Below are 72,089 nucleotides of genomic sequence, written 5' to 3' on the forward strand. Positions count from 1 at the left end.
ACAAAGGAAGCTGAGTCACTCCTGCTCGGCAGGACCCCTGCGGTCCCAAGGCCATCAATTGAGTCTGCCTGTGAGAAAACGGAAACCCAAATCCTGCTGTCCCCACGGCCCCTCCTGCTGCCGGCCCCCTGTGGTTGGCCAAGTCACCCTTAGGGCCCTGTGGTTCCCTTCTGTGGCTCAGTGACAGAAACAGCTGGCGTGGTCCATGCTTCACCAGCCTGCATGCCTCTCAGGGTGGGTGGTAAGAAGTCAGAGGGGCCACTGCAAACCCAGAGACTCCAAAGTGACTCCTCTGTGGCTCTCCCCCTTGAATGAATTCTGCCTGCAAGGACATGCACCTATCAAGCCACTGCTTTGGTTTATTTCGAGGTCACATGCAGTAGGAGACCTTCATGGCACCATTTATGATGAGGGTCTCTTAGGAGGTAGAAGGGACTAACTCGAGGGGGTTCTGGAAGGTCCATCTTCCAATTACCTTGAAGCATGATAAATCCCCCACAGCTTTGAAGGCCAGAGGCCCTCTGTGGAGAACAGGAACATCTCAGAGCCCCCACGCACTCAGCAGACAGTTCAGACCCAGAGACCTAGGCAGTGTCGGCAGAGACCAGTGTTCCTTCAGCCAGCTGTCTCAGTCTGGTCACTCCTGTCTTTTGGCCTGAGAAGCCAGAAGACAAAAGTTAAAGGAAGGTGGGTAGTCATTTAAAAGGATAATTTATTCAGGTATCAAGAGGAATATGAATCAAAACCTTCCTAGAGCTGTCCCCCAGGCCAGGGCAGATGGAACACGAAGCCTGTGGAGTCACCTACACCAGGGGCCAACCTCCTGCCTCACCGCTTCTTAGCCAGTGCTCTTGTACAAGGCAATATAAACTCACTGGACTGCCATTCTTTCTCCTATTCCAAGGAGATGGTATCTACCCTACCCTAGTTCAGCCCCCACATGGGGCTGTTGTGAGGATCAAAAATGATGTATCTAATGGAAATGTATCTATTAGGTTCTCAACCTAAGGAAACCATATTATTATATGTACTGCTATAGGGAGCTCACAGCATCAGTGTGAAGTCAGGCTTGATCTGAACTGATCCAGCATTATCAAGAGGTGATCTGGTATGAATGCTTGAAGTCAGAGAGCAGCTGCCTCAGACATTCAGGTACAGAATGGACCATGGAAGGCAGGAACAGACTCTAACCCTTTGAGTGGGTATCAGAGGCCTATTTAACAAACTGGAGCTGCAGGCAGGGCTCCAGAATTAATTGTAAAGCAATGCTCCGGCAGGATTTGAGGCAGAAGCTCTGCATCACATCCTCAGAAGGTGGGGCTCAGCCTCTAGTTAAAGTCTCTCTTCCCAGACCCTTCCCTGCTCAGGTGAGGACCTCAAGAAGCCCCCACCTCATGTCCATTGCAGTCCCCTGCAATTCTAACCTTCTTGCTAATCCCATAATCCATCCCTAGCCTGCTGTTATGGGTTGAATGATATCCCCCCAAAATAAGATACGTTCAAGTCCAAACCCCCAAGTACCTTAGAAATTGACGTTATTTGGAAACAGGGTCTTTGCAGATTTAACCAAGATAAAGTCATTAGGGCGGGCCCTAATCCAAGTGACTGGTGTCTTTATATGAAAAAGGGAAATAGGGACACAGACACAGACATGCAGAGGGAAAGTGATGAGGAGAGACACAGGAAGAAGATGTCCCCGTGAAGACAGAAGGCTATGTGTGATGCATTGGAAGACAGAAGGCCAGGTGTGAAGCACTGGCATGCCAAGGAGCACCAAAGATTGCAGCAAACCACCAAAAACTAAAAGGAGACAAGGGAGGAGTCTCCCCAGAGTCTCAGTGGGAGCATGGCACTGCTGGCACCTTGATTTTGGATGTCCAGCCTCCAGAAATGAGAGATGGACTTAGATTGTTCTCAGCCGACCTGTTTGTGCCTAGGAAACTAGTACACCTAGGAGTGTGCATTACTTTGGTTCAGCAAATATTCATTGAGTTCAGTGTAGTGGGTAACACAGAGAGATAGACAATTACAATCCTTTATGAGAACTGTGATGGTGAATGTACATTCAGAAGGGAATACAACTAACCACAGGGGGCAAGGGCTGGAGGAAGCCCTCTTAGAGGAGATGATGGCTGAGCGAAATCATTCTCATATGGGAAAATGCAAGTAATTTGAGTTCTATAAATTTATAATCATTATATTCAAGGCCAAAAGAATCCTTTCAACAATTACAAAGAAAGGATGTGTGGCTCAGCCAATGACAAGTGTGAATAGAATTAAAGAAAAAGAAGCTAAAACCATAAAACAAATTAAGAAAAAAATTCAAAAACTCTGGTCCCTGTTGAATTCAGATGACTTATCCGCTTGTTAAAGCAAGAACAGTCACTGCAGCTGTGGGTTCAAAATTATCAGGGCTATCCCTTTAAAATAGCCTATATAATTCCTTCCTTTTTCCTGACTCCAACTGGCATTTCACCAATGCTGGGGTTTGGCTCGGTTGTTTGTGTTTAGGCTTTTGAGAAGCTTTTTCTCACCCTCTGCATTATCAACTCTCACTTAGACGACCCTCCCTTGTAATCTCCAAGCCCCATTCTTTTCCTCTACATTAGGCCCACCCGAGTGCACTGTGTCAGTTACATGTCAAGCACAAGCCATGGGAGCTCTTGCTGCAGGGATTACTCTTTCCCATCACTGTATCCCTGAAGCCCAGCCCAGGACCTGGCATGGAGTAGTGTTCAATGCATGCCTGTAGAGGGGATTTTCAAAGGGCAACCATCCCAGAATGGCCCAGGTCACTGTTTCTCACTGGAATCCATAACTCCTTGGGATTTTGAGGCTGTGAATTCAGATTTGAGAAGCACACATCTAGCTAGTAATGGATAAGTGTCTGTGGCAGGATTGCATGATTTTACATATTTGTTTAGTTTAATTCAATTAGCAACGTTTGAGCGTCTACTTTGCACCTGGAGTTGTGCTGGAAAAAATAAATATGGATGGAAAGAAATTTTTGTCGGCCTCAGTTATTGGTGTCTATACCTTATTAGTTCACAGAAGAGCTAGTGTTTTTTTTTAAAGCCTTACTGGTAAGCTAATTCCATCTCCTTTCATGTTAAACAAAGAGAAAGTGAAGCCAAGAGAGGTGAACTAGAGGGAGTAGAGTGCTGTGCTTATGAGCTCCAGGTTGGGAACCAGACCAACATCCAGCTCTTAGTAGATAGATCTTGGAAATTTCCTTACTCTCCCTGAGCCTCATTTACTTTATCTGCAGAAGGGAAATAAGCACCGACTCAGAGCATTTATGACAATTGAATGAGACAATGCATGAAAGCCCTGAGTTCACAACCTGGCACATAGTAAGAGTTCAACAAAGCTTAGCTCTGAATATTATGATCCAAGCCACACAGCTATTTAGTGGCAGAACGGGGAAAGTGAGCCAAGTTTTTTGACTCAACATATATCATTTGACTTTATAATGATATATGTTTATAAAGCTTTGCTTTATAAAATAACAACAATAACTTTATTATATTTTAAGGATGTGCTGTGATACATATAGGTACAAATATAAATAATATTACTTAACTATGAAAATTCCTTGATAACGTTTGGCTGTGTCCCCACCCAAATCTCAAATTGTAGCTCTCATAATTCCCATGTGTCATGGGAGGGACCAAGTGGGAGGTAATTGAATCATGAGGGTGGGTCTTTCCCACGCTGTTCTCGTGATAGTGAACAAGTCTCATGAGATCCGATGGTTTTATAACGGGGAGTTACCCTGCACATGTTCTTTCTCTTTCCTGCCACCATGTAAGACATGACTTTGCTCCTCCTTTGCCTTCTGCTATGATTGTGAGGGGCTTCCCCAGCCACGTGGAACTGTGAGTCAATTAAACCTCTTTTCTTTATTACCCGGTCTTGGGTATGTCTTTATTAGCAGCATGAGAACAGACTAATACAATCCCATAAAGGAGATATTATACTTCCTTTTCAGATAAGAAAACTGAGGCTCAGAAACTTAAAAATTGGCTAAGAGCACATAACTAGTGAGGGATGGAATCAGGACTCACACCTGGGTTCTTGGTCTCCCCATCTCTCCATAGACAACCTGCAAGACATCCCTGCTCTTGTCTGTGACCTTATGTCAACCTGCATATGACTTTAGTGTAGAGTGTTTAATGTACAGCCCCAAATGTTTTATGTTCTGGACTTTTCTTTTTAATATTATCAGCCTAAATTCACAAGTTTGTTCCAACAAAAGGTTTTATCTGGTTGTAAGTCTCTTTCTCAATGATTATTTATTCTTCCATCTTAATGAGCAGATGCACATTTGAAATATACTATAGCTGCACAGTTCCCCAAGAGGTTGCTTGAAAATCTTCCTTACCTAAGGAATACAAAAGAATCAGTCAATCATTTATTCTAAAAGTATTTTTGGAGCACCTGGTGGACACAGGAGTGAACAAAATAGACAAAAATTACTGCCCTCCTAGGGCTTATCACCTAGTAAGGGAGATGGACATCAAACTAACTAATCAGATAAATAAACAAAGACGTGAACACATAAGTAGATGCAAAGTATACTCTAGAGAAATAATGCAGGAGGATAGGGAATGTCAGAGTCGGGAAGGAGTCCCTCATCAGTGCCTCATCAATGATTTGCATCAGCTGCCTTTTCTGTCTCAACATTGTTGAGGATACTTTCCCAATCCTCAACAGGATTTTCTCCTGTCACAAAACATAATCCTGCAAGTGTTGCAGGATACTTTCCCAATCACTATGCTGTTTACTCATTCAGCATATTCAATACATACTTCCTCAACACACACCATGTGTCAGACACTGCTACCTTCCCTTGACAGCTGTCTTCTTCCACCAAGAGTCACTCTCCTCTCCCTCCAAGTGTGTTGGCAATCCATCACCCTCCTCTTTAGGCTGATAAAATAAAAAGGTAAAAAAAATCCATTTTATTTTATTTTTTAAACAGAGTCTCACTGTGTCTCCAGGCTGAAGTGCAGTGGCACAATCCCGGCTCACTGCAACCTCCACCTTCTGGGTTCAAGTGATTCTCCTGCCTCAGCCTCCCAAGTAGCTGAGATTACAGGCACATGCCACCATAACCAGCTAATTTTTGTATTTTTAGTAGAGACAGGGTTTCCCCATGTTGGCCAGGATGGTCTCGACCTCTTGACCTTGTGATCCTCCTGCCTCGACCTCCCAAAGTGCTGGGATTACAGGAGTGAGCCACCACACCCAGCAGGTAAAAGAAATCTTATTTCCATTACACATTGATTCAGGAAATATTTAATGAGTTCCTAATAACCCTAAATAGCATGTGTACTGCATTTCTTATCAAATATATTTCCACAACCATAATCTCCTATAGTGTCCAATAGTGTCATAATGTAGATACAGTAGGAACCATTTCATTCATTTTATTTATATTGTACCTCCTTTGGAATAGGATTTGAGGAAGTTTACAAAAAATTATAACCAGTAGGATTATTATAACCATTTTATAGATGAAGAAACATAGTTTGAGAAAGTGTATAGGACTTGCCTGACATCACACAGCAACCAATAAAACTGGAATCAAAACTCAAGTCTTCTAACTCGAAACCCACACTTCCCTCTGCCCCACACAATTGCCATGTTTTGTCCCTCGTCAGGTCCTCTGGGTGCAATGATGAAGCAGAAGTAGCTCTGTTCTCACAAAGCATAATTTCTGTAAAGACCATAAGCCAAGACTTAAAACAGCTGTAATAGGAGATGGTGATGTTTGGAGAGTGATGCATGGAAGTTTGGAGGGGCATGAGCTTTTATGCAATGTTGGCTGTCTGAGTCACAAAAGACAAGCTTGGTGGAGGAGGTGGTAGGACATGGACTATTTAAAGGCAAGAAAAAGTATGTCAGGTTGAAGGAGTATTAATTGGCCAACATGTTAGAAATCACTGGCCAAAAATATCACAGTATCCCCTCCTCTCTCTCTTATTCACATAAAGTTTGGCTTTCCCAAACTACTATAAACCAGAAGTTTCTCAGGGAATGTTATGGTTCTCTTTCACATCTGGATTACAAAAGCTTCCAGGTACACTAAAGGAAATGGGAAGAAACAACCACTTATTGAGAACTTACTATATACCGGAAATTGCTGCATCATTTAATCCTCACAGCAGCTCTGCTAGGTAACTATAACGCCCATATTATAAGTGAAGAAAGTGAAGCACAAAGACTTAGTTGATATGTCCAAAGTCAAACAACTAACAAGCAGAGAAATTGATTTGAACTCAGGACTGTCGGAAGTCAAAGCCAGGTCTCTCTGTGACTCTAAACTTTGAACCATATTACACAGCCAAGGATCAAGAAGTGCCTGTTCTATGAATGTGAAGTTGTGAGCAAATAAATTCAGCACCTGGTGAAGAATCAGCAAGTCAAGTTGATCTAAATTAGATTTATGAAACTAAATCACAAAGAAAATGTTACAAATAAAGATAAATATTTAATTTCATGTATCCAAATATAAATTCTTTTTTGAGATAGAGTCTCACTCTGTTGCCCAGGCTGGAGGGCAGTGGTGCAATCTCAGCTCACTGCAACCTCCACCTTCCCAGTTCAAGTGATTCTCCTGCCTCAGCCCCCTTAGTGCTAGTGTTACAGGTGTACACCACCATGCCCTGCTAATTTTGGTATTTTTAGTAGAGATGCGGTTTTGCCATGTTGGCCAGGCTGGTCTTGAACTCCTGACCTCAAGTGATCCGCCCACCTCGGCCTCCCAAAGTGCTGGGATTACAGGCATGAGCCACCAAGCCCAGCGAAGTATAAATTCTTTATGCAAGATTTTTTCACATGGTAGAAATGTTTCTCTAATCACCATATTTTTTTCTACATTCCATAAGAAAGCTTGCTAAGATATGGTGGGTTCTTGTTTAAGTTTGTGTCTATCACATCCCACAAAAGCAATTATGATCGCCCATTGATTCATGAATGTGAATGTGGACATCATTAAATATTTACACAAACACATTGATTACTTACTTTTATAAGCCTATGGGAAGTACCAGTCTGTTCTTTAGCACGATGTTGGAAAAAATAAGGTTCTTTGCAAATACAGTAATCAGCCCACATTCACTACTCATTAGACTAACTCTTGAAATAATCTTCAGTTTGTTTGCAAAGATGATTCACATCTGCACCAGCACAGCTGTGGTGGAACCAGAGTGAGTGTGTGTAGAAGGAAGTTCGCTTTGGGCTACGAATCCAGAGTAGCTTTCAGCATTTACAGGAACAGGAGCGACCCCACGGTAACAACAGTAATAGCAGCAACTGCAGCAAAATTCATTTCCAGGAGACCAACTCTGCCTCTGTCAATGCTGAGGTAAAGAGTAAATGGTGCTGTCACTGAAGGTGTTTGGTAGCAAAAGATACTAAGCAAGTTGCCTTCTCTCCTTTTATCCCCACCTTTATCTCTGGATTCTGATGGTAAAAGGGTTTTAAAACTATCGACTTCCCAGAGGATAATTAGTATGACTGGATTCAATGCTGACAGATAAACAGAGCATTTAATTTGTATTTTGAAATATCAAAGTAGCATAAACTGTTGTTGTTTGTTTACTGATGTCAATCTGAAGGTTCTACAATTTGCAAAACATCCCTTTGAGTAAGCAGACAGAAAAAAAAAGAGAGATGAAATGTAGAATCAAGAGTGAATTAAAATCAGTTGCAAGATTTTTTTTTTTTTGAGAGGCAGAGTCTTGCTCTGTCACCCAGGCTGCAGTGCAGTGGTGCAATCTCGGGTCACTGCAACTTCCACCTCCTGGGTTCAAGCAATTCTCCTGCCTCAGCCTCCCTAGTAGCTGAGACTACAGGCATGCGTCACCATGCCCAGCTAATTTTTGTATTTTTTAATAGAGACAGGGTTTCACTATATGTTGGCCAGGCTGACCTCGAACTCCTGACTCCAGACGATCGCCCACCTCAGCCTCCCAAAGTACTAGGATTATAGGTGTGAGCCTCCATGCCCTGCCAAGATGTTTTATTAACCCATGAACTTCATGGATTTATTTTTTTCCCAGCACTACAGAAAAGGTATTTGCAACTTATGTGTAACTCTCATCCCATCTCTTTCCACTCCTCTAAATTAGTTTAAGGAGAGAAAAAAATTCTAAGAACAATCTTACGTCAAATGCAAACTTTATCTAGAAACAACTTTCTTCAGAAACACAAATTGAAACAATTATACCCGTCTTCTACGGTTGATGTTTGTTGGTTGATTGCTGCAGTCGATGTAAGGGGTGTGTGTGTGTGTGTGCATGGGTGTAAAAAAGGAGAGTGCAGGGTGGGAGAAATAAGGGTTCACTTCAAGCAGGAAAAGATGAATTTAAGTTAAGAAGTCAACTCCCTTTGAAACTGAATGACAGGGACCATTGCTACCAAACAGACACTACAAATAAAAGGTGAAAGCTGGCCGGGCACAGTTTCTCACGCCTGTAATCCCAGCACTTTGGGAGGCTGAGGCAGGTGGATCACAAGGTCAGGAGATCGAGACCATCCTGGTCAACATGGTGAAACCCCATCTCTACTAAAAATACAAAAATTAGCCAGGTGTGGTGGCGTGTGCCTGTAGTCCCAGCTACTCGGGAGTCTGAGGCAGAAGAATCACTTGAGCCTGAGAGGCGGAGGTTGCAGTGAGCCGAGATCGCACCACTGCACTCAGCCTGGCGACAGAGCGAGACTCTGTCTCAAAAAAAAAAAAAAAGGTGAAAGCCATTAGAAATTCTTTCCTGATACAGTCTCTAAGAGTAGGTTAAGGCCATAACAGAAGAAAACTAACATTCCTTGAGTACCTGCTGGTGCCAAGTAACATGCTAACAACCATCTGTCCCAGATCAAGATCCCTGGAATCAGACTTTGAGGCAGAGAGTCGCACTACAGAGCAATGCTTCTTGAAGGTACACCTCAAAGGAAATGAAGAAGCAGGTCTGGGAAGAAGGGGAAACCAAGCAACAATGCGGCTGCCACTGAGTCCTCACTGAGCCCTCACTGGGCCCTCTAGGGTGCTCTGGAGCCAGGACTGCCCTTCTCCAGATCCCAGCTTGAGGCACAGAGCCTACAGCTTTGTATCCCTGCATCAGTTGGCCATGACAGGAGCTACCCTCTAAAGGGGATGAAACCTTAATTAAGGCCATTCCCTCCCTACAACCAAGGGCAACTCCTAGTGAGGCGGGCTGTGAAGCAGCGGCAGCGGTTGGTATTTTCAGCAGCTAGGCACTTGGCATGTTGGCCTTGGAGAAGGGATTCAGGCTGAACAGCACAACCTTTCCTAATCCACCGCTTGTGGCATTCAGGTCCACCTGCTTCCTCTGGTAAGTTTGCCCCTTCAGGGAACAGCTTCTCCAGGGTACTGATTTGTCTTGTTCCCTGGAAAAACCTAAATGAGGGGATTTATGGCACAAAATACAATCCCCACAGCTCCCATTTGTCTCCTGGCTGTAAATGATACTCACCACCCCTCTTTTCCAGGGTATCACTCAGGGCTTTCCAAAGAAACAAAACTGGAGACAGACAGAGACAGAGAGAGAGAGGAGAATAGATAGAAACATGATAGATAAATGATGATAGCAAATAGGTAAATAGATGGATGGATAGATAATAAATAGATAATAGGTGAATGGACAGATTAGATAGATGATAGAAAGATACACAAACATACATACATACATATGTGGATGGATGGATGGATGGATGGATGGATGGATGGATGGATGGAGACATACATACAGGTTGAGATTTTTATTTTAAAGAATTGGCTGGTGTAATTATTGAGACCAACAAGTCCAAAATCTGCAGGTGGCCAGCAGGCTAGAGACATAGGAAACAGCTGATGATCAAGTCTGAGTCCAAAGCTCTCTGCTGACAGCATTCTGTCTTCCTTGGGGGACATCAGTCTTTTTTCTCCTGAGGCCTTCAACTGATTGGATGAGGCCACCCCACATTAGGAAGGATCATCTGCTTCATTTAGATCAGTCTACTGATTTAGATATTGATCTCCACTAAAAACACCTTCACAGCAACATCTAGACTAGTATTTAACCAAATATCTGGGTACCATGGCCTACCAAGTTGACAGATAAAGTAAAGTATCACATCCAGCATCTGTTTTAATTTTCCCTTATCTTGACCTGCACCTCTGCAGGTGACCTATGGGTGACCCAGACTTTTATCCCTGAAGATTCTAAGCCCTTGGCTACCAGTTACCTGTGGCTTTGCTCTGGTCTGTGACTACAAACTGCAGAACCAGCAGCAAAACCTAAACAGGGGCAAGAGAGTTTAAGGATGGCTCCATGCAAACGTCACCCACTGCTGGGAAGCTCCTTGAAGTGGTGTCTAATTGATGGAAAGTCAGTAGTATCCCTCCTGCCCATTAAAATGTACTGGACTCACATTAGTAGGCATTCCCCAAGCACCTGCACTGCACCCAGGCATCCTGCCCTATGTGCTGAGACTTCGGAGTTAAATAACACACCATTTTCACCTTGAATAAGCACACAGACCAGGGAGTAGAAAGAATGGCAAATAAATTAATGAGTTACGTCCAGGCGTGGTGGCTTATGCCTGTAATCCCAGCACTTTGGGAGGCTGAGACGGGCAGATCACAAGGTCAGGAGATCGAGACTGTCCTGGCTAACATGATGAAACCCCATCAGTACTAAAAATAAAACAAATTAGCTGGGCATGGTGGCGGGCACCTGTAGTCCCAGCTACTCGGGGGAGGCTGAGGCAGGAGAATGGCATGAACCCAGGAGGCGGAGCTTGCAGTGAGCCAAGATCGTGTCACTGCACTCCAGCCTGGGCGACAGAATGAGACTCCATCTCAAAACAAAACAAAAAATAGTGACTTACAGTGTTGCAGAAACTGCCTAATCTGTGTGGGATGCAAAGAACATGTAAATGAGAGAGCAACCCATGCTCCCTGGGGCAAGAAGAAAGGAATGCCAATTTCCCACCAGAAAGGAGGTGGTTGTTACTGTAAGACGAAAGGAATGCTAAAAATCCAAAATCAACAGATGTCCACAGCACTAATAATAAAGTACCAACTTTTTAAATGTTACTTTTTTCATAAATTAGAGCACATTAAAGGTTATCCCCATCATAATGTCACTCTCACTCGCATAGCAATATGTGCTCCAAAACGGGAAAGGAGGGAATGGAATTAGAGTGAACAGCTGGCGACAGGGCTGGGAAAAGCATCCAACAGATGTTCACTGAGCCATAGGTCCTGGGCACTGCACTAGGCACCTGGGAGGAAACAGAACAAGACCCCTGCCCTGTGTCGCCTCAAAACTGAGAGTGAAAACGACCAAACCAGGGCAGGTAGCCCCAGCTACCAAGACTTCAAACCATTCAGAAATGGGATCTGCAAAAATAGGACCTTCTGACTCCATTCTGGAAAAACTGCTATTTGATTTTGCTTTCATCTTTGCCAGCTTCCAGATCAGGAAAAGACATTTTGCTCAACAAAATTGCTATCTGAGTCTGTCAGTCTATTGCTTCCCCCACCTATAAGAAGGACCCATTTCAAACCCTCACCAGGGCTGTTGGGATTTTCAGATTCTGCTCGGGGACTGTGGGGATTTGTTTCACGATCTTGTTGAAAAAAAAAAAAATTAAATAAATAAATTGGTGGCGTTGCAACTGCTGTTGTTTTGAAATGTTTCGGTTTTATTTTGAGGCTTGTATTTTATGAGTATCTGTTTCTACATTTGGAGCTCATGCAATATGCATGGTTTCTTTATGAGATGTGATATGCATTTGTGGAGACTGCATTGCCTGCCAGACTGTGTTGAGAAAATACATTTGAATTACACCTGACCGGAAAACCATCTGCCCGTGCTGCATGGACACATGGCCAATACTGGGATAGCATGGGAAGCCCCAGCGACTGCTCAAGGATCTCTCAGTTAGAAGACATCCCAGAAGAGAAGTGGTAGATTAAGCCTGTTGAAGAATACTTATTATTTGAAATAAATACACATTTTTAGTCTACAGCCAGACCACCCTGAATGTGCCCCATCTCGTCTGAAATAAATATAAATTTTTAATGACTTTTTCACGGAAAAGTGACAAGTAATTAAAGGTTTTTGAGGGATAGCAAATGGTAACCAATTCCTAACTAGGATTCTTCCTCTAAAAGCTGTGTGAGGGGTAAACACAGGAGCAAAACATGAGTACCCAGCTGAAAATGACTAAAAAGTGGTGAAAATTATCACTATTCTTGGTTCTCACTTCATGTTATTATTGCCTAGCACAGGGCCTGGCACATACTGGGTACTCAATAAATGGCAGCTACATTTTGCTATTTTTAATACTATATTTGAACCTTCAGCACTTGGCTCAGGACCCGGGACACAGTAGGCACTCAGCAAATGTCTATCAAGTGCATGAATGAATAGCAGTCAGAGCTGGTATTTGGCCGCAAACTCCTTGGCAGATTATGATACTAATATTTTTTCTCTTAACTCAGCTGCAAAGATCCAGATTATGGGCCACTAGGAGCCTCTCCCTGGAGAAGACAGCTCCACCAAACCTGAAGATTCCAAAGCCCTGGCTGAAATCATAGCTGTAGACGCCGTATGTAGAGCTGGCATTGAATTCACTCCCTGCCAAGTCCTGAGCAAGCTTAGCAGAAGGCTTAAGGCTGCTTCTCAAATTGTATGAGATGCTGATTGAAGATCTCAATTGAAAATACGCTTTGTACATGCAAAGCACACCCACAGTTGCTTTAATCACGGTCCAAAGGAAAGGGAACTTGTTTTGTTTTGTTGCACTGAGGGTATGCCCACATCCTCTGCAGGCCAGTAGCGGCAACGCCTAGCCAGGAGCAGCAGAAACCCTCTGGGGTGTTCATCCTTCCACGCATGCAAACGACAAGTGAAAATAGATTCCTCTTGTCTCCTTGAAAGACTGCTTTTTTTTCTCCCCTGTTTCCTCTTCATCTCTCTCTCCCTTTTGGAGTCCTTAGTTGTTGTGATCTCCTAGATGCTAGAACTCATCATGACCCTCTATCATCTCCTAGATGTTTTTTGCTCCTCCTAAATAGAGGGTCATGATGGTAAAAAATGGCAACTATCATTTCATGGTCACCAAGAAGGGCTAAGTGATTTCTTTATATTGATCCCAATCCACACAAGGTAGACTTTATGATTCTCCCTGTAGATGAAGAAACTGAGTCTAGAGAGGCTAGTAAATAGTGGAACTCAAATTTGAAACCAAATTCATCTGGCTCCCAAGACCAAGCTTCCCTAAGCATTACTTCCAATATGGGGAGATGGAAGCCCAGACAGCCTATATTTTACCATAAAGGACTAGACACATCTCCAGTTTTAGAGCACTTGGAGAAGTTCTTAAGCAATGGCAGTGTTTGGTGTTTCTTCCTCTTTCATTCTTTCCATACAAAAATCCATTTATCTGATCCTGTCAAATGAATATTTTGACGAGTCACCCTTCCAAGTCCTCAGCTTCTTCACACGCTGTCTCCTGGAATTCCTTTTCCCATCTCTGGAACAGGGCAAATAACTCAAGCAGAAGAGCAAAGAACATTGGATCAAACCCACACTTCCACACGTATAAGCTTTATGAACTTGGAAAAATTATATCACTTCCATGATCCTCAGTCTCCCTTTCCATTAACCAGGAACTAAGTGATTCTACCGCCTCCCAGAGTTTCCATGTGAATTACATGACTCCCACCCTGTGAGCTTTAGGCTGTCCTGTAAGTTTAGGTCTGGCCAATTCCTTAGAAGACCGTAGAGAAGGCAACTTAGTTTCACTGACTAAGAGACGGAGTTTTAGCATTGATCTGTTCCTTCACACCACAGACCGCACCTGTTTCTCCAAATACTTTTCTGTGTGCCTTGGTCTTTTGAGTGAAGTTTACTCCAAAACCTTAAGCTCATCCCTGGCAAGGTCTACACAGCCTTGAGCTTCTCAAAGGCACCAACCTCCTGGAAGCCCAAGCTTTTTATGCACCTGTATTATAACATCCATTCTGCCTACTAGTATCTGCCCTCATACCCTAGGTCTATTGAGGGCTAATAGAGCCTGAATCAGGCTAAACTCTACCACATCCCTCAGACATTGCAATTTGGACTATTGACCCTGCACCTTAGGGACAGGGTAAAGCCTGCTTTATTCTCCTAGCACCACTCCCGTCCTCAGAGCAGAACTTTGAGGTCAGAAAAACCTGAGCTTAAATTCTGACCCTGTGTTCTCCTCTAGCTATGGGATCTTGGTAAATTCTTCATTATTGCTGGTTTTATGGTTTTGGTGATTGGCTCTGTGCACATGCAAACCAACTGGCACATATTAAATACTCCTATATTTGTTTTCCATCAAGATGCATCACCTTTCCCATAAAAGCATTGTGCAAGGTCCAGTATCATTTCTTTCTTTTCTTGTTTTCTTTGTATAGAGACTACATCTCCCTCTCTTGCCCAGGCTGGGGGCAGTGGCGCAATCATAACTCACTGTGTAGCCTTGAACTCCTAGCCTCAAGCAATCCTTCCACCAAGTGCTGGGATTGCAGGAGTGAGCCACCACTCCCAACCTGGTCCAGCATTCTTTATAGTTGAATTTATCCAAATTAAGACAGTTTAGATAAGAAACATTCTTTGAAAATGTCAGACATATAATAAGAGCTCAATAAACATCAGTTGTTGCTGCTGTATTATTCTATCATTATTGTTATCATCATCATCATCATTACCTACTACGTGTGGAGCCTCTTATATGTGCTAAAACCTGTACTGGGCACTTGATAAACACTATTTCTAATCACTGTAACCCTGCAAGGTAGAAATCATTATCCCTTTTCCTACAGATAAGGAAATTGAGGCTCAAGAGAGAAAGTGGCAAACTCTAAGCCACATAGCTAGTTAAGTGGCCATGTCAAGATTCTCTAATTGGATCTAAGCAATTTGTAATCACCCTTTAAGAACTGAGTGAAAGAGAAACATTAAAAAAAAGTTGGGGGGGGGGATTCCTGCTGTCCCATGAGAGTGCTTTAAGGAACAAGGTTAAGTACATCCAACTAGGACCCAACTCAGAACCGAGAATGGGGCTGTTTGGAAGAGAGAGGATGCATGCAGGGGAGCTGGGGAACACTTGTGGGCTTGAGCTGGACTTGAAGATGTGTGGGGAACAAAGGAGAATTTCCAGGAGCCTGGGCAAGAGGAGACGGGGATGGGGTGAGAATGCTGGGGAGCAGCCACCGATACTCACTGAGCGTCTACTGTGTTCCTGCCCAGAGTGGACAGCATGCATGTGAGCTCACTCAATCCCGACAGAACTACCAGGTGGTTCTCTTTTAGCTCCACTTTAGAGAGGAAGTAGCATAGTCATACAAGTAATATGTATGAAAGCAAAGGTGGAAATGGAGAGGGCATATCCAGGAAATGATTTTACTTCAGTACATCTCTAGGAAGTCCCTTTACTAAGGACTCATGAAGGAGAAATTGCCAGGTCACTTTTGCCCTAAGTGCAGCATACCGTTTCCGGATTTCATTTTGTTCTCAATATTTGTCTGCTCAGCCTGGGTGGTGGGCTTCACATGTAGAACAAAGTTGTCCATTCTTTCTCAATTCAATAGTGTGGATCTCATGATTTCATTCATTCCCTCAACCAACCAACCAATCTTCATGGGCCTTCTCTTACTGTGCGGCTCCCCTCATAGATGCTGGGGCATAAAGATCAGTCACTCCAGAGACGCTGCCTTCAAAGCTGCTCTGCCATGGCTCCTGAACTCACACTAAATGTTGTGCTGTCACCAAATGAACATAATGATGAGTCCATTGAATGTTAATTACAGCATGGAGTAAACTCAGCTATACCATGTTTCATTGTCTACTTTTCTTGATTGTCCAATCTGTAACCCACTGACCAGCCATAAATACTTATAATTATTTTCTTTCATCATGCTCAAAACCACTAATTAGAGTAATTACTGCAAAGTATAGTTAACATGAATCAAGCTGGCATGAATCAAATCATACCCTATTCCCCATTTTGGTTTTCCTTGAGGTTCCTCAGTCTTGTCTTAGTTTCCCAGGCCAAGATCCACCCAATGTGCTGAAACGTTTCAATTACCTGGCTAGGCCACACTGTCCTATCCACTGTGACTTTAGGCAGGGTAAACATTGATAATAAATGAATATTTCCATAGATTCATATTTGGCTGGTCAGATCTCTGATAATTTCCAACTCCCTTGTAACCAACTACACTCTCTCGTCTCATGTAGCTTAATTTTATGGCCTGGATTCCAGGCCTGAAGGCTTGAGTGTCTGTTGCTTTGTCATGATAGTCCCATTAGCATGAAGATTTATTTTTAGAGACATCGCCCCTGGCACACAAAGAAAAATGGTGTACAGTAGTAAAAAGAGCTCAGCCCATAAGACGCGCATGCAGTGCAGGGCCCCTGGCACTCATTCACTGTGGAGCGTGGGGGAGTCACTTCAACCTGCTGAGCCTGGGATTCCCCAGCAGTACAGGTGAATGCTGACACCTGTCTCAGAGGATGGGTGGGGTGTGGATGCGAGGGTGCCTTATAAACTGTTAAGTGCTCTCCAGTTGGAATTATTTTTACTCTGTAAAGCTCTGGCCATGTTGTGAATAGGGAAAGAAGTAGTAGAGTCCATAAGGAAAGAAATGCATTTCATGGAAGATGCTCTGCTTTTAAGTTCATAGGTGTTTCAGTGGTGGTGATGATGGTGGTGGTGTTTCATTTTTGATGGGTTTATTGTTTCAGAAAATCCACCTGCATCCTCAATCATCCTTACTTATGCACTAAAATCAGTCTACAGAAAGCAGGCTGGCAGGTCCCCTTCCTTGCCCTCAGGTGGTAACACCTGCCTGAGCTGCACATGACACTCCAGACACATCTGTTCCCACTGCTCCCCCACACCCCACTAACACGGTCATAGCCAAGGGCTGCTGCCACTCGGAAGCCAATTTACAAGGAAGCCCGTGAGGCTTAGGCTCCAGGACCCTTCACTTGGGCAGAACCTTTCCAAAGCTCCAAACCCCATTTTGTATTCACAATTTTGTATTCTGTTATGGACTGAAATGTGTACCCCTAAATACATATATTGAAGCCCTAACCCCAGGTACATCAGACGTGACTGTATTTGGACATACGGTCTTAAAAGAGGTAACTAAGTTAAAATGAGGTTAATAGGGTGGGTCCTAATCCAATCTGACTGGTGCCTTTGCAAGAAGAGATTAGTATATACATGTACTATGTATCCACAAAAATTAAAATAGCATAAAATAAAGAAACGTTAGGATGCAGACACACACAAAGGAATGGCCACATGAGGACACGGGGAGAAGACAGCCACCTTCAATCCCAGAAGAGAGGTTCAGAAGAAACTAACCCTGCCAACACCAGGAGCTCAGACTCCCAGGCTCCAGAATCTCTGCTGCTTCTATAACGTCTGTTGTTTAAGCCATGCAGCCTGTGGTACTTTGTTTCGGCAGCCAGGGCCATTTGTCTATTCTTTTTTTCAAAGGTCGCCAAAAATGTAAAAACACCAAGCACCACAGAGCGTGATCCACCTCAACATGCTGTAAACACATGATTGGCTCACACGCCAATGTCGGGCCAGAGCTGATCAGAAACTGAGGTGTGGGAAGACAGTGGGAGAGAGATGCATTTTACTGCAGAGTGAGAACGAGATCTTCATATGGCGAGGGGAGAACAGTTCCTGAAACAAAGGGCTGGGCCTCAGTTTGACTCAGTTTCCCTCAGGGCAGACCTGTTCTCGAGTCCTGTGCCATGCACATCCCCCACTCAGCTTCCGGTTCATTTAGTCACATGTGCCAGACACCCCGTGTGCAGGTGCCCAGCACCTATCCCTACTCCACCAGTGTGAGTTCTCTTTCCCTAGGTCTCTGAAAGGAACGGACAAGCCGAGCTGGGAAAGGGCTCCCATCAAACTGACAACCGCAGAAAATCAGAGCATTTTCTGGAAGCCTTTCTAAAATTCCCAGCTCACAGAGCAAAGGCTACCAAGGTTCTGAGTTAGGAAAATTACAGGCTGTTTAGCTTCTCAAGTTATTTTATAATCACTGAATGGAGAGAGAAGTAGATGGTAGCATCTACCTGAGAACTGTAAAAGGGAAAAAAGAGGGCAGAGATTAAAAACATGTATGATTTATCTCTCAGAAGGAAAAATAGATCTTCAAGTATGACAGTTAGCATTTGGGTGGCATAGTGTGCAAAACACTTTCAGCTTCTCTGTCTCATGTAATGGTCAAAACGACCAGACAAATCAATGACCTTATCATTATCCCCTTTTACTAGATAAGGAAACAGAGCCCCAAGTCTGCACAAACAGTAACATCATTGAATTCTGGTCCTTTGAATCCAAACTCTTTTGTCATCATAGCATACATTTATATATAGCCCCTCCTACGTGTGCCTGTGAAATACTTTGTGCTTACTATTTTTAATGAGAAAAACCATAAAATGATTTTTTTAGTCAAAAACACATCAGGGATCTCTGTTTCCTAATATTCAGACTCAGGCTGACCCCTTAGGCCACTTGAACTTGGCTTTGGAGTCCTCCCAGGTGAATGGAGCCCTCCTCTTCCTCTCCTCTGTGCCCCACACCCTACAGTACCTGGCATACCAAAGGTGTCCTCAAAGTTTGCTAGGTCCTGATCTCCCTGCCTGTGGTTTCTCAGATCCAGACCCATCTTTGGCTTCGATTCCTGCCCTCAGCCCCCCACCCAACTACCCTGCTCCCAGAATTCCATCCTTCCACCTAGGACTTCCTGCCCCTCCATCCTCAACAAGCAGCCGGGGATGAGAGCCCTGCTGCCTCTGATCCGACCACTGCAGGTGACACCCTCTCCTGACTCACCCCTGCAGCCTTCCACCCACCTGACCTGGACCCTTCTCCTTTCACAGGCCCTGGTGGCTCCTGCTTCTGTCATGACGAAGCTGACCACCCACCTCTGGTTCTCCCAGGCAGGCCCTAGCCCTCCCTGATAATGAGAATAAAAATAACTGGCATTTACTGAGTCCTTACTATGAAACAGATATGCAATGGACTGAGTGTTTATGTCCTCCCCAAATTAATATGCTGAAATCCTAACCCCAAGATGGTGGTATTAAGAGGCAGGATACCTGGGAGCCATTAGGTCATGAGAGTGGGATCCTCATGAATAGGACTGGTACCCTTATTAAAGGGACCCCAGAGGGCTGTCCCGCCCTCTCTCCACCATGTGAGGACATCATGAGAAGACAGCTGTCTGCAGGCTGGAAGAGGACACTCACCAGAACCTGACCCTGCTGGCACCCTGATCTTGGACTTCCAGTCTGCAGAACTCTGAGAAATAAGTTTCTGTTGTTTATAAGCTGCCCAGTCTATGGTACTTTGTCACAGCAGCCCAAACAGACTAAAACACAGATATTACAAAAAGTGCTTCCTATCCACCATCTCATTCAACCCCTACCAAATCTATGATCTTGTAAATGGTATATATATACGTAAATGGTATATATATAGACACATACATACATATTTTAGTTAATACTTTTAATTACATGATTGTAATTATAAAATTTCCACTATTTTATATTTTGTATAAAACCAGTTTCAACTCACATGATTTTCAAATGTGACAATATGTATCAAACTACACATATATGAAACGTTTATAGGCCATTAGGAAGCTAAATCTTAAAAATACCTTCAGGAAAATAAACATTCATTCAACCAGTTCTCTTGGCTTTAAAACATATGATTAGAAAAGTACACTATAAAAAAATCAGGACAATGATTGATCAATACTGATAGTTACATTTTAAAATGGTATATATTTTAACCCCTGGGTTAGGTACTACAAGCTGCATTTCATGAAGGAGTAAACTGAGGCATAGGGAAGGGAAAGGGTGTGGCTCAGGGACAGGTAGCCAGGAACAGAAACAGACCCCTGATGTGCCCTGCTATTTGCACAGCCTCACATCTCTACAGATGCAGAAACAAAGCCAAGGTTTGTAATGGTGTGACCAAAACCACACACATCACCCTGAGCAGACCCAGGGCTCTCATCCCAGGCTATCTGTCCTCCATGGACTCTGCCCTCCATGTTCTGCTGTCTCCCTACATGGAGAGGGTTTGGGGCAAGGTTATGGCTCTCAGGTATGACCAGGATAAATTGAGTCTGGGGCTGTGCTTAGACCATTCAGCTCAGCTGATATTTTAAGAGGCAGGGTAGAGTCAGGGAGCTGGGCCAACCATTGGGGTTTGTTCAAGGAGAAGTCACATGACATGGTTCAAGACGGAAGGAGGAAACTGATAGGGCCTGAGCTGGCGAAAGGGGAGAGGAGAACTGGGCAGCCCAGACATGAGCAGGGACCAGGTACAGGTGCCGCTGATGAGTTTCTCCAACGCAAACATGTTGCTTTGGGTTCACTGGCTCAATTAGACATAGAGTGACCCTCCCTGAGCCTTATTTTAAAGGACCCAGAGAGGGCCAAGATTGCCTTTGACCTAAGTACCTGGGGTAACCTAAGGATCCAAAAGATCTCACCTATAAGTATTGAGACGTCATCTAAACCCACTTAATAAACCATAGACCATCTGAATGGCGAATTTGGCTTTTATAGCCTCCCCTGCATCTCTGCCCAAAGCGAACCTGGAAATGGCACTATAAGGGCCTGTAGAAGAGGAATGCTAGAGTCAATCAGCCCAGCTTGGCTCTGAAGGAAGGTCTGGCCTGCACTTGCACACCTGGATCAAATAATTATGAATCATACCTTTATTCCCAAATAGAAGACCTGAAACCCCACCAAGGTCTGCTTTGGGGTTTGTTTTGATGGAGTAACATAGCCACACCCCAGGGGCTTGGCTCACTCATTCATGGAGACAAGTCTTGGAAAATGTTTTATGTTTGCAAATCTTTGAGTTCGATGAGCTGTGACGATGTTTGCCCAACACAGCCGGTCCTGTGTGCCCGGGCTTTGGGCATTGCTCACACACCAGTGGCATTTCAGCACACGCTACACCCGTAAATATAGATAGCATCTGCCCCGAAGTGTTCAAGGGCTTTGTTATGGTTGTTATCATGGAGGGTTGTGGTTTTCTTTTATTTTATAAAACCCACAAAATGATTGTTATGCTTTTCTAACAACAACAATACAATGTTGTTAAAAAATTTTGAGCTGGGATTCAGATGGCCCGGGTACAAGGCCCAGCTCTGAATTTACTCTCTTTGTAACTAGGAATAAATCAACAAGCTGCTGTGAGTCTCAGTTTTCTCATCTGTAAAATGGGGATGACAATATTCATTTCCTGGATTGAGTGTATGCCCTTCCTGTTTCCCATGGATAAGGCCCCAAATCAAAGCTTTCATGAAAGTATGTGAATTGCAAATCACTGTATAAGTGGAACATATGACATTTTTTCTCAATTTTAAACTCAATGAGATATGCTGCACTAGGTCAGGTGACACATGCCTGAAAGTTAAAGCCACATAGATAATTGGACATGTCAGAGGAAAGTCTCTAATCTGTAAGTTTATCTATAAGGCTGTAAGAACCAGCTATTGACTCCTTTTTATGCACCACATATGACTAGCCATTGAGAATGCAGCGCTAAGTAGCATGGTTTCCCTGGAGTGAAATCCACAGTCCAAACTTTAGTGAATAACTAGAACCTAAAAGTGTTAAGAGCTGTCATAAAGAAATGGTGCCAACCCTATGAGGAATGAAAGAAAAGGCCCTCCTAGAGGAGGGGACAACTGTGCTGGATGCTGAAAAGGGAGGAGAAAGTTGCTAATAAAGCCAACAAGCCAGTATACACAAGACAAAGAAAATGGCCCAGGCATCGCAGAGGAGTACGCTGAGAAAGATGTGGGCTTCCTTCCACAGTGCTGGGTTGGTGGGGAAAGGGGAGCTGCAATGGTGTACGAGGGGCAGCCCAGCTTTCCTGACACACCCAGCCACCTCACTTGGTAGGAAGGTGGGAGATTTCAAGGAGAGGTGATGAGGGGTGAGAAGGGGCCAAAGACTGGGTGTGACAAGGGGCTGCTGAAGAGAGATGTGGTCAGGAAAGGCTTCACCCACTCAGCAGTGAAGAGAAGAGGTGATGCCACCTCCACCTTTGCTATGCCCCTTTTATCTTAAAGTCTTGATGCATGGCAAGGCACCAAGCTGCTCAGAAGCAAACCGAGAACTGCCCAAACGTGAGCTTCAGCTTTGTAGGAGGTGGGCTCCAGGAAGCATGTGACTGACTCTGCAGTTGGTGCTCCCCAGGTGACATCATGTAAAGGAAAGTTCAAGTTTCAGTGTTGCAGAGTAATTTTATCGCTCCCTTTTTGCATCCTAATTGGTGGCTTTTGAGCCATCTTCTCTCAGCTCTCATCTTCTCCAGCTGCAGAGTAAACCAAGGCATGAGAATGGGCAGCTTGGGCACATTCGCTGGGCCTCGTTCCCTCTGGTGGATAAAGTGCCTTCTCCTTAAACCAGAACCATCTGTGAAAAATGACTGGGAGGCACAAAAAGTGCTGGAACCACAAAATTCCAGCTTCGGTTTTGGCTTTCTGGCAACAAAAGAATAAAAACACAGTTCTTATTTCTCCAAATATTTCTTTCTCCACTGTCTGCTCCGGCCTGATTTCAGTCCCTGACGAGGCAGCACTGATGCCTCTGTGGCCCACTCCCTCTGCTGCCTTTGGAGATATTGCTGGAATGCACGTTAAGGTCATGGTGTTGGCTAGGAATAAAATGAGTTTTTCAAAAAGGACAAACTTCATAAATCCTGGCTTGTTCCTACACAGGTGTATAGAAGAAACAGAAGAAATGTTTTTTTCTGTGTTTCTGTCTTGCCAAGACCCAAAAATGTAAACCAATTTTTGTCCATAGAAGGTGTCTGTTAAAGGACTTGAAGTGAGTCCAGACAAAGGCAGGTTGTGAGCTATTAAAGTGTCTTGCCCAATATCTGCCAATAATGGCCATCAAGGCTCCTCACACAGCATCTGCCCACGTTATTATAATCGGGCTGCCTGTGCGTCACCTGATGAAGACCGCAGCTTGGGACGACTGGATGGGGTGGGACCAAGATATTTACAGAGATGAGAGAGGGATGTTGGAAAATTCACTCTCCTCCACACCACAAGAAAGTTTAAAGATCCAAACCAAACCAGAGCTCGTTCAAGTGTTAGGAGATGTAAAATAATGTGGTTTGGGGTGCACAAACGTTTTTAGCTATAAATACCTTCTAGATTGTTCCAATGCATTGAGCCAAAACCTAAATGCTGTGAGGTTTCAACCAACCGAATGGTTCCTTAAATAAACACCATGCAAGGACAAAAATTACCAAAGTGAATTTGAAAGAGCAGAGACTGACTCTAAATGGATGACCTGAGTGAGGAGGGTGTGTCCAGGCCTTCCATAGCAAGTGTTAGCTGGGGGCCTTCGGCGGGCTAGGCCCTGGTCAAACTCATTCAACTCCACACCTGTGTTCACCCTTCCACCAGGAATCCCATGAGAAGGACACTGGTGCCCTGCACTGTAAAAAGGAAAAACCCCAAACTCCAAAAAGTTTAAGAAAATCAGCTCCCAACTGGAAGTTGCTTTGGTCTGACTCCAAAGCCTACCATCCTCCACATGGGACCCACTGCCCCCATTCCATGGGTCTGTTCCTCCATTGGTGTTACCCCTTCAGGGCAAAGACACTGTCCCCTTTACCTAACGCTTCTCGGTGCCAAGTGGCATCTGGGATATTGGACATTGTCTGAGTTTCCTGGGGCTATCATAGCAAATCACCATAGACCTGATGGCAATACACAGCAGACATTTATTCTCTCTCAGTCCTGGAAGTTAGAAGCCTAAAACCCAGGTGTCTTAGGCTTGGTTACTACTGCGGGCTTTGAGGGAGAATCCATGTCCTGCCTCTCTCCTGGCTTCTGGGGATTTACCACAAGTCCCTGATGCTCCTTAGCTCATGGACACGTCACTCCCACCTCTCCCTCCATCTTCACATGATGTCCTCTCTGAGTCTGGGTTTGTGTCCTTCCTCTTCTTCTTAGAGGGGCAGCGGTCATATGGAATTAGGGCTCATCCTGATTTCATATGACATCATCTTAATTTAATTATACCTGCAAAGACCCAATTTCTAAATCAGGTCACATTCACAGGCACCTGGGGCTAGGAATCCAACATACTTTTGGTGGGACAGAAGTCAACCCGTAATAGAGATAATAAATTCATATTTCTTGAATGAATCAAAAACCAAAAAGATCCTGCAGTGGACGCAGTGCTCTGGGAGCCTCTTTGAGCACATCGGGTCCCTGAACATTGCTGCTCTATCTTCCTCCCATGGCCTGAAGAAACCAGTCAGGCTGCCAAAGCTCACACCATTCTGAGAACTCCAGTGTCTTGATGGAATAAGAGAAACCTTTTCACCTATAAGGCATCACACCCCATTCCCTTTCCCCCTAAAAAAAAAGGACACTTTTACAATGCCACAATGGAGGCAGAAGCTTCCAGAAAGAGTAAATACATGAATCTAAGAGCCACTTTTTGACCTATGACTCAGAGTACAGAAAGAATGCTTGGTATCCTGAAAAAAATTCACTCAGCAGGAGTAAACACTAAACCTCATCAATTTTTTAAATGTAGCAATTACTTGTATAATACCTATCAACCAATGACATTAAAAAGAAAGTAGTGCAAGCTTAGACTTCCACTACTCCGGCTATAAAATCTTTTTTGTTTTGTTTTTTAATAACTGGTTTTTCAAGAATGTTATACTTATAAACACATATACATTTTATGTCCTACCTCCAAGATAGCTCCAAATGAGAATGTTACTAGCCAAGAAGCTAACATCAACAAAAATGCATAAAAACTGGTTAATAAAGCCCACATTAAGGGAACAGTAGAAAGTAGCTAAGAAAATGTAAATTCATTCAGGAAATAAGCATTTGCATGTACTGTTAAATATAATTTCCACCAGGTGCATGAAGCACATGAGTAATTATAGACCAAGAAAAAAAAAGTGATAACCTTTTCTCCGCATGGACGCCACCTCCTTTGGTTATGAGGCAGTGCTTTGAAGAGTTAAATGCCCTCTGCAAATGCCACGGGGTGGTGTTGCTGTTGCCTAAACTGTTCCTCCTCACAGCCTGGGCTGCATACAAAGCAATTGCATAGGAGATATTTTACCCTCCCTTTTCTTTCATCTCTGTGGAAATACATGTTTCATTTAAGCCTGTGGTGCTTGGAACATGTTCCAAAGAACCCCACGTTCTAACAGCAAAATCAAAGAATGCTTGTCTTTTCCCAGCTTGCAGGGAGAACAATAAGTAAACGAGTAGAAATTTCTCACTGTTAAGTGTTATTCTATAATTTTTTGTTAAGTGTTATTCTATAATTTTTTCCTAAGTGTTTGGAACTCACTATCTCTAGCCTACTAGGAAGTCCTGGAGATGACCAAGCAAGCGAGCATCACACCACCCCAGGGTCCCCACAGTGCCACGTGCAGGCTACCCCTCACTGCCTGCCAGGAGGGGTAATGCCAGCTTGCATTTGCTTATCAGTCCCCCCACCCCACTCTGAGGGCGATGACAGCAGGGCTCCTCTGGGCACTAGTGCATGTCCCAGGTCTTGGCACCTGTGTGCTGGCAGTGAATGTTTGCTGTAAGAATGAGCAGATAAAAATGCAAATAAAAACCACAATGAGATATCACCTTGCACTCATGTGAATGGTCACTATCAGAAAACGCACACACACACACACAGACACACACATAAAATAACCATTGGCAAGGATGTGGAGAAGCTGGGACTCTTGTGCATTGCTGGTAGGAGAGTTAAACGGTGCAGCCATTGTGGAAAACAGTATGGCGGTTCCTCAAAACATTAAATACAGAATTTCCACATGATCCAGAAATTCCACTTCTGGGCATATTTCCAAAAGAATTGAAAGCAGGGTCTCACACAGACACTTGTGCATTCATATGCACGGCGGAATTATTCACGATAGCCAACAGGTGGAAGCAAACCAAGTGTTCATCGGTGGATCAACAGAGAAACAAAATGTGCCACATACATCAGTGGAATATTATTCAGTCTCCAAAGGGAAAGAAATTCTGACACACCACAACACAGATGAACCTTTAGGACATTATCTTAAGTGGAGTAAACCAGTCCCAGAAGGACAAATATGGCATGATTGCACTTACGTGAGGTACCTAGAGCCGCCAAATTCATAGACACGAAGAGCAGAATGGTGGTTGCCAGGAGTCGGAGTGAGGAATGAGGAACTATTATTAAATGGGGACAGGGTATCAGTCTGGGATGATGAAAAGACTTGTGGAGATGGATGATGATGGTTGCACAACAATGTAAATGTACCTAATGCCGCTGAGCGGCACACTTAAAAATGGTTAAGTTGTAAATTTGATGTTAGGAATAGTTTACCAAAATTATTTAAAAAGAAGCAGATGATGAATGTCAACATTGAATGCATTCTCTCATAGGCACATGGCTTCTAGCAGCCCCATCACCTAACAAGCTTTAGAAATTTGACTGCAGTTAGTAAACTACAACTGGTAGGTATTTTAAGAATGTTAATTAAAAAAAAAACTATAACTTGTTTTTAATACAGAGATCTAGAAAGCCGGAAAATATTGGTTTATCATCCCACCACTCAAATAATCCCAACTGAATTTTTTTTTTTTTTTTTTTTTGAGATGGAGTCTCGCTCTGTCACCCAGGTTGGAGTGCAGTGGCACGAGCTTGGCTCACTGCAAGCTCCGCCTCCCAGGTTCACACCATTCTCCTTCCTCAGCCTCCCAAGTAGCTGGGACTACAGGCGCCTGCCACCACACCCAGCTAATTTTCTTGTATTTTTAATAGAGACGGGGTTTCACCATGTTAGCCAGGATGGTCTCGATCTCCTGACCTCGCGATCCACCCATCTTGGCCTCCCAAAGTGCTGGGATTACAGGCGTGAGCTACCGCTCCTGGCCGCAGTTGACCATATTTTTTAAGGTTAAAAATAATACCCTGCACTGGATGAGGCTGCTCAGTGGTGTGCAATGTTTTAAAATGAAAAGTACATACATCTTTCCATTCTTGGTCCCTCCCTCAAACGATAATCACTATCATCAGATACTTAAGGCATGCTTTTAAGAACAGCAACAACACACACTATGCTTAGACTTAATGTTATGCTGGCACATATGAATGCATTTATAATTTTTAATTTTCACTTGGCATGTTTACCTTTACATTGTGTTTTTACACATTTTATTTTATATTTACATTTTTAAAATGTGTGTATGATGAGATTTCACTTCATGGTCTGTGTTTCTGAAACACATGATGTTGTGGAAGTTCTGATTTGTGGGGGGGGAAATTATACAATTTGGTCCATATGATGTCCAAATTTACAGTATTTTAAATCTTCCCCTGAAAATATTTTTAGAGATTTTTCCATATTAAGATATATGAAGCTACCTGATGACTGTTTAATATTCCTGATTAAACATTTAGACTGCTTCCAAGCTTGTTTTCCTTTTGTTTTTTTTTTCTTCATTCTAGCAAGTATTCATAGCAATGAAATTTGTAGATCAAAATATGAGCAATTTGTATTTTAACAAACATTGGCAAATTACAATCCATAATAGTAGCAACAACTTGCACCCCCATAATTTGTGGAGAATAGATGTTCTCCACCCCATCAGCCAGTCACTAGCAGCACTTCCCATGAGCCAGTGTTTTAATGTTTACCTTCCTAAGGAAAAAACACGGTAATTCATAATTTTTATTTGCATCTCGTTAACTAAGAGATATATTGAACACCTTTTAAATGTACTTGTTCATATTTCTTTATTGGGTTTTCTATTAATTTATAAATGTCTTATTGGTGGGCTCTTTAAAGATGAAGAAAATTAGCCTTTCATTTGTCGTATTTGTTGCAGATCCATTCCCCAGATTTGTTTGTTTTCCTTTGTTTGAACTCTTCTGTGCCAAACAGAAATGCAAAATTTGTATATAGTCATATGTGTATATCTTTTCTTTTATAGCTTCTGGGTTTTCTATGCTGCCTAGAAAGACTTTCCCTTCTCCAAGTTTAAAAATAAATACACTGAAACTTTTAGACAGGCTCTCTTTGATCTGTTTGTACAAGGGTGAGCCAGCGGTATTGCCTTGAATGGGATAAGATATAAGATCATGAATGGGAATGTTAAGGCCAGCTATTAAAATGGAAGGGAATAATACTTATATCAATTCATTTTCAACAAGCATGACAAGATAATTCAACGGAGGCAAAAACTGTATTTTCAACAAATGGCACTGGGACAACTGGATGTTTTACAAAATTGTTGTTTTAAAACAATATGTGGCCAGGCATGGTGACTCACGCCTGTAATCCCAGCACTTTGGAAGGCCGAGGTGGATGGATCATGAGATCAGGAGATCGAGACCATCCTGGCTAACACGGTGAAACCCTGTCTCTACTAAACATACAAAAAATTAGCCAGGCATGGTGGCAAGCACCTGTAGTCCCAGCTACTGGGGAGAATCGTTTGAACCCCAGAGGCAGAGGTTGCAGTGAGCCGATATCATGCCACTGCACTCCAGCCTGGAAAACGGAGGGAGACTCCATCTCAAACAAACAAACAAACAATATGTAAAACATGAAGTTGGACCACTACTTCACAGGTATAAAAAATCAACTCAACATGGATCATATACCTAAATATAAACGCTAAGATTATTAAACTTATAGAAGAAAACATAAGAGTAACTCTTTGTGGCTTTGGGTTAGGCAATGGTTTCAATCCATATATGACACCAGGAGCACAAGTGATAAAGGGAAAAAAATAGATAAATTGGAGTTCACAAAAATTCAAAACTTTGGGGTTTCAAAGAACATCATCATAAAGTGAACATATAACCCATAGAATGGGAAAAATTACTTGCAAATCACATTAATAAGGGATTTGGTTCCTGAATATCCATATATATGTGTGTGTGTGTGTGTGTGTGTGTGTGTATGTATGTGTGTGTGTGCGTATATATATATATATATATATATATATATATATATATATACAATCTCATAGAATGCAACAAAAAGACAACCCAATTTTTTAAAGGGCAAAGGATTTAAATAGACATCTCTTTAAAGAAGATACATAAATGACCAATAAGCACATGAAAAAACACTCATCATCCTTAGCCAATAGAAAAATTCAAATAAAAAATACAATGATATACACTTTACACCCACTAAAATGATGAAAATAAAGAAGACAGACAAAATACCAGTCCGCAAAAGTATTGTAAAGCAAAATGAAAAATAACATGTTTTGGCAAAGATGTAGAGAAATGGGAACACTCATTCATTGCTGGGTGGATTGTAAAATGGTAGAGTTACTTTGAAAAATAAGTTTGGCAATTCCTCAAAATATCAGACAGAGTTACCATATGAACCAATAATTCCATTGCTAGGTATATATCCAGGACAAATGAAAACACATGCCCTCCTAAAAATTTGTACATGAATGTTCATAGCAACATTATTCATAATAGTCAAAAGATGGAAAAAACCCAAGGGTCCATCAACAGATGAATATGTAAACAAAACGTGGTATGTCCACACAGTGGACTTTTAAGCAGTATAAAAAGAAATGGAGTACCAATGAGTGCCACAACATGGACGAACCCTGAAAGCATCATGCTACCTAAAAGAAACTGGTCACAAGAGACTATATCTTGTATAATTCCATTTATTTGAAATGTTCAGAACAGGTAGTTTCATAGAGTCAGAAAGCAGATTTGTGGTTGCTTAGGGTTAGGTGGGGCCTGGGATAATAGGGAGTGACTCAATGCATATAGGATTTCTTTCCAGGTGATGGAACTGTCTTACAGTGGTCATGATTGCACAAATCTCTAAATATACTAAAAACCTCTAAATTGTATACTTTACAAGGGCAAATTTTTTGGCACATAAATCGTATCTCAATGACGTTGTTATTTACTTCAGCTTTATTTTAAAAAACAAGCGGTGGGCCATAGTTTGGCAACTTCTGTACTAGTCTATAAAAATCTACAAAATGTATTATGATAAAAACTGAAAACGCTAGAGCTAATATGTGATAAGAAAGGAAAATGAGTGAGAAGAAGAAGGGAGGTGAAGGTCAGAAACTGCTAGAGACATAAAAGCTCTGAGAATGACTTAAGGAAAAAAAAATCACCTTTCTCTCTTCCACATATACAGACCTGTAGACAAAATGCTTCATCATCCAGGAGAAAACATCAGATTTAAAAGGAAGAACCTGGTGAGGTTTGTCCCAGGCATCTGTGGAGTGGACCAGAGAATAAGTCACCACACAGGTGTGGAACTTGGCTCTCACTGTTTCCTAAATGGTGAGGCCTCGGCCAAGTCACTTGGTCACTCTGGACATCTGTTTCCTTCTCTCTGAAAGTGATATCTGTCTTTCCAATATTGAGCTCGCTTAGAAAACACTTGGAAAACCTTGATACATTATAAAATGTAAACATTATTAATAGAAAACTGATATTTCTCTGTTGGTGTGCCATGACGTATGGCTTATTTTAATTTTTTCTTAACATGAATTTAAATAAGCCCAGAGCAGAGTAAGATATCAATATTCATCTTCCAAATAAAATTTGATACCACTCAATCTAATAGACAGAAGTTCCAGTTCAAACCATGAAATCCTCAACAGTTTACGCACATTACTTGGGCCACAGTTTTACCACCTGTGAAGTGAAGTGGTCTCTTTGGTGCCTCTCAACCCTGCAGGTCGTAGATGTCAAAATGTTGCTTAGATGTCAGATTCAGAATATGCTTGTAATGGCTGCTATAATGAGTAACGCACATGTAAAGCCCTTGTATTTTTAAAAGTGATTCCCAAAAGGAAAAAAGTAAGTTTGATAGGATAGATGTGATCCCTGGAATAATTTAACTAACTCTTTCAGCTTTGCTTATCATGTTTATTATGACCCAGTGTTACTGTATTAGTCCATTCTCACCCTGCTAATAAAAGCATAAGACTGGATAATTTATAAAGGAAAGAGTTTTTGTTTTTGTTTTTTTTTCAGAAGAGGAATTTTACTTTTACCCACTTATGGTAATATTTGCAATATTAGAATATAATTAGGTTAAATAAATCAAATAAGGAATCCAGAAGAAACTGTTCTTGAGTTAAGCCAAGTACACACTGGCAATTTTGAGAGAGGAGAACTCTACACATTAACAAAGAGAACACACAAGCTCAAAGGCAAGTTTATACGGTGAGTGTTTTTAAAGGATTTAAAAAGCATGCTCCATCAGCATAATAGCTTTTTCTCATTTATGTAACATACGCATTTCTGTCTGCTTGGGTACAGCAAAGGGTTAGAACCTGAATAAACTTATTTGTGATTTCAGAAACGTGCTATTTTAGAAATGTACTCCATAGAATTTACTTCACTGCTCCTACCACTGATTCTTCAAATAAGCAAAGTATGGAAGCTCTTATCCCTTGAAAATGTTTTTAAACACTAGCACTTTAATTGAAACATTGGTAGAAATGTAGCAATGTCAGGTACAATGCCTATACTTAGTTTTATTTAAAATAAGAATTGAATGCACAATAGAAAATTTACCATTTTCTTTATCATTGGAGGGGAGGGAAGGAAAGCAAGCAGAGGTGGGGGTATGGTTACGCTATTTAAGGAAGAGCTGAATACAAAGACAATGAGTCTTTCATAGTCTCAACAACTCCACAATGAATAACTATGGATTATCTCATTTATAATTCACACTGGATCAAAAAAATTGGTTCCCTTCTGGATATATCAATTTAATTCAAACCTTATTATCTTCAGAATACAAAGATGAATACTACAAGATAAACTCTAACTGCAATAGGTATTTTCTAAGTAGAAGACCAGACACCAAAGGAAATCCCTCTTTCCAATGTCTTCTGATATGGCAAGATTTTGCCAGAATGGAAGTCTAACACTTAAATAAGCATTCTCATGGCCAAGAAAGTAACTACAGTTGTTGTGGGTATTACCCTACAATTACCATATGTATTACACATTAAATTTAACTCAGCATTAAATATGCCTGTATAATTATGCTGTTAATGATGATAGCAGTGATGATGCTGGTGGAAAAAGCCTGTCTTTAGCCCAAGAAAAGTAAGGGAGAAAAATGTAACAAGCAGAAAGCAAACACAGAGTTGGGCAATTTTTGACTAGGAAAGAGAATTTTAAGCATAGAAATATAAAAAGAAAAGTACTCCCTTATTTCCCTTATGTGGAAATAATATGAAATACTTATTAGATATACTGGACAAGAAGAGAACTAAGTACTCCAACTCTACTGCAGCATCACAAAAAAAATCATCTCTTCACCACAGTGTAAGATTTAAGGGCAACCTGCCCAAGGATGCATGTTACATAAAACACAGCAAGATTGCTGCTGCCCTGCCAAGTACTTCCAATCCCTACCCAGATCCTACTGAAATACGGGTGGTCCCAATTAGTTTTATTGAAATAAATCTTTAAAAAAAAAGGTAAAGCATTTAAAAAGACAAGTCCAAATGCATCAGGAACCACATATCCAACACAAACTTTATCCTCAAATGAGTTATGTTTGCCTCGCACTAATAACTTTTATTTCACTCAAATTAGAGCAATAATCTTCCATACATAAGTATCTTCCCTGCCCAATAGTTCAAAGAAAAAAATCCAAAATGATTAGTAAAGAAAAATATAAGAATTAACAGACCCTTTAAATTTGTTTTAAATATTTTGAAGATTTAAAAAGTGTATAAAGTTTGTAATTCCTAGTAGGAAAACATTATCTGAATGAATACCCTAATGGCAAACCACTGTAAAATGCTTCAGCTGCATTTGGGGGAGAGGGGTGGGGATTATCTCCAAAGCACCCCAGCTCTCTTGATGTACATGTCACAGGTACAATGGTTTGTATTATTGCGACATCGATAAGGTGACCTAGGTTGCTTTTCCTTCAGCAAGGGCTTTATTTATCAGAAGGTCATTACACTTGACCTCCAAACTTGGCTGACAATTTACTGATGAGATTCATAACCTTTGGGTTGCTCTGGTATTTTGACATATTTGCTGGGTTCTGAGCCACATCCTGGAAGGCCACCATAACTTCTGGATCCTGCATGGCTGCAAGAACCTCTGGATCACTAAGAATTTCATTGAGTCCAGGCATTCCAGCCATTCCAGGCATGCCCCCTCCCATTCCAGGCATTCCTCTGGGAAAATTGCCAGGCATTCCCCCAGGAAAGCCACCTGGAAAAGAGCCATACTGAGCTCCTGACTGCGGTCTGGCTTCTTCCTCCCTCTGGGCTCTCTCATGCTCTTCTCGAGCCTTCTTAATTCATTCTATTCTTTCTTTGATCTCTCACTCTTCACGTTTTTGCTCATACTTTCTCCGATGTTCTGCAATTTTCTGTGCCCTAGGTTGAACTTCTTTCAGCATTACACTAGCATCTTCATCATAATCCAATTTACAAGCAAGGGCAAGATCATGGGCTGCTTCTTCCCAGTGGCCTAGAAGTCTGTGTGCTTTTCCTCGCCACTTGTGAGGCTGAGCTGAATCAGGATTTATTTCAATGGCTCTGTCACAGTCTCGGATGGCAGCATTTGGCTTCTGTAATTTGACGAAGACACTGGCCCTCTTGGCATACAAAACAGCCAAGCGAGGATTCAGCTTGATGGCATCTGTGAATAAGTCAATGGCTTTCTGGAGTTCACCATCATTTAGGGCTTCAATAGCAGCCACTTTCTTATCATTTGCCTTATCCATCATCTCCTCCGTTATCTCTGCATTTTCACCTCCCATTTCTTGAGGGGCATCAGTGTCTGGTTCAATCACACCTTCTTTGTCAATTTCTAGATCACTTTCCTCACTTGATGGTTCGTCCGCCTTTAAGTCTTCCTCCACCTTCTTACCATTAGGTTTTTCTTCCTTGGCATTTTCTTCTGATTTAGCTTTCTGAGTAGCAGGTGGTACTTTACCCCCATGCTCTCCACCCACTCCCTCAGGAAGCACATTTCCTCGGTGTGCAGAAAGCTCGGATCCTGCTTACACATATTCACAAAGGCCCAAAGCTCGTTCACTTTGCGGGGGTCCATGGTAGGGATGTGGTGGGTGAAGCTGGGGGGCTGTGGCCTGGTTCCAGGCCCAGGCGCTGGCTCGGCGTGACCGCGCAGAAGGGGATGAAAGAGTTTTAATTGACTCACAGTACAGCAGGGTTGGGAGGCCTCAGGAAACTTACAATCAAGTGGAAGGGGAAGCAAACATGTTCTTCTTCACATGGTAGCAGCAAGGAGAAGAATGAGCAAAGGGGGCAAAAAGCCCCTTAAGAAACCATCAGATCTCATGAGAACTCACTCACTGTCATGAGAACAGCAGCACGGGAGTAACTGCCTCAATTACCTCCCACTGGGTCCCTCCCATGACATGTGGGAATTATGGGAACTACAATTTCAGATGAGATACGGATGGGGGCATGGCCAAATCATATCAGTTACTTTTAAGAATTTTATACATATATACACCAGAAAAGTGAATGGGATTGCAAAACTTACCTTGACACTAAACCAACTTCTAAGTTTGAGTATTGTGTTTTCATGGCCCACTTTGCCCCAACCTCTCATTTTTCTCAAACTTTTTTTTTTTTTTTTTTTTTTTTTTGGCCCTGCAGCCTCTGATCTCAGATTGTCCCCTACAGGCCACTTAGGTCTGATATTGCTTTGCCCCAGCTTTCTTGTAGTTCTCCTCTTATTTGTCTTCTCAGGGCCATACCTTCAGATTTAGACTTCCTACTTAGCATGGGAAGCATGGACACACCCTCACTTGCTATGGCACCTTACTACGCTAGGCATTGGCTGCCATACTTGATTGTATTAGCTCCTGTGTTCCTTTCCCTCTTAGCACAGAGTAACTTAGGTGTGTGCACCTATCAGGTAAGGAAAGTAGCAGGCAGAGTCATGGAAGCCAGGACATCAATTGCTGAATTGAGGCTGTACCATGGCCTGTCTCTGTGAATATTGTGGCAAGATATATACCCACCCAAAAAAAGCACTGAAAAACCTTCATAAGGGAAATGTATAGGGTGAGACACACGAAATGCATTCAAAAGGTAGTCTGGACTTGCCAGAGTCTCAAAGTCCTCTTTGAGGGAATTGGGAGAGGAACTAGAAGGAATTGTTGAGAACACACATGTGTTCTGATCTTTGCCCATTTTAGGGTCACCCACTAGTAAATTGTATGGATGTTCATAAAGAGGAGATGTATTTCTTCCATAAAACAGCGAGAATGCTAAAGTGTCACCAAGTCTTTCCCCTTCTGAATGCTGTCAGCTGCTAGATATCCTGCTACCAGCAGAGAAAATGCCTAGTGTGTCCACCTCACCAGAGTCCTTGACAGAGCAGTATTTGCTACCAACTATGTCCCACCTGTGCCGGTCCTGTGGGCAGCAGGAATCAGGCTACCATGGAAACTCTGCTTGTGACCAGCCCTATCAAACTAGAAGCAAATGAGGGCACAGGGCCTTTGATTGTCAGCTGCCCCACAGCTGGGGATCAGTTACCTATGTAGCCCTGCACCAGGTCCTTCAGGAAACCACATTGTACCTACGGTTCATCTTCCCAGCAGCCCTCCATGTCAATTCCCAGAAGGGGCTTGAGCCTTTGTTGCCCATCACTTACCCCAACACTTCTCCAGCTGTGGGACAGAGTCAAGCCTCGACTTACTGCAGGCTCCTCAGCCACATCTGACCTCCCCTTCCAGATAGTATTCAGCTCTGCTAAGAAATCAGGCAACCATCAAGCTTGGAGTTTTGCCAGGAGAAATTCAGAGAATTTCTCATATGAGTGAATTATAATGCTGGATAAACCACTCCTCCATCTGAAATGTCCAGTCCCGAAGACAGAATTAGCTGATTATCATGATTACTCTCATTTTTTGTTTTTAAATCTTCTTTTCCCAGCTCAGCACCCTGCCCAGTCTCCCTTTGTCTCTGGGGTGGTACTTCAAGTCCCACCACACCCTACGCCAGGGTTAATCCACACCCCTTGCACCCTAGAGCCAACAGAAATATCAGTGGTGAATTCTTGACTTGGATCCATAGCTATTATTTAATAAGCAATATCACAGAAAATGAGTCAAAAATCTGATATAATTACTCCTTGAAATTCCCACTGCAGCTGGTGCCAACAAGGTGTCACATTACAATTCAACAATCCAGTCTTTCACGGCTCTCACTGTGTCCCAGCACTGCCCTCCATGCTCTACAAGTCATACCTCATTTTGTTACTGAAACACTAGGGTTTCGGTCTAGGTTCTGCTGCTCACTGCACAGAAGGCCAATCACTGATAGAACAAGTACTGCCAGGGAAGAAGGCTTTAATCAGGTGCTACAGCTGAGGAGATGGGAGTTTAGTCTCAAATCCGTCTCCCTGGCTGACTAAAATTAGGGGTTTACATAGCAGGGAAAACATGTATCTACATGCATAAAAACAGGAATTAGGGAGGGGTAAGGAAGAGGAGCTGGTCAACAGGTAGCAGTGGTCGGTTAGGCAGTCATGATAGGTGAGGGGTCTGACTTCTCATTGCCCAGATGTGGTGATCTGGTACATTTCAGTTACTTGATACTATCTGAGTGGACTGACTAATGGTTTCCTGGGAAAGGAACTCAGATAAGACAACTGTCCGTTTCTCAAGTTTCAAGATGGGGAATGTCAATTTCTATGCTTATTCAAAATAAACTATAAATATCAGTTCTGTGGAGCAATTGGGTCAGTTTCAAATTACACCACATGCAACTCTGTTGGGGGAATATGATGAGTATCCCTATATCATGGATGAGGAAACTGAGGCACAAAGGCATTCGATACTTGCTCAAAGTCACACTACTATGGAGCAGTAAAGCTAGAACATGTCTGGCAGTCTGGTTAAAGAGGCTGTGCCTTTAACCATCATACCACACTGCCGTGTATCCAAAAGGGCAGTGTCACCCAACCCCAAGGAAGAAGGGGAGAAGCTTCAGAAAAAAACACTTTAAATGTGAAATGGATTTCCTCAGAGGTACCAATGGGAAAATTACATTTTCAGACACACAGCAAAAATTCTAAAAGAAACTTTATTATCCCCAAATCTTACTTACTTTGACAGCTACTCTTCTCTAAAATCTCCCTTCTCTGATTCATTTCTAAATTCTCTCTAAAATCTGTAGACCACCTGGCTCTCCAGGCCCTTTCTTCTCCCACTTCTTTCTTGATATTTTATGGAAAATTTGGACCTGTTTCTTGCCATTCTCCTTTTCAGTCATCTTCTTGGTCAACAAAACAAAGCCACCACAAGTATACAGGGTTCCGAGGGGAAAGGCTGTGAAGGCCTCTTTCATACCTTTACATCATAGTCACATTTATGTTCACTGGTTCATTTTAGGTAAGTCAGAACCTAAACACTGCCCATGTGGAATTTCCCCACCTCTTCTGAACACACAGGTATGCCCTTGACCTTGGCTGTCACCTCCATGTCAGGAGATGCCAGTGGCTGGCTCTCCCCAGCTCCCACTCCCTCCCAACTCCTCCAAATCCCATCCACAGCCTAAGGCAAGACTGCACCTTTGTCTCTCCCAAGGATACATGGAAAAACAAAATATCTTATTTAAGTTCTGCCTTCAGCTCTGCATTCTGACTTATCTCTTATTGCATCTTCCTATGAAAATCGTAATGGTAGCTTATACCGGGAGAATTGACAGTACTGACAGAATCAGTGGAGCCATGGACTTGGATGGGCTGAGTTCTAACAACATCACGATTTTGTACTTAAAACCAAGACTATCAAATCAGCTCTGTGTGGCCCTGTTACCTACCCAAGCCTAACTGCTCTCTGACCTCAGGCTGCACTGCCCCCCACCAGCCATGCCCTTCTCAAATATGGGTGAGGGATGAGCTGGGGAGATGTGTAGCCAGGTGGGGATAACTTAGCTGAAATTCAGGGCCAGGCACCTGTTCCCCTGATGCATCAACACCATCGCATTCCAGTAAAGAAACCTGGACTTCAGAATTGAAGTACTTTCCAGAAGTGAGTCTATTGAATTTCTTCCTTTATGCCCTGACAACCCCAGAAAGGGCCTTCAGAAGAAAGAGAATGATGTCAAATTAGAAAATGGTCATTCCTGTGACTTACCACCTCCATAGGAGACGGGTCTCAACCTCAAGAGGTGCGTATATCCCCCTGAGGATGAATGGAAATCTGCGAAGAGGCACAGAACATTTGAAGAACTATATTCTATGCTTGATATATTTGTAGTAAAACTCAAAATGCATGCATTTAAGCTACAACGGACATCAAGCAAAGCTTAAAATCTTGTTGGGTGGGGTAAGGTGGAATTTAAAGGGCAAGGAACACTAATCTACTATATGTCAGGCACGGACCTAGGAGCACCCTGCATGGTGTGGCATGTAACCCACGACAAACACATAAGGGAGGCAGTTCCACGAACTCAGTAACTTCATTCCCTAGAATTTGAATAATAGCACGATCCTCATAGAGTAAAAGTAAAACTTCAGTTGAATTACATTTAAAAGAGTTTAATTGAGCAATAAATGATTTGCAAATCAGGCAGCCCTCAAAATCACAGTAGATTCAGAGACACTCCAGATATGCCTCGTGGTCAGAACAAAGTTATAGACAAAAAAGGGAAGTGATATACAGAAATCGGCAGTGAGGTACAGAAACAGCTGGATTGGTTACAGGTTGGCATTTGCCATATTTAAATGTAGTTTAAACACTTAGCAATCGATGAGTGGTTGAAGTATGGCCACTGGGATTGGCCAAGACTCAGCTGTTGTTACAGGCACATACTCCTAAGTTAGGTTTTCAATCTTGTCTGCCTATGAAGTTAGGTTTCAGTTTATCCACAGGACCCAAACAGAGAAATACGGAGTCCTTCTCAGGCCATATTTACACTGCTTTAACAGTTTGTATATATACAAAGTGCCACACATATGTATGGCACCGGGAACAGAGCCTGCACACAGTAATCACAACATAATGACTCATTTCTTATCAGCTATCATCCTTTACAGATCATCATCATTTCATAGATGAAAAGGATGAGAGCCGTGCTCCCGCAGGGCAGCAGAGCTGAGACTTGATCCCAGGTTCTGAATCCAAATTCTAATCAATGCTACAGACCTGACTCTCTTACTTTTCCAAGAGAATATTCTAAATCGGTGGTTTAATCTCAGTTAGCAAAGTACCTTAGGAAAGTTGTTGTTTTAAAGAGCAAAAAGATCTCAGCTTGAAGTCAAAGAACTTGTGCTCAAATGCTGGGTAACAGAGGTGGAAGAAGAGGTATTGAATTTAGGTGGCTTGTGGGGAACTTGAAACGCAGGTCTGAGGTTCAAAAGAAATTCAAGGCTAGAAATATATAATGAGTTATTCATTTAGGGATATACGGTGAGTGAAGCCCTGGGAAAGCATGAGACAGACCAGAGAAAATGGGTAGAGTTTAAAGAGGAGGCAAAGGAAAGAATACAGGGAAGAACAATGACCTGCTCCAGGGAAATAAAGATTTAGGAAATGTCAAACGCACCTTGATATCGTCAGTTTCAAGGCACCATGGCGATGCACAGCAGAGAACGAGCACTCCTGTATAATTCTCCCATATAATTGCATCTCACACTTTCTACATAATACAGATTTGCTCTGAGATAAGCTATCTAGGACTTTCAATTTCTCTGCTGGCTCAGATCCAGCTTGAAGTTGGCATTTCCCAGAGTGTTAACAACCATGTCTGTATTTTGGTTCTGTACCTATTAGGAGTTCTCTGAAAATAGCCTCTAGCAGCTTCTGATCTGTCTTTCTGAATGTGACGCTGCGAACACTTGCAGCTGAATCTAATTTTCAACACTTCGTTTCTTCTGAGGAGAATCAGAGTGGGGGTTCACACTGGTTCCTTCAAAGCCTAGAGAGTGGCACCCTTGTCATCTTATGGAAGTCACATCACATCACAGAGCCGTGTTTGATGGAGGTTGGCAACAGCATGTTGCATACTTCTGTAGCGTAAAAGTTTTACACTGGTCAGCGTTAATTCTCAAGTGGGAATTCAAGTCAAATAGCCGTAAAAAAAGAAAGAGAGATTACTAGCATGTAACATGAATTCAAGTCCTCCTAAAAGTTGTGTTGAGGATTGAGTGCATTAAGGAGAACCAAAGTAAAATAGGGGAAAATAATACATAAGAAAACTAACATCCCATATGTGATAACTAAATATCTTAAAAGAGAAGGGTGGTAAATTCACTTTCCCTTCTATCTAACAAGAGCTATGAATATGCACTAGAATCCAGATGCTGTTCGGGCATTTGTGCACCTATTTTCTTTACTATTCATAACATTGAAATGAAATTTTTTACATTGTTGTGCAGATATAGGAACTGTTGTTCAGAGAGGTTAAGCGTCTCTCCACATCACACAGCAAGAAAGTATTAGAGTCAGGATTCACACACAGTTCTTCTGAATCTAATGTCCATTCTTTGCTGAGAGAACTTGCATTAAACTGCACAGAGATGAATCCCACACACCAATCATATCTTCTAGAATAAGGCAGTGTGCACACACTTGCAAGAGATTGAAATGACATGACAGAGTCAAGGTAAAGAGGCCAGTGTCAAAATGCAAAGACCTGTGAGTGGCCCACTTAACCTCAGGAGCAGAGAGGTCTGACCAGCTGCCTATCAGCTCTTAAAGATATGAAATGAGCAATAAGTATTCTCAAAAATATGAAAATACTGTGATGAGAGAGTATAGGAATAGGAGTGCTTGAAAAGTGAGGAGGAACTTGCTGCTGTGGAAGCTGAGTATCTGTGGGAATGAAATGGGAACTTAAGCTAGAAAGGGGTTAGGACTGGACCATGCAGAGCTGTGAGTGCCATGAACAGAGATTGGCTGTTACTTTGTAGGAAACAGAGGGACAGAGAGCCATTGAGGGTCGAAAGTGAGGGGTGTGTCTCAGATCTTGCACTGGGGCAGTGGAAAGGCTGGATGTGGAGGATGGAGGAGCAGGAAGTCTGATTTGGAGGTTATTGGAATGTGCTGCTTTTTGGCTGAACTGTTGCAGGCCCAGTAGAAAAGGAAGAAGGGGCAGAGAGGAGAGATACTGGCAGGAAGCAAGACGTGATGACTGACATGGGGCCTGGGAAGATGCAATGGTTGATGTTATGAACCAACCTGACTAGGCCACAGGGCACTCAGATATACGAATATTTCTCTGGGTGTTTCTGTGAGGCTGTTTTTGCATGAGATTAGTAAAGCAGATTGCCCTCCTTAATGTGGGCAATATTTGATCAGTTGAAGGCCTGAATAGAACAAAAGGGCTGAGCTTCCCCAAAGCAAGAGAATTCCTCCTGCCTAATGACCTTCACACTGAAACAGTGGATTTTTCCTCCCTTTGGACTTGAACTGAAATATTTGCTCTTCCTGGGTCTCCAACTTGCCTACTCACCCTAAAGATCTTGGGGATGTGTTAGCATCCATAATCATGTGAGCTAATTCCTTTTAATAAATCTCTTTCTATAGACACAGACACATATCTGATTGGCTCTGTTTCTCTAGCGAACCCTGACTAATACAAGATGACATCCAAAGTCTAGCCCAGGTGAATTGGTAATTGGTGGTGGCAGTCCCAGAGATCAGAGGACAAGTGGGTTCAGGGAAAGACAGGGAATTTAAATCAGACATAAGGTCTGAGGTGGATAAGAACTAGGAGTCTGTTGGATGCATGAGTCAAAAACCCAGGAGAGAGGCAGGGCGTGGTGGCTCAACGCCTGTAATCCCAGCACTTTGGGAGGCTGAGGTGAGCAGATCACTTGAGATCGGGAGTTCAAGCCCAGGCTGGCCAACATGGTGAAACCCCGTCTCTACTAAAAAACAAATAAATAAATAAATAACCAGGCATGGTGGCATACACTTGTAATCCCAGCTACTCAGGAGGCTGAGGCAGGGGGATTGCTTGAACCTGGGAAGCAGAGGTTGCAGTGAGCTGAGATCGTGCCACTGCACTCCAGCCTGGGCGACAGAGTGAGACTCCATCTCAAACAAACAAACCAGGAGAGAGGTCTGGGATGACTCCAGTGATTTGGGAGCCTTCAACAGGTGTGTAGCGGCTGATGGCATGGACAGAATCACCAGGAAGAGGTCTAGGGCAGAGCCAACTCTGCTCGGGACAGGCATCCTGCCCTCAAGCCAGGGGCACAATGCCTTTGGGAAAAGTGACCTTGAGTATGTCTTTCCAGGCACACAGGATCTCTCTTCATTTACATCCCTGGAAACTGGAATGAAAACCCCTAAGTCATCTTCCAGAAAGATAATCTCTGAGATGACTCCACTGTTGTTCTCTTATCCTCTCCCTTGTTCCATATCACCAAAGTCTGCAGAGCCCTGACCCATTGTTCAGGATCAGCTCAGTCCTTCAAAACATTGTTTTTTTGTTTTGTTTTGTTTTGTTTTTTGCTAGATTTTTAGCTCCCTTAGTGTGTCACTACTGAAACTGAACATCACTGTCATTCCAGAAAAAAAATTCATAGGTCTGTCCCTAACTAATCTATTTCCTGCCAGGGTGAAAGACTTCTCTCTTGGGATTCATTCTGATCATGGGGAATCCATCAGGCAAAGCCCAAGAAATTTGGAAAACCTAGACCAAAGTGACCTCCTCACCCACTTAGTGGGGATGATGAAGTGTTCCCAGGATTTTGAAAAGGTCACTTCACTCCAGAGTTAAGTTTTGAAATAAACGTGGAGATGGAAATCTCCATTTAGCCCTTCCTACGTCCATCCACTCCTGGCAGGCCACCATTCCATTGCATGGATGACTGGAAAAGCCCTCTGCTCAGCAGAGCTAAGAATTAGACAAATGAGGCTACGATAGCCAAGGAGAAACAGGAGCAATTACAAGTGCACCTGGGCAAGGCCACGTGGGGCTTCCCACAGTGCTGTCACTGGCAGGAAGATGCCAACTCCTGCACTGTGTGTGTGTCCATGTGCACTATTTATATGGTCTAACATTTCCACTCAAAAGCAAAGGTGAATACAGGTCACAGTCTGGATCACGCCTGTGAAGCTGGGGTCTACCAGCTGTGCTATAGTTTAGCCTCCAATTAATTAAAGCTATTGGAGGCCAACGGACAGTTTCTTTTCCTTGATAAATGACTAGGAAAATGAATCATATTCAGGCTCACCCACCTCGAAGGCAGCTGTTCTTAGGATTAATTGGAAGGTTGGCCTACTTAAGCCTCCCATATTTCTCTGGTAAGGAAAAAATATCACAAAATCATGTGACCTTCATATTTGGTTCATGACTAGAAACAAATCTTCCTCAGCTGCTGTTTCCAAGAATGCTTGTGGGGAAGTGAAACAGTGGCCCTGTTTACAGGGCACTAAATTGTGTAATTAACAAATGTGGTTGGACAGTCGGAGCAGAAAACATAGATGCCAACAGGAGCGGGAGCCAGAATTCTGCCCGTGGCTGCTGGGTTCCACTTCCCCAGACTGATGGCCCGGGTGTGTTTGGGGTGTGGTCTCTGTGGCAGTGACAGGGACACAGACACAGAAGAGAAGCCTGAGAAAAATGCCTGCAGAGAAGAGGAGTCACAGAAGGAAGGGGAATTCCAAGCCACTGAATGCATTTCCCTTTTCAAAGCTGGGGAAACTGAGGCAAAGTAGGGCAGTGACTTTCTCAAGATCGAACATCACTTCAAGTGATCCTTCTCCAACATTGGCAGTCAATTATAAACTAATCGAGGCTCACCCTACTCTGCTTTCTTTCCCCTCCAGCTTGCTCTCCCACGCACCAGGAGTATGCAGCCACATGAGATGCACATGCATGGTAAAAATGTAATGAACGTGTGTTTCAGGAAAGAGATGTAGAACTGAATTGAATCAGCAATGGCACACTCATTGGCCATCCTTGGGCACTGCATGACATTGCATCTTTAGTATTTGTTTAAAAACATAAAGACTTTCTGTAACACACCACCTAAACCAGAACTGAAACCTTTCCACCAATTAATATTTATCTTATGTTCCTCCATATGTCATCCTTCTGTCTCCTCTTCCCCACCAGGGGTAACCAACATCCTGAATCTGGGGTTCATCATAATATTGCATTTATCTGTGTATATAACAATGTATCATTCAGTTTTCTTAATCTTTAACACAACATTATCATCAAACTCTATGTATCAGACTTATTTTTCCCATTTAGAATTATGTTGATATTATTTATCCATACTATCATTAAATTCATTCACTTTCACAATTATATAATATTTGTTTATGTCACTATTCCACAGTTTACTAATCCATTCCCTGTCAGTATCTGTATGAGTTATTTGATTTTTTATTAGAAAGAGTACTGGCTGTAAATATTCTTATACACATCTTCTGGTACACATAAGCAAGATTTTCTCTTAGGTATATACCTACAAGGAAATTGCTGGATGCTAGCAAACGTGAATATTCAAATTTATAAAAGAATCACAGCCAGGCATGGTGGCACACACCTGTAGTCCCAGCTGCTTGGGAGGCTGAGGCAGGAGGATCCCTTGAGACAAGGAGTTTGAGGCCATAGTGTGCTATGATCATGCCTATGAAAAGCCACAGCACTCCAGCCTAGGCAACACAGTGAGACCTAGTCTCTTAAAAACAAAAAAGAATTGCAACTTGCTTTTCAAAATGATTACAGCAGTTTACATTTCCATAGCAAAGTAGCAGAAAAACCATTGTTCTACATTCTTTTCAAAACATAGAAATGTCAAACTTCTTAAATTTTGCCACTCAGATGCATGTAAGATGGCATCACACTGTGGAATCAGCTTCCATTTCCACATATTTATTCATCCTATGTGTCTCCTTTCCCGTGAAATGCCTGTTTGTGCCTTTGCTCATATTTATTGGTTAGATTTTTTCGTATTGATTTGAGGAGTTCTTAATACTAGGATTTTTTCAGTTACTGGTGTTACATTCATCATCTCCTACTTTGCAGCTGGTCTTTTCACTTTCTTTATGATGTCTTTTGAGGATCAAAACATCTCAACTTAGTATAATGTATCAGTCTTTAATGTTGGTATATTCAATTCTTACTTCTCAACCTAGATCCCATTTTATAGGTTGCATTTCTTACCTTACTTGTATTTCAAAAACCTAGTGAGTGTGGTTTCAACATTATCCTCATTTCACAAATGAGGAAACTGAGTCTCAAAGGTAAGTGATTTTCCCAAGCTCACAAATCTAGAAGTGGCTATGTGGGGACAAGAGCCCAGGCCTTCTGGCCTTCAGAGGCCCACACTGCCTCTCTCTCCTCACACCAAACACTTATTTGGGGACATGCATTATGCAGAGTGCTGAGCCCTACGGAGATAAGCAGGACATCATCTCCATCCTTGAAGAGTTTATATCAGAAGAACAGTCACTCGCTAGCCAAGGCTACACATGAGACATAAGCTTGGACTTAAAGGATAAGTAGAAGTTTTCAACATGTGGGGAGATTTTGAAGGGGTAGGAACATTCTTGGAGAAGGAAGCAACATGAGCAAAGGTATAGAGGCATGAAAGAGCATGCCAAAGCAGTGAATAGCAAGCTGTGCCGTGTGGGGCCAGGTGGGTCAACTTGTGGGAAAAGAGGGTGGACCCTTAGGCAAGGGTCAGACTATGAAGAAGCTTGTGTGTCATGCCAACTGGGAGGGACTTTAATTCATCTTTGACTTCAAAGCTCTGAGATGTGGCCTGCAAAGTAACCGTATCTTGTAATATACCCTAGAAGATTTTCTTCTAGAAGATTTCCACCTGCCAGGTAGGACATTCCTTTTATTGGTCCCAGGGTTTTCTTCTGAATGTAGCACTCTCCAATTTGCTAAGCAGAGCCTCATTCTCACTCAAGAAATCCATAATATTCCATCCTCTTTACGCTACTACCCTCAGTATCATCAACCATCCAATGAACACTAGCACAGTGTTGACCTCAGGTTACAGCCTGACAGCACACAGCAAGGTGAAAAGAGCACAGGCTTAGGTTTGATGTTTTTCAGCCTTGTCACTGATCATGGCTGCATTTTCTCATGTCCCTGAGCCCACTTTTGCTGACTATCAGGAGGGTTTAATGAGATATTGAACAGTTGAAGGCAAAGGAAACATCCAACAGTTATCAGGTGACTCCTCACCAGAAGTCCTAGATGGTACCCTTCAGGGATGAGTAATCTGGACAGAAAAAGAAATTTCCTACAGAAACCAAATCCCAAGGCTTTGTGTGAGTCCTGAAAGAGAACCCCTGCACTAGGAGAGGTAGTGGACCTGGAAACCCTGTCTCTGAGTCATCCTCCCCAGGGGTCCTCCACCTGCAGATTTGAACTGGTCCATGCCAATTCCTGGGAATCACAAACAGGCCAGGGTGAGTTGCACTTGGCCCCTATGACAAGTCAAAAAGTCAGAGAAAGCAGTCCTCATCTTTCAGAATTCTTCATTACAGAGCTATCCAGGCTTACTACGGTAACAGCAAGTATCAAAATAAAAACCAGCTTAATGTGGAGAAAGCAGATCAGGTAGCTAACAGATTTCACAGGACTTCAGCTGGGCATGGAGACACCCAAACAGGTGCCATCCCTGAGTTAAAATGACCTACAAAGGCACTTTTACCAACAATCCTTTGGATCTGCTTAGAAGAATCATCACACAGAAGTTAATGAGTAATGAGGAATTCTAACGGAGAACAAACAGAAACTATTTTTGTTTTAAATGCACACGTACACGTGTACAAGCACGTACCTCTGAAATTTGGAGAAAGGAAACTAGAAATCCAGACAGGTATGCCTAGCTCGGGAAAGTGCATAGCAAAGCAGAAATGGGGGGAAAAGAGGCAAAATACACTTGCTCCCTGCACATAGGGAATAGTTACACAGATTTATCAGCTACTAAGCCATCAAGCAAGGCTCAACAAATTCCAAAAGTGTCTATTTTGAACACTGGGTCCCATGAGCAATTTTGCATTTGCTTCTGATGTGCACCCCCTGAAGTTTCAATAGATCCAGTTTGGTGGTTTGTTTTTTTTCCCCCACTTCAGATTCTCATAACATGTGCCAAGCATTTGGATATCACATTTGAATGTGTCAAAAGATTCTTCCAGAAAACTATCCCCCAACCAAGAGCTGCTGGCAGAGAGAAGCGTTCTAACATCTCCCATCAGGCGGGATTTATCTTAAGACCCCCAAATTCTGCTTCTCTTTAAATCTAGTAGTACTGATGGGAAAGTATATAATTTTTTTAAAATCACCTTCCTTCTGTATGACTTCCTGAGGGTTAGGAGGGTCAGTCCTATGCCAAGCTGTGCCAAGAATCTTCTATTTCCTTCATCAGACCTGCCTATCAAAGTGTATGACATCACTTTTTACCTGTTTGTTTGATTGCTTTGCTACTGGTGAATCTTTCTTGGCTTTTACAGCTTGTGTTCCCTCAGCTGGTCATTGAGAGAGATTTTGCAATCCGTCTTCATCTAACTGCCACTGCCCCAAAGTCCCTGTATCAGCAAGAATTTATTAAAAAGCTTCTCTATTCCCAGCCTGTGCTAACCTTGCTGGGAAAAGAAATAATTTAAAAAGATCCATTTCCAGGAGCTTATTTTGATCTAGTTATTAAGTTACAAAGACATGGTCAAAAGCTACAATAATCGGGCTTAACAAATAGAAATAAAGAATGTCTCCTAGGGGAAATAATAAACTGCATCCCTCCTGCTACTGTAATAATAACAATCTGCACCTCGTAGATTTCAAAGTGCATTTATGTTCACGATCCTGTCTGATCCTCATCCAGCCAATGATCTACACAGGGTTAAAAAACAAACAAACAAACAAACAAAAAATCCATTGACTTGTCTGAGGTCAGAGGAAAGGGTGTGAGGGGACTGGAGGCAGAGAGAGAGGGACTGGGAGGAGATGGGATTATCACACATGTAAAAATTCACCATGAGCTGACCACAGAGACCAATATAGGAAAATGCTGATTCATACAAAGTTAAACAGGGTGAATTATTAATTCATCAAATTAAATTTTTAAAAAACGGATTAGTATGTTTCAGTTAAAGAGTAAATTCTATTGCATCCAATATGTTTTCCCACTGCCAACAAATTGATTTATATACAACATTTTCAGGAGTACACCTGTTGCATAAATTCTGGCTGCAAATGTATGGTTCCAAAGCAAATGAAAGTCTATGATGTCTCTGTGACAAAACAGGTCCCAGAAGTCCCAGGGGATCCTCTCACTAGCTCCAACATAACTGTTCTCTTCCTAGTACTGGATGCAATCTACATTCTATTGCTAATTAGAGAAAATATTTACAGGAGTCATAGAGAAGTCATACAGATGACTGAAAGGCAGAAAACTCAGATTTATGATTTTTGAGATTCATGATTTATGATCAAAGTATGAAAGAATACATACAGCAAGACTTTGAGGTTCAAATTTCAACTGATCATCTTTGAAATGCAGATAATAGGATCAACAGATTCAGAAATATTATAAAAATATTCAAAATATCAACCGCTTGGAACATAGCAGATATTCAAATGTTTTAAGTACAGTGTTTATTATCCAGATAGAGGAATATATTCGTTTTCTAGTGTTGCCACAAGCACCATAGACTGGTTGGGTTAAACCAAAAGAAAATGTATTTTCTTACAATTCTGGAGGCTACAAGTCCACCATCAAAGTGTCAGCACGGCCAGTTTCTTCTGAAGCCTTTCTGTGGCTTGCAGATGGTAAATATAACACAAATTTTCTCTGAATGAGTCAACATGAATGAGGAAGCAGAAAGTGATATCTTTCTTTTATGAAATGAATTATGTCCCCAAAATTCATATGTCAAAGCCTTAACCCCCAATGTGACTGTGTTTGGAGACAGGGCCTTTACAGAGTTAATGAAGGTTATTAGTGTGGGGTCCTAGCCTGCTAGGACTGATGTCCTTATAAGAAGAGATTTGGGTACAGACATGCATGCCCACAGAGACAAGACCATGGGAAGACACAGCAATAAGATGGCTGTCTACAAACCAAGGAGGAACCAGCCCTGCCAGAAATTGGAAAGATGCAATCCTCGATCTTGGATTTTTAGCCAAAAATAAATTTCTGTTGTTGAATCCACCCCGTCTATGGTATTTTGTTATGGCCACCCTAACAAATGAATATACTTCCTTTCTAAGGAAATGGGTCAAAAACAAAATTAAAAAAAAAAAAGGAAATCTAGATTTTTCTCCTATTTGGTGACTTTAGGTTGTGTTCTCTACCATATGTCAACAAGTTAAGAAGGAAAAAGTAAAAGTAGTTAAATGTGCAGCCTGGGCAACATGGCAAGACCCTATCTCTACAAAAAATTAAAAAACTAGCCAGGTGTGGTGGCATGCACCTGTCATCACAGCTGCTTAGGAGGCTGAAGTGGGAGAATCAGGAGCCCGGGAGGTCATGGCTGCAGTGAGCCATGTTTGTGCCACTGCATTCCAGCCTCAGCAACAGAGCAAGATCCTGTCTCAAAAAAAAAAAAAAAGTAGTCCAATGTGTAGCCAATATGTTTGTATGTGGCTGTGTGTAGAGATGTGTGCTTAAAGCTAAAGGAGTTACTAAGATATCCGATATTCATCCTTTTTACATTTTCTAAAAAATATTCATTGAGAAGACTAGCCATGTGCTAGCCACCATGCTTATAATGTATTGTTTACTTTAATCTTGTCCTTTTCCTTATAATCCTACCAGTGTTAGGAATTCATAGCCCCATTTCCACTCTAGAAAAAAATAAAAGACTCGCACTTTATGTGACTTACCCAAGGTCAGGGAACTGGTATGGGACAGAGCACAGTTTCCAACACAGGTCTCTCCAGCTTCAAAGACTGCATACACATCCAGCACATGTCCTTGCCTCTGTAATATAAGAAGAATTGCAAATGTTTCACACCACAGTATACCCAGATCTGTTCCAAACACGTCAACTCATCTACGGCTCTGTGCCTAGCCCTTTAAGGTAGGTACTATTATTATTTATAATCCCCATTTTACAGATGAAAAAATGTGTTGAGGAACTCAGCCTGGGTCCCACACTTCATCTTATTAAATTAACAAACAGCATGAGGCAGAGCTGATCCCTGCACCCAGCTCGAGGACAGTATGATCATCACCTGTATGTGTTTAGCCTCCAAATGAGGGAAATGAACCCAACGGCCCCTTGCACCCTTTCCACCCCTGGGATTTTATTGCTCTGACTTCAACTGATCAACAAAACAGACAAGACTAAATGTTAACATGTTTTTAAACACATAGAGACTCTTCTCTTAGAGGGGAGGGAAATTAACCCTCCTTTAACACAAAATTTGACCTCAATTAACCAAAAATTTTTGTTCTGTGTTTTTACGGAGATCATTGTCATAGCTGAGAAACCCACCAATAGCTAAGCATATTCAGCCACAGAAACTCCTACAGTAACTATGGCTCTTGTGAGCCAGGCCTCATCATGGCTGTGTCAATTTCCCTCTGCACTGAGTGAGGGGTCCCGGAACACAAAGGCAGAGGCCGCCTGGTTCCAACCTTCGATTACGTCATCCTGATGGAATGTGGACACGATTGTGAGGACTTTCTGCTTAAGCCTTGTTTTATTTAAGTTTCTAACATTCTTGGAGACTTAAATCTCATCTACAGTTGCTTGGAATCCAGGCTTCAGTTGGATTATTGAAGGGATGCGGTAAACTTATCCTCCTAAAAGCTGAACTCAGCAAATGGTTAAGCCAAAGCCATCCTGCCCCAAGGCTCAAAGCAAATCTTTCAGCTCATTACATTTAAAAGATTGCTAGCAGTCAGCAGCCTTTAGATTTATGTAACACTAAGTTATACACAGTAAAAGCATGTGCTAGTTACATAACAATGTTCACGTGAATGGTTAAAATGGGACAGGTAAATCAGATGCAGAAAACCAGGACAAAAAGGCTCCCAGCAGCTTTAAAATATATTGTTTAAATTCATAGCAAGGAGATAATTTTTTTCCTTTTCTCTCCAACGATGACAGACATTTACCGAGTGCTCACAAAATGCCAGGCATTTCTGCAACACGGGTCAGTAGAAGGAGCAAAGCCTTTGGAGTGAGGTTCAAGTGTACTTGGTATGTGACACTTGGCAAGTTTCTCCAGCCTCAGTTTACCCATCCACAAAATGGAGCTAGCCATGCCTACCTTATAGAGTCAATGTGAGAATTCAATGAATCATGTTGCCAAGTGTCTGACATAAAATATATGCTCAATAAAGACCAGTTTCTTAGTCTGCTGCTCTTAGCTGATTTGGTCTAATACCCCTGCAAGCCTGGGAATGTGGTATTATTATAATCCCCGTTTACCAGGTAAGGAAACTGGAGGTCTCTGCCAGGGTGATGTTGCTGTCATGGGGCAGAGGGGCTTTAATACATAACTCATTAGAGGCATATCTCAATTTTGCAACTCACAAACCTGCAGTTTGTGCAGGTCTTTCAGCTTCTCTGCTTTTCCTCTGGCTGCCTGCCATTTGGCACTTTCCCTGCTAATTAGCACCTCGACCACAGTACAGCAGGGGAAATCCAAAAGGGTGAGCTTCGGTTAGTAGCTGAATCATGTGGTTTAAGAGCTCTAGGGGAGAGATTTTTCTTTTTTTAAGTTTGGTAAAGAAAGAGATGGCATCTAAGCAGTGACACAAATATTTTTAATTATATTTGGAATTCAGGTCTCTATTATCGTGGCCTCCCACTAATAGGTAACTGAGAATGGATCATTATATTTAAGAAGCTGTCTGATCTTCAAGGTGATTAAAGTTTATTTATATGCTGAGACTTTAAGTGAGAATGTTTCTCAAAATCATATCAGAATTCCTATTCATCTTAGCTATTACCACCAAATTGCACTTCTCTGTATTTATGATATGAAATTCACATGTCAAAGTTCTAGTCCCTAATGTGACTGTATTTGAAGACAGAGCCTTTACAGGCTTAATTAAGGTTATAAGTGTGGGGTCCTAGTCCAATAGGGCTGGTGTCCTTGTCCAATAGGGCTGGTGTCCTTACAAGAAGAGGACATTTGGCTGGAGACATGCATGCCCCTGAGACAAGACCATGTGAAGACACAGCAATAAGATGGCCATCTACAAACCAAGGAAGTAGGTCTCAGGAAAAACCAGCCCTGCTGGCACCTTGATCTTGGACTGTCAGCCACCTTTCTGCAAGAAAATAAATTTCTGTTGTTGCAGCCACCCAGTCAGTGGTATTTTGTTATGGCAGCCCTAGCAAAGTCATATACTTCCTTTCTAAGGAAATTAGTCAAAAAAAAAAGGAAACCTCTCTGTCCCTTCATTTTCTAACCTGTAAAATCAGGAAAATATTAGTTCCTCATTCACAAGGGCATTGTGAGGACAAAATACATTATCATTTAGTATTCAGAATAGTACCAGAAATATTCATAAGCACTGTAAAAGTGTTTTATTATTGTCAATATCATTACCACTAATAGCACTACCATCACGTCTACCACCACCGAGAAACCTAGATTGTAACATACAAAAGACGTGGAGCATTCTGGGACAATGGATGGAAAATTACATGGACAGAATCATTTGCAACTATTGCTCCCCAGGTGCAGACTCACCTGGGCATCCCTTCCCAGCCCAGGTCATCCTGACCCTACGGGACAGTGGCAAGTTACTCGCTATGAATCCACATCAGGCTTCACCAGGCCTCAAGGAGGGCCAGGCTGACTGCCAACCCCAGGGAGTTTGTTCTAGAAGAATTTACCTATAAAACATGAGTAAGGTCCACCTCATGAGCCCTCATTTCCTTCTATAAGATTTACATCAAGGACTGAAACATTCGCTCAGTGACAAACCCCTTCCCTATCCACCAGCCTATGGTCTCATCCCAAATTCCCCAAAGTATAATCCCAAAGCAGTCTGACCTGGATGTTTTTCTCAAAGTCTCTGCTATTCCATCTTATCATGGACACCATATTAAATACAGTTTCCAGGTTTTATACAATTAAAAGATAACACTTTAATAATGAGAAGTCGACAGTGGTTATGAGTTTTGTTAATATTGCCTTTAAGATTCTGCAGGAATCTTAAATTTACCACAGAAACCAAATAGACTTGTCGTCCAGAAATTATAACTCTGGCGGTGTTTTTGTAACTATGCACAAGGCTGCATGCAGTGGGATGTTCCAACTCTTTTTTTTTTTTTTTTTTTTTTTGAGACAGAGTCTCACTCTGTCACCCAGACTGGAGTACAGTGGCCCGATCTTGGCTCACTGCAACCTCCGCTTTCCAGGTTCAAGTGATTCTCCTGCCTCAGCCTCCCAAGTAGCTGAGATTACAGGCGTGCGCTACCATGCCCGGCTAACTTTTTTGTATTTTTAGTAGAGATGAGGATTCACCATGTTGGCCAAGCTGGTCTCAAACTCCTGACCTCAAATGATCCACCCGCCTCGGCCTCCCAAAGTGCTGGGATTACAAGTGTGAGCCACTGTGCCTAGCCCATTCCAACTCTTTCTAAGAAATAGTTATCAAAAATCTGTTTGTTTCTTCTGAAATATAAAAACAGCAATTTGCTATTTTTATCAATTCCATCTTTTCTGGGCCTATCACAGTCAATAATTTGAACTGGGGTAAAAATTAAAGGCTTCTTTCATATTCAAATTTTACATGCTCAAAATCCTATCCTTCAGCAAAAAGTATCTTTAAAATAGAAAAGAACTTGTTGGTTTGGGGCACAGGAATATCATTCAAACCCTTAAATTCAAAATAACTTATGTTTCTCCAAGTTCCAGTTATGTTTCAAAATAAACAAAGATATCTTATTCTAAATTATTTTCACCTAACTTTGAAACACGCCTGCTAAATTTCTCAAATAACATATTTTATGTGTTTCCGGGTATTGAAAAATGCCAGAAAACCAGTCCAAGGATTAAGAAGGGCTCATTGATCTGGCTTGTGAGAGAAAATAAATAATGACCTTTTCTACCTCCAGCAAATGGAAAACTCTCCAAAATTCCTCAGGCACCAGTTTCATAGCCATCAAAACTGTCTGATTCAGTTATTTCTGGAGTGCAACTTACATGCGTGAGCAAGGAATTGCATTCTTCTTAGTGAATATACACACTCGTGTATTATTTGAATGACTCCTTGGCTTGCCTGTTAGTAGAGGAGATGTTTCTGAATAAAACAAAAGCCTGGTATGTGAGAGTGAGAAGGGCCCATGAGTACAGTTTTATCTCATGATACTATTTGCAAAGCTCAGAGAGCTGAGGAGCTCACACTGGTTCACATGGCAATTCAGTCTCAGTGAGGACTGGAATCTTAGCATCCTGTCCCTGCAGCAGGGCCTTTTTAAGACACCAGGCAGCTGGGACCCACAGCACTGGGAGGAGAAATGTCCACGCATTCCTTTTTCCCACCTAGGGTCCTCATGGAACATAAGTTTGGTGGTTTGGTGGGAAGATCACAGACTTCAAAACCAAACCAACTCAGGTTTAAATCCAATTCGGTCGTTTACTGTAAACTCTTAATACTGTTGAGTTTCTTTATCTTACAGTGGGAATGTAGGGGTTGAGAGTGAGAAACGTTCACAGCCAGCAAAGTGACTGGCACATAAAAGGTTCTCAGTGGTAGTCGAGATAACTATTATCTGTCTATAAACTAATGTGTGGTGTGTATTTGTGTGTGGGGGGGTTTGTGTGTGTGTGTCTAAGTGTCTTAGTCCATTTGGGCTGGTTTAACAAAATATCATAGACTGGGTGGCTTATAAACAACAGAAATTTATTCTCACAGCTCTCAAGACTGGGAAGCCCAAAATCAAGGCAGAGTTGGTGTCTGGTGAGGGTCTACTTTCTCTCTCACAGGCAGTGCCTTCTTGCTGTGTCCTCACATGGTGGGAGGGGTGAACGGGCTCCCATGAGCCTATTTTATAAAGGCATTAATTCCATTCATAAGACTCCACCCTCATGACCTAATCACCTCCCAAAGGCCTCACCTCCTAATACCATTACCTTGGGGGTTAGGATTTCAACATATGAATTTTGAGAGGACATAAATGTTTAGTTCATTGCAATATGTACATTAGATACAGTTGACATATAGAGATAACCTAACATGTATATTTAATGTGTGCTTATAGATAGATACATAGACAGACAGATGGATGGAAATACTAGATAGATGGATAGATAGGTGATAGATAAGATGATAGATAGATATAGATAGGATGGATGAATAGATAGACTGATGGATGGATAGATAGATAGATAGATAGATAGATAGATAGATAGATAGACAGATAGACAGTGACCCATTCCTATACTAATACGTAATTCCTATACTCTTAAAATCTTGGAGCAGAGATTAAAAAGCTAACAGGTCCCTACAATGCAACTTAATTCATTCAATCTCCTTTTGGATAATCTGTAAAATGCCTCAATGTGTAATCAGACTAAAGTTACAAGAGGTGCTAACAGAACATACCCTTCCAAACAGTTTCCTGACAGTTGCGGAAGGTAAACAGACCACAACAGGAAGAGGAAGGGAAGTAAGGAAGGTGAAGAGAAAGGGCAGGAGGAAACAGAGTCAACAGAAGGTCCTGAGGTCAAGGATGAGGTGAAGGTGTCTGTAAATCTGCCCAATCATCCAGGAGGCAGTCAACTGACCTCACTTTCAGCCCTACTGGGCCAGTGGACTCTTATTCCAATTCTATAGTTATTTGAAGCCCCAAAAGAGTCTGTTCATGTATGTCTTCATTCATTCATTTACTCATGTCATAAATAATATATCTTAGATTTTGGGGAAACTCCAAAATGGTGAAACCTCATAAATGTGAAAGCCAAGAATCACTCTTTCTCAATCACAGGGGGCCAAACTCAATTAATGCTGAATTGTATCACTCCCTAATCACCATTGCTCCCAGCCTACTCTTCTCCATTCACTCTATTTTGGTTACTAAATTTTGTAATCAAATGCAGAGATCCAATCTCTGTGACATACTTTGCATTCTTTAAAGAGCATCCAAATATTGAGTGATAATTTTTTTCATAACTCTGGACACCAAAAAGCATCCAACACAAGATAGATAATCAGGTACCCTGCATAAGTCAACTCTCTTTGGCAAATTGAGAAATGGTAGAAATTCACACCAATATACATGGATTACAAATACTCCAGGAGATTCTTTTGTTGTAGGTAGATGTCAAACCCAGATGGAAAAATGTTCTCTCTTCATGAAATAAGACATTGGAAAAATGAGCTGTTTATAAGTCCTGGTTTTATTTAAGTCTTTTTATTCATATCTGACACTCTACTTGCCACCCTTATGATTTTTGTCTAAACTTTTCCAAATCCTCCTCATCCCTCAAGGCCCACCTCAGATACCATCTTTTCCAGGAAGCCTCCCCATGCTTATCCCCAACCGGAAATGATCTTACTGTCCTTGAAAGTCCCAGAGAGCACTTCATCTCATTTCTTGTGAAATTGTCATATAATTATTATGAAACCCATCTTCTGTCTCCTACAAGGCTGGGAGTTGTTTGTAAGCCACCCTTTCTCACCCGCCACCACTTCGCTCCACTACCATCCAACCTACACTTTGTTGTGCTTTTCCTGACTCCAGTTGTCTCTTCTGCATGGAATCCCTTTACATCTATTGCCATCCTTCCCTCATCCTACCCTCAAGTGTATTCCCAATAATACTATCACTACTACTTCCCTAGCTCCCCTTCAAACCATGAGCTCTTTAAGGACTAGGACTGTGACTTCCATATGTGTCCCCAGCTCCTTGTGTAGGGCCTAGAATGGCACATGACAAATTTGGTTGAATAAAGGCACAACCTTGTCCAGTTCTCCTTAGCTGTCCCTTATCCAAAAGCTCTAGAACCTGATTGCCTGCATTCTCATTCCATACCATACAGCACTGTAACCTTGGGCAAATTATTCAACCCCTCTGACATCTGAGTTCCTTCTTCTGTAAAACAGGCTTAATAATAGGACCTATCTTACAGGATTGTTATGAGAATTGAATTATCCATTTTAAATGTTTGATAGGCTTTCTGAAACATGGAAATTAATAACTATTTTCAATACATGCCTTTGAATAAACAAAAGAATAGATGCTTAATGTTTCTAGAAACATTTAAACTTTGGGGTAGTTCTTTTACATCTCTCCCTTCAGAGATTAACAGCTAAATTTGAGAAATTTCACTCAGAAATTATATTCTCTGCTCCAGTGTATCAATAAGACTCCTAGTAATGGCTGGAGTGTGCCAAGTTTAGGATGCTGTGTCCACATATAAAGCTTCATCTCCATTAGATTGATGTCTACCATAGGAGCAAAAACAGATGTGGTGATGCCATGACCATTTCCAGCAGGCCACTGAACTCTTCCTTGGATCACATTATGGCAGCCCCTCTAAGTCTATCTCAACACATAGACCTTATATTCCATTTTGCCTTTTGGCTGTATTCTTAGCAGAAAAGGGTAAGAGCCTGGGACCAAATGTCTATCTGGTGAAACTTTGGAAACCACTTTGGCAGGGAAAAGAGCAGCTCTTTAGGACCAAAGAGGAACTCAGAACTTAGCTCCCATTTTCTTTCCTCACAGACATCCCCTCTGCTCAGATGAGCATCACAGGCATCAGCCACTAACATGGCCACTGTGGCAGAGTTTGCCATTTTTGAAAACAAACCATTTCATCCCTGGGCTCCTGTTATTATTAGAAATCTTCCTCCCTCAAAATCCCACCTATTTTTGCCCTCTGGAGTTTCACAAGCTGAATATACCCCCAACCTGGCTCTGTAAATGTCAGGAGACATGGCCAAGCTCTTCCTAAGACTTTTGTACCCTGGCTAAATATTCCTGATTTCTTCAGCCACTCTTCATGTGAGAGAATTCAGCCAGATTGAGAACTGCTTGAGACAGGATCTGTGCAAGATCTACTTTGGTATCCCAGCATAAAAGCGCAATAAAAATATTTGTCAAACAAAAGATAAATAATTAAATACTTTTGCAAAGCTTCTCACTAATATATCTATTCAACAAATGGGCATACAGAACTAATTACCATTACCATCTTATCCAGCCAAGAGGGATGCCAAGTTGAGTAAGACACAGTCCATGCCCCAAGGGAATCTATGGCTCAAAGAGGTATTGCCTGTAAATGACTGGTATGGATTAATCTACAGCATGTTCTGTAGCACAAAACACAAGATGTGTAGATGTCCTTGAAGGTCTTGAGGGAGGAGCAGCAATTCCCCAAGGGACGGATAGGAAAAGGCATCCCAAAGTGACCACCCACCCAGCGTGGGTAAAGCCTCAATGGTCCAGGTTAATAAGACCTATTTCGTTTTAAACTGTAGCCATTACAATTGGAACACAACACTCAAGTTAGGCCCTTGGGCATGCAAATCACACAAGAAATAACATTTCTTCTAAAAAAAAAAAAAAACCACAATTTTTTTAATAAAGCAACTTACTTTTGAATTTGCTGTTTCGGTAGCCATGTCACATGGTTTGTGTATAGAGAGCACATAGTCATCTCAAACCACTGAGACACAAATTTAAATACTTATCTTCACCAAACCCCAAGCCTGCCAAGCTACACTGGCACAATGGATTAATTTTTATATTTTTACTTAAATATAAGAGTTTTGCATTTCCCACAATTAAATTTCATTTCATCCCCCTGACCTGCGCACCAAGCACCACCACTGAACTGTGTGTGAAGCTTCTCCTTTGTGAAGAATACAGGGTATTGAGATTCTGCACTGTTTGGTTAGGAAATTTGGGAGGAAACAAAATGGAATTTTGGTGAGGTCAGCATTCCAAAAGCAGCTGTCATTTCTGATCTCTTCATGGTATACTGGAATCAAGTTCCCACAAACATTATTATGATCATAGGGAAGAAAACCATCTAGGTGTGATGGCCACATCTCTGCATTCCTGGATCAGTCCCAACTTCTAATGTTCTCCTGCTTCATTGTCTAAAAAAGTCACCAAAAGTCCTAGAAGTTGTAGTATTTTATTGTCTATATTTACTACATCTCCCAGGCTGTCATTACTTCATATGTTCCCAGTGTCCTTTGTCAGAAAACGCATCCTCAATGTTCTCTGAAATGAGCTTTGAAGATTTGAGTGATGCTACATGAAAAGTCCCTTTAAGTACTGGTGATGCTCAGAGCTAGAAAGGAACCAGACATGTTGGCAGCTGCATTCCAGCCCCACACCCTCCGTGGGTTTACAAGAGAAAGTGGCCACGTCATCTGATAGGTTTCCTGCTTCACTGCAAAATATGTCTGAAGTTTCTTATTCAGTTTCTACATGGTTTGGGTAGGGATTGTTTAGTAGATAATGGCAAGAGGAGATGGTAAATAACATTTATTATCTCTATTCTATGTTACAGTATTTTATATACATAGGCCTATTTAATCCTCATAATTTTGAGGTGAATATGGTCTTCCCCATTTTACAGACAAAGAATACTACAGCTTAAAGAGTTATAGTAACTTCCCCAGTCATACAGATCCCACGTCTGCTGGGCTTTGAAGTTCATATTCTCTCAATATACCATATACTTGCTAACTATAGAAAATTCGAATTTAAAACAAATCTTGGAGAAGATCTACTTCAACCACTTATTTTTCAGATGTGTAAGTTGAAGCCCAGGGAGTGCTAGAGATGATGGCAACACGTTGGAGTTCATTCACGGCAGGACCACAACTGGAACCCAGTTCTCCTGCAACCCAGTCCCACGCCCTTTTTTTTTTTTTTTTCCAGAGCACACAAGTTTTCTCTGAATTCTAACAAAATATGCACTGAACCAGGAAGCCACGCAGTGATTGCCTGATAAGATGGTGGGATGGACAATTCGGGAAAGAAAAAGTGAAGTAATCCTGAAGAATTCCATCTCATATACAAAATTATGAACCAGAGGTTACTTTCTTGCTTTATAAATCCTCACTTCCATAGGGTAATTGGGCAGTAAAAATTCTCTTATGTAAAATAACTTAATGGTAAAATACACATATCAGAAGAACTATTTTAAAAATTGTTTGAGAAACAATGTGTAAATAACAAAAACAAGTTCCTTACAAACAATGGAAACATTAGAGCATGGTGTATTAGTCCATTTTCACGCCACAGATAAAGATATAATTTATAAAGAAAAAGACATTTAATGGTTTCACACTTCCAAGTGGCTAGGGAGCCCTCAGAATCATGGTGGAAGGTGAAAGGCACATCTTACATGGTGGCAGACAAGAGAGCAGTGAGAAACAAGTGAAAGGGGAAACCCCTTATAAAATCATCAGATCTTGTGAGACTTATTCACTACGGCAAGAACAGTGTGGGGGAAACCACCCCCATGATTCAATTATCTCCCACTGGGTCCCTCCCACAACATGTGGGAATTATGGGAGCTACAATTCAACATGAGATTTGGGTGGGGACACAGTCAAACCATATCACATGAAAAAGTTCCAAGAAGTGTTTTCCTTCTGTAGCTGACCAAAGTGGGAGAGTTTGGAGGTGATGCTCTAAGGAAGAGTATAATTTTTACTTAAATGAATTTTTAAACATTTAGTGTACTCATGGAAATGCCACTTATAATTAATTAGCAAATAAGAATTTAGAAAATATGAATAGTCCATGGAGTTCACCTACTTTTATAGCAAGGCATTTGCCTTTAAAGTGATCATTGGTGGTTAAAGTCACTGGATTAGATTTGCTCCCAATAAGCCAAGAGGCATTTATAATGCTCTTCTCTCCGTAAGTAAGCCACAATAAAAACTAGGTCACATATGCTCTTTGAAAATAATGACTAACATCTGCATAGCCCAGTTGTGGCTTAGAATGAATTCATATCCATTATCTCATTTGATGCACACAAAAATTTGTGAGGCAGATATGATTTCCCTGTCAAGGCTCAAAGTTGGAATGACTTGATCAAAGTTATACAATGAATATCAAGGCCCCTGCCCTCCCTCTAACACCGCCCAACACACCATCAACTAGAACTGTAACTACCCACAAAATTTCTGTGAGTTCAGAATTCCTTGGAACCCAGTTAACCAGAATCTACAAATGTCTGGCTTTGTTTATCTGTTTATTTATTTTGTTTGTTTTTTGTGGAAAAGGAGGTAGGACTGGGAAACACCCTATTTTTAAGATAGAAAAAAGCATAATAAGAACTCCTCTAATTGGTGTTCAGCTACTCTGATCTCCAACATTATCCTGGATAATTTTTCTGTTGTTTCCAATAAGAACCTAAAGTCAAGATATTCAATCATTAAAAAACAACATCAGTTCTGTTTAACATAGTGTTCCATTTGGTTGTGAATTTGGCTGCAATATTTTCTAAAGATGTTTATTTAAAAGGGTGAAACAGGAGACTGGGTGCAGTGGCTCATGCTTGTAATCCCAGAACTTTGGGAGGCCGAGGCGGGCGGATCACAAGGTCAGGAGATCGAGACCATCCTGGCTAACACGGTGGTTACTAAACACCGTCTCTACTAAAAACATAAAAAAAATTAGCCGGGCGTGGTGGCAGGTGCCTGTAGTCCCAGCTACCTGGGAGGCTAAGTAAGGCAGGAGAATGCGTGAACCCAGAAGGCGGAGATTGCAGTGAGCCAAGATCACGCCACTGCACTCCAGCCTGGATGACAGAGCGAGACTCTGTCTCAAAATAAATAAATAAATAAAAAATAAATGAATTAAAAAATTTAAAAAGTGTGAAACAGGAAAGGTTTTTCTGGTGAACCAGAAAAGCAAACTAATGAGAAGTTTTGTTCATGAACTACTGTATTACCACTGCAGAAAGATGATCTTTGAGTCTTTCTATTGACAAATATTGGCAAGGTTCTCTTTCACACTTGCTCTGCTATTTCCTTTCCTCAGGGATGATAACCACAGCCAGGAAATGAGATGTCAACAAGGAATTTTCAAGTTTTTATGCATATTTGTGCTTAAAGTTAGAATTTAGGCATATAAAACTCAGGGTTGGAAGGAAGATTCCTCTGTCAGGTAGGATTATGCAGAACCTTCATGGGGAGATGCAGGAGAGGTCAAGAATATTCCCAAAGAGGAGATTCTTCAGGCCTGCATTTTTTTGGTGGAAGACAGCCAGTTTGAGCTAGTGTGGCTCCAGAGAGTGTCTGAAAGCAAACCTTCCAGCGAGAGTTGGGGGACTTGAAGTCTACACCGAAAATGAAAATGTTACAAGAGGAGACTGTTGGAATTGAAAACAGACTTTTATTTCCAAGAGTTTCTGCACGTAAATCACAGTATTTTTTTTTACAAGGAAAGAAAAATATTCTTACTAAAATGAAACTGATTTGATATATGATCCTCAGAAGCAAATACTCCTCAGGCTATTAAAGCAATAGACTTGAGAGAATGTGATATTACATCTTAAAAAATCATAGATGAAGAAACATATCATGAAGCTTGTGTCTATACAGTATCAACTTTGAAATAACATAATCAGTCAAGTAACCAAGAGTTATCTTCTTAATGCCAACAAAATGGTGTGGCTAGCTTTCTCCCCCACTGAAACTGTCTAATTGATGTTGGTGACTATATTAGTTTGAGTTGCCATAATGAAATACCACAGACTGACTGGCTTAGATAACAGAAATTTATGTTGTCACCATTCTAGAGGCTGGAAGTCCAAGATCAAGGTGTCAGCAGGGCCTGTTTTTTCTGAGGCCTCCCCTGGGGTTGCAGATGGCTGTCTTCTCACTGTGTAACTCACACAGTTGCTCTGAGCTCTGTGTGTCTGTGTCCTCATTTCTCATCTTCTTGTAAGGACACCAGACATATTGGATTAGGACCCACCCATATGACCTCATTTTACCTTCCATATCTCTTTAAAGGCTTTATCTACAAATAGAGTCACATTCTGAGGTACTGGTGGTTTGGACTTCAACATACGAGTTGAGGGGCATAATTTAGCCCATAACACTCTGCCCTGTCACTCCACAAAAGTCATGTCCTTCTCAAACACATAATATATTCATCCCACCCCAATATCTGCAAAAGTCTTAACCCATTCCAATATCAACTTCAAAATCTCCTCTAAATATCACCATATCAAGTATTATAAAACTCGAGGTACAATTCATCACGAGGTGAAATTCTTCTTCAACTGTGGACCTATGAAATAAGACAAGTTATCTGCTTCCAAAATGCAATGGGTAGGACAGGCATTGGATAGATATTCCCATTCCAAAAGGGAAAAATCAGAAAAAGGGGTGACAGGTCTCAAGCAAGTCTGAAATTTAGAAAGGCAAATACTATTAGATTTGAAGGCTTAAAAACAATCCTCTTTGGCTCCATTCTCTGTCCTCTGGACCACCGGGGAGGCAGCCCTGTCCCTGAAGCCCTGGGTGGCTGCCCTGCTCCCAAGGCCCTGGGTGGTAGCCCCATCCTATGGGCCAAGGAGGAGATAGCCCCACCTCCCGGAACGCCCTCTGGACCCATGGTGGCAGTGGCAATGGTATCCCTGCTGACCTCTGAACTGCTTTTGCAGTTATTCTTCCCTCTTTTTGAAGGATAATGCATGTTCACAGCTGTTCACTGCTGGACAGCTCTATTGGTCCATCCCATGGAATCTCAGAAGCCTGATATCCTCCCTTCATTCCGCCCCATCTCTGATCCTTCAGTCCAAGCTGGCAGCATTGCTGCTGAGATGATTGATTGGATCCATGAGTCACACCTGTAATCTCTTCACTGCAAATGATTGTCAAACACAACCTTGATGTTCTCTCCAGAATGCACTTTCTTATTCCTTACAATATGGATAGACTGAGAATTTTCCACATCTTCAGGTTCTGGTTCCTGTTTGCTTAGTAATTCCTTCTTCAATTCCTCTCCCTCCTCTCTCACATTTTACTATCAGCAGCAAGGAGAAACCATGCAGTGCCTTTGATACTTTGCTAAGAATCTCCTCAGCTAAATATCCCAGTTGATCACTTGTAAGTTCTACCTTCCGCAAAATACTGGGAAACAAAGGAGCCAAGCTCTTTGTGGTTTTAAAACAAGGATCATCTTCCCTCCAGTTTCCAATCATATATTCATTTCTATCTGAGCCTTAACCAGAAGCACCCTTAACATTTATCATTCTACCAACAGCCTCTTCAAGGCAAACTCTGCTTTTTCTAACATGCACCTCAAAAACTTTTTCAGCCTCCACTCATTACCCCGTTCTAAATCCACTTCCCGAGTTTTAGGTATTTGTTAGAGCAGCACCCGAATTCTCAGTACCAAAATTTGTATTAGTCAGAGTTTGCCAGAGAAACAGAACCCTTGAACAACACAGGTTTGAACTGGACAGGTCCACTTATACAGAGATTTTTTAAAATAAAAGTTTCACCAAGTGTGCCTGTTTCTCCTGCCTCCCCAGGAGGACAGAGAGAGCCTTGACAAGTCCAGAATTGGCAGGGTAGGCTGTCAGGCTGGAGACTCAAACTAAGAGTTGCAATTCAAGTCAAAAAGTGGTTTGGTGGTAGAATTCCCTCTTCTTCTAGGGATGTGAGTCTTTTTCTATTAAGGACTTCAAATGATTGGATGAGGCTCACCTATATTATGGAGGGTAATCTGCTTTATTGAAGATCAGGAAATTATTGTCTCACTCTTTAAATGGACAGATGTAAACCCTGGAATGCACAGAAGACTTGGATGTCTATTGGGGCCTATACTAAGATGCCTTTCATGGGGGAGTGGATGGTATCTTTCTTGTTCTCAACACATGCTAAAGCCAAAGCTTGAGTTATCACCATGAAAACTGAAGTCTAGCAGCAGTAAAGACTTTCTTAAGGCTACTGTAGGAGCAGAAGGAAATGTCACAGTCTCCTCTAGGAATGCCACTACTATTCTTCTAATGACATTGTAACTAACTCTGCTGACAGGCACAGGTCTGAGAAAGATGCTCTCCAGCTCTAAGATCCTATAAAATGTAATTGAAGTTGCTGACCCAAACACAGAGATCATTGCTAGTATTAATAAAAAGTCTCTTAAAAGTGGGGGAAAAGTCTTTTCCCTGCTCCACAGTTTAGGCTTAGTAGAGAGTAGATTTAGTAATTTAACCTTGTCTTCTGAGACCAGTGAGATACAGATCTAGGGAGAGCATTTGTACAGTTTCAACCTCTTGGAAAGAAAGGAACAGAATGAACTAACCAGCTGCCCAGCACAGGGCTCTTTTCCCATGCATTGTCTCAGTCTTTCCATAAATCCTGCAGCACAGATATTATCTCTACAGGGGAACAGCTGTGAGGGTTGCCAACAACTTGGAAATTAGGGAAGTAAAGTTAATAACAGAGAGTTAATAATAGTATCAGAGACACCAGCTCAGAGCCGAGATGTTGAAAGTTAACTGAAAAACAGAGAATGGCTTGAAAGCCAAGCTATTATATTAATAACTGGAGACATTAATACAGGTGAAGTTAAGCAGGACACCTGGTCATTCCCGGAAGCAGAGTAAGAAGAGCACAGAGTAGTGCCCATATCAGCAATGGCCAGGGAAGAAGCAGGTCTAAGGGCTCAACCCTTGCAGTTTCTGCAGCAAATTTAGTTCAACTACAAAAACGGACAGAAGAGGCTACTGGAGCACAGGGCCATGGGACACTTAAATTATCTAACTGTATATAATCATACTCTGAATGCATTTTCATCAAGGAACTTTGATACTATCATTGACTTTCCCATGTAACTTGCCCACAAGAAGAGAAGTTGCTATTTGACCAGTGCAAATATTTTGGCCAGTGTGACAGATATGTCTCTCATTCTAATTTAATATGCAATGTATTAGGCTGTTTTTGCACTGCTATAAAGAAGTACCTGAAACTGGGTAATTTATAAAGAAAAGAAGTTTAGGCCGGGCGCAGTGGCTCATGCCTGTAATTCCAGCACTTTGGAAGGCCAAAGTGGGCAGATCACGAGGTCAGGAGATCAAAACCATCCTGGCTAACACGGTGAAACCCCAACTCTACTAAAAATACAAAAAAAAAATTTAGCCGGGTGTGGTGGCGGGTGCCTGTAGTCCCAGCTACTCGGGAGGCTGAGGCAGGAGAATGGCATGAACCCAGAACCCGGGAAGTGGAGCTTGCCGTGAGCCAAGATGGGGCCACTGCACTCCAGCCTGGGTGACAGAGCAAGACTCTGTCTCAAAAAAAAAAAAAAAAAGAAAAAAGAAAAAAAAAGAAAAGAAGTTTAATTGGCTCACACTTCTGCAAGCTTCACAGGAAGCATGGTGCTGACATCTGCTCAGCTTCCGATGAAGCCTTAGGAAGCTCACAATCATGGTGAAAGGCAAAGGGGGAACAGGCATGTCACATGGCAAGAGCAGGGGCAAGGGAGACAGAGAGGAGTCAGGGGAGGTGTCACATACTTTTAAACAACCAGATCTCATGTGAACTCAGAGCAAGAGCTCCCTTGTCACCAAGGGGATGGCCGAAGCTATTCATGAGGGATACACTCCCATGGTCAAAACACCTTCCACCAGGCCCCACCTCCAACTCTGGAGAGTACAATCCAACATGAGATATGGGTGGGGACAAATATCCAAACTATATCACATTGGAAGTATGGTTTTTACATCAGCCTTATGAGCTTGGTTAATGCGAGTCTGCACCAAGAAATGGAGCACAATCTTGGTGAATTGCCCTTATAACAAGGCTAAAGATCAGACCTTACACCATGAAAAATTCTCGTTGATACTGACTGCCTTGTGAAACATCTTGGTAGACTAACAATGGATGTTGCTTGGCCTTTTCATACACAACCCTATTTGAAAGTTCACACTATCATATGTGTTGTAACTATCCTTCTCAATAATAATTATTTGTCTAGGAAACTCCTACTTATTCTTTAAAACCTAATAAAATGTCACCACAGCCATCCCTGACTTTTCCAGGCCAGAATTAACCACATCCTATTTCATAATCCTATACCATTATACACATTTCTCTGTTCACTTAATATATCGCAGTTTACATAGTTGTCTCTGAGGCCATACTCTGGGCTGTTTGAGAAAAGTAACGAGGTCTTATTTTTTATTCTTAGTTTCTTGAAAACAGCAGGTGTCCAATAAACATTGGTGAATTAATAAACAAGGTAATGTAAATCCCAATGGTTTATTCTAATTTGTGGCAATCAATAATTTAAATCAACTTAATGCAACCACAGAAAAGTAAGTCTAATTTTCTATAACAAGTACTGATTAATTGAACTTCCCTAAAATACAAAATTGGAAAAGGAAAGAAAAAAAATCAGATTTGTATAATGACAGAAAAAGCATAAAGTTTGAAGCTGGGGCTATCTGGCAATTATATCCCAGATTTACCTCTGCTACCTTCCTTGAGCCTGAATTTTCCTTACCAAAAAAAAAAAAAAAAATCTATGGTTGCCAGAAATTAAATAAGATAATGTAAATGTAAATAAAGTAGATAGCAAAGGCCATGAACACAGGGACTTAATAGAATAGCAGGAGCTCAGTAAATGTTAATTCCTTTCTTTTCTGGCCCCCATGAAGCCATTTTCCTGAAAGTCAAAATTAGGTAATGCATTATACCAGGATTCTTATTCCCTCAGGATAAGAATTCTCCACTTCCTAAGGAATGCTTATTCTTTCAACCAGCTGTCCAATGGTCAGAACCTCTCCCCTATCTGACTTTCCCCAAAACAGAAGCACAGGAAAAAAAAAGTAGGTAACTACCAGTAGCAATATCCATTTAACAAAGGTGTGAGGGTAGGGTGGGTCCCAAGGACAAGAACCCTGTCCCAAAATCTGAGTAATAATAACTATTTGCTGCCAAGGAAATTGCCCATGAGCTTGCTGGGTTGAGCGGAAATGCACTGGCTCCAGGAAGAGGACATTACAGGGCAGCCAGGCTGAGGCACATGGTGTGGGGACCATGGTCACTGGGATCACCACGAGGTCAAGGGATCCCTCAACTCTGGGGCCACAAAAGGCATCCCTGTCCTCTTGGTCATAGACACAATAATAAAATTGGTTTTGCTGTTTTAGACAAATCTGGAGATAGGGAGGGGGACATAGTGAAAAGCAAGGAAAAATTCCAAGGCCGTTTCCTCCCAGAGGATGCCCACTTTGACATCCAAGTTGGCCAGGTTGAAGAAATAGCAATCCTTGAAGCACGCTGTCTGTGACAGGGATGAACTCCTCCTTCACTTCTTGAGTGTTTCAAGATGTATCTTTATAAGTAACAAACTAAAATGAAGATTAATGGGTGGAGGGAGACATGGAGCCAAATCTTACCCCGACAGGAACCACACGGCGGGGCACGCCACAGCCTGGGGAGTTTGGTCGGGAGAGTTGCCGAGATGGCTGTCAGAGCAGCAGAGGAAAGAATCCGTCTCCCTGGGCTGGGACCGCTTCCTTCTCATCTCCTGGAGGAAGACAAGGATTTCCTCGAATAAAGTCAAAGTCTCCTTTGGTCCAAGGTCACGGACATCCTTGTCCAACTTTGCTTCCGTTTACACACAAGGAAATGAGAACATTGAAGCCGATTAACTAAAGATGAAGTAGATGTGGTCCAAGTGTAAGTTTGAGCCAAAAATGTTCCTTCAAAGTCCAGTCCAAGAAAGCTCTTTCTAGATTTGGTGTCAGCATTTGGATTTTCCCCCAGAGATTTAATCCATGTTCTCAATAAGGAGAGGCTTGGGATGGGGAGGGGTGGAGAATTAGAGATGGAGTGATGAGAGCACACACAACAGAGCAAGCTCTGGAGTCAGACAACGTTGGCTTCCGATCCTGGCTGTACCGCTAATGACTGTGTGATCTTAGGCAAGTATTTTAGCCTCTCTGAGCCTCAGTCTCCTGTCCTGCAAAAGTAAGCTTGACATCGTCGTTCTCACATTGTTATGCAGATTAAATGAAATGACATATGCAAAGGTGCATAACACACAGCCCTGGCATGTCATAGAAAATGCTCGCCAAATGTTAGTTTCCTTCCTTTTCAAATGACCTATTTAGAATTTCTGAATGTATTTGTACTGAGAAGTACTGTTGAGAAGGGTGTCTTCAATTATACTTTATAGAGAATATGAAACATATGGGAGGAAGATATTGATCCCAAGCTGCCAGAATTATTTTTGTGGAAAGAAAATTCAGAATCACTCCAGATCCATACTGCACTCTTAGCTGCAGGTGCACCTAGGAAGTCTTTGACAAAATTAAGTTGAATATATTCATTATGACATAAATAGAATTCGGGGAGCTACTTCATTCAGGTTGGAGCTATGAGTGGCACCATCTTCTGCAGAATCACTCCATCGGGTATGTATCAACACATTTGAAAATGTCAGACTGAAAAGAGGAAGTTTTCTCTCTGGGATTTGAACACCTGGTGTGAGAAATCTAAGAGAAAGGTAATGGCAGGGAAAGAAGAGATTAATTTTTATTCTTTATGTATAATAAATTCAGTCACCACCAAACAAAGCAATAGATCTTCCTTTCAATGTTGTCACTTGATAGATATTATTAAATGGCCTTTTCAAAATAATCCATGTAGCATATTTGCACTGAAATAGTGAGTTTCTGAGATACGCACAGGTAAGAGGGTTAGGTGCTTCACAATGTCATGCAACTCCATCTGCTTAGAAGTGGCTGCTGCTGGGAACTGTGAAATCATGACGTTAGTATACTGCAGGGGCCAGGGGGCCAGAGGGAGAAAATGAGCATTTATTGATTGTTCTGCTATGTGCCTGGCACAGGGTTTGGCACTCAGAGATGTTATATTGCTTGAAATGCACCGCATTTTTGTGAGGTCGAATTACCACCTCATTCTAGAGAGGAGGAAATTGAGTCCAATGAAATTAACTAACGAGTCGATGGCAAGGGTTGGATTTCAGCATGAATTCGTCTCACTCCAAAGCCAAGCCTTTTCCATGGCCACACTGCCTGCCCAAGACCCCAAGTGGGCTCCATTCACCCCACTCTTGCTCTAAAGTTGAAGAATTTCCAGCCCAGAAAGCTGAAGTATATCACTTTAAGTCAAACTGAACTCATCCTCAAGGTTGAAGTAGAACGCAACTTCTGTAAATGCTGGCAGAGTTCATTTTCCTCCATGTCTCCCTCATGGAAAAGGCCACTGGACACAGACATCATGAATCTGGTTCTCCCCTCGCCAGTCACCTCCAGCTCAGTCAATAGAACCACCACGTGGAACCACCACAGGCTCCAGGAAACCTTGGCATCCTCCTACAGCTCACACATCAGCACATCTTAGTATCTTTACCTTCAAAAGATCCCTCAAGTCCACCCACATCCCACCCCCTCTGCCATCAGCCCCACTCCATGCCCCCACCATCAGCTTTCGCCTGATGGTTGCAGTCTCCTAACTGGTAGCTCAACTCCTCCTTGTAAACCCTACAAGAGCCTATCCCTCCAGATGGATCCTGAGTAGCTAACCAGGCCTAAATTCAAATTACAGACAAGCAGCTATCTGTTGACAGGAGGTCAGGCATGTACTCTGCGTGCCCAGAAAACTCACATCATCAAGTAACTTTGGGAGTTTCATAGCTGTCTGTTCCTGCTCATGCCGCCTGCATCAAAGGTGCTGGAAAATCCCATTTTGCCTCCTATACCTAATCAACGGACTGTGACCTGTGTCAGCCAATCAGAACCAAACAAGTTTGCATCCTTCTTTTGCATAGTGAACCAGAGTGGGAACCTGGGCAGGAACGTTTTCTATAAGAGACAGCCTCTCTCTTTGTTCTCCCAAAACGCCCCTCCGTTGTGTTCCAAAAAGCTGCCACTCCTAGTTTGCAAACTACACTGGAATTAAGTCTCATTCCTTTAAAAAACAAAATCATTTTCAAGGGATTTGTTGACGTACTCTTCACTCTTTCATGTCTGGTTTTAGAGCAGCTTGAAGACATTTTCCTTCACTCTCACTCATTCACTCATTCAACAAATATTTTTGAGTACCTATTGTGGGCCAGGCACTGTTTTAAGTGGGAATTCAGCAGTGATAAAAATAAGCTAGAATCCCTGACCTCACGAAGCTTACAGTTTAAAAAGGGGAACAGGCAATTTACAAAGTATGTAAAACATAGAGTAAATTATATAGTGATACCTTCCAGGAAGAAAAACAAAGCAGGAAAGGGTGCCAAAAAAGTCTCTCTAAGAAGGTGACTTGGCTGTGAATGCCCAAGGGAAGGGAGGAGTGAGCCTGAGCTGTGTGTCTATGTGGGAGAAGGATGTTCTGTGCAGAGGGGACCCAGCGCCAGGGCCTGGGACAAAAGCAGGATGGGCACTTTCCAGGAATAGCAGGGAGGTGGGGCCAGGGCTAGAACAGAGAGAATGAGGGGAGAGAAATAGGAGAGACCTTAGAGGAAGCCCTCCAATGGTAAAGAGTTAGCCTTGGCTGAGCCCCACACACATACCAAAAATCCTATGGAGCATTGTGCATTTATTTATTTCTAATTCTCATAAATCAATAGCCTTCAAAATATCCCTACTTTTCAAATGAGAACATTGAGATTGGGAAATGTTCAGTGACTCGCCCAGGGTCACACAGAGCCCAATCTGTCTAATTTCATTGCACTATAGCTGCTTCTCTATTGATCTGGGTTTGTGCCATGATACTAAGTCAGGGCATGGCTTAAGCAAAATCCGCTTAGCTCTGAGGTCAATCACGGATTGAATTATGACCTCAGTTCTGAATTAGAAAGAGCTGCTCAGAGCAGACTGTGAGCTCAAACCAAAAGCTCACTGTGAACAACAGCCTTAATTGGGCTCTATGTTCTTAGAGACTTGAGGTTCAATTTCCATGGACTTCAGTTTCTCCAGTGTAAAATGAGATTGGAGTTCATCAACTGGTCTCTAGGCTAGAAAGGCCCTTAGAGATCATGCAATTCAACATCCTCATTTGCAGAAGGTGAGACAGTCTCAAAGAGGAGGCATGACCAGCACAAGG

General features: G+C 42.1%; 1 long non-coding RNA gene, 1 other non-coding gene and 1 pseudogene across 2 annotated transcripts; 1 reads left to right on the forward strand and 2 right to left on the reverse strand.

The window, feature by feature from the left end:
* Nucleotides 1-4,846: 4,846 nt before the first annotated feature.
* LOC109025773 (uncharacterized) lies at nucleotides 4,847-50,632 on the reverse strand. The gene is made up of 3 exons (XR_008677183.2): nucleotides 50,557-50,632; nucleotides 49,943-50,039; nucleotides 4,847-4,932 (listed from the first exon to the last, which is right to left on the reverse strand). It is a non-coding gene; the product is annotated as an uncharacterized lncRNA (long non-coding RNA).
* Nucleotides 27,342-27,411, forward strand: LOC115933624 (small nucleolar RNA SNORD18). Its single transcript, XR_004069491.1, has one exon. It is a non-coding gene; the product is annotated as a small nucleolar RNA SNORD18 (small nucleolar RNA).
* LOC101141206 (hsc70-interacting protein-like) lies at nucleotides 33,034-34,202 on the reverse strand (annotated as a pseudogene).
* Nucleotides 50,633-72,089: the final 21,457 nt, after the last annotated feature.

The sequence above is a fragment of the Gorilla gorilla genome, chromosome 12 (genome assembly GCF_029281585.2).
Source record: "Gorilla gorilla gorilla isolate KB3781 chromosome 12, NHGRI_mGorGor1-v2.1_pri, whole genome shotgun sequence".
Classification (NCBI taxonomy): Eukaryota; Metazoa; Chordata; class Mammalia; order Primates; family Hominidae; genus Gorilla; species Gorilla gorilla.